The sequence below is a fragment of the Quercus robur genome, chromosome 6 (genome assembly GCF_932294415.1).
Source record: "Quercus robur chromosome 6, dhQueRobu3.1, whole genome shotgun sequence".
NCBI classification, from domain to species: domain Eukaryota; kingdom Viridiplantae; phylum Streptophyta; class Magnoliopsida; order Fagales; family Fagaceae; genus Quercus; species Quercus robur.
Genome location: NC_065539.1, coordinates 43,736,302 through 43,806,408, shown reverse-complemented (window position 1 = coordinate 43,806,408; position 70,107 = coordinate 43,736,302). Strand labels below are relative to the sequence as shown.

The following is a 70,107-nucleotide window of genomic DNA, read 5'->3' as shown; positions in this document are numbered from 1 at the left end:
ATATGAATCAAAAAATTTATATTAATAAATATCTTATATTTATTTGATGGGATATATTGAGTTTTGTAATATTGATACATTTTCATATTTTGGTTTTTCTATTGAATATTGATTTAAAAAAAAAAAAAAAAAAAAAAACTTCTTGTTTTTAAATCTTACAAAAATTGGTTTCTCATTTGTAGGAAGATAAATGCATAAATACAAAGAATTTTTAAATTATATTTCAAATTCCTTTAATTGATTTAATGGTTTTAAGTTGCAAGAAATGTGATTGTAGCTTATTTTAAAAATAGAGATCTTTTCACAATTAGAAATACAGGGGAGGTCAATGTAATTTTAGTAAACATCAATGGCAGATAGTGCAATTTTTTTATTTTTTATTTTTATTTTTGGCATTCATTAACAAATGTCTTAACAAATGTGTTTTGTAATATTTAACATTAAATACACTTGCATATTAAATGTCTTAACACATTATATGTGTGGGGCCCGATAATTTATGGGCCAGGCCCACTTGCTCATGGGGAATCCAAAGGCCCAAGCCGAAGAAGGCTATGGCCCAAGCCCAATAATATAAAACACAAAATGGCCCAGAGATGCAGCCGAGGACAGTTCAGTCCTCGGCAGACCCAAAACCTCCATTAAGAAGAGGGGTAAAAAAGGGATAGAAACAAACTTGAAAGAAAGCCTAAAATATCTCGGGAAAGCTGCCCTTACTACCCCTCCCAGATAAGACTCTGCACCTAACAAAACCGGATTCTTCGGCTTTTTCGACCACCCCCAACGATTCTGGGATTAGACTGACGGGACAAATATCAGTCTTGGAAAGGTTGACCCTACACGTGGACGAAGGACAGCAAACGTAGGCTAGTATGAAAGAAAAGGTAGAGTAATCAGGAAGAGGGGGGGCTGGAAAAAATGGCCAAAAAGGAGAGCCTCCCATCCCACCTCAAGGAGAAATACTCCAGGAATGAAAACACCTTAATGATGCATGCACACCACAAAAAACCCACCGCCGGGTAACCGGGGGAAGACCTTAATGCTCCTCGGATCAAGTCCGAGGAGTCCAATCCTTCAGGCTACGAAGCTGTAGGGCTTGGATGTCCTGGCTGAACCCCCTTTTTTACATGAGTCCCCCTAAAAATCAGGACCGGACCATCGCCCAGTGATCAAAGGCAGGCCTTTTAAGCCAACTCTCTACAAATCATATTGTGAGGGATCTTTTTTGTACGAGCCCAACGTCATTCTTGGGCCGTTAAATAATCGTGTCCCTACAATTGGCGCCGTCTATGGGAAGGCTTGCGCGTTGGCACAGGTGGCGTTTGAGTCAACTCTCTAGCAAGCAGAGATTCGCGGGTTTTTTCCCCGCCTCCGGTGACATGCAGTTGCTGTTCCGACGTAAACTTCGGCAAGGGGCTGACCTGCGAAAAAGCAAATAAGTACAAAAAAGTACACAAAGAAAAAACTCTAAGTTTTGGACAGAACTAAGGCCTTGCATGGTCCTCGGACTCAAGCCTATGGGGAAACCAAGTACAGAGAAAAAACTCTAAGTTTTGGACAGAACCAAGGCCTTGCATAGTCCTCGGACTCAAGCCTATGGGGAAACCAAGTACAGAGAAAAAACTCTAAGTTTTGGACAGAACCAAGGCCTTGTATAGTCCTCGGACTCAAGCCTATGGGGAAACCAAGTACACGAAGAAAAAGCTATAAGTTTTGGACAGAACCAAGGCCTTGCATGGTCCTCGGACTCAAGCCTATGGGGAAACCAAGTACACGAAGAAAAAGCTATAAGTTTTGGACAGAACCAAGGCCTTGCATGGTCCTCGGACTCAAGCCTATGGGAAAACCAAGTACAGAGAAAAAACTCTAAGTTTTGGACAGAACCAAGGCCTTGCATGGTCCTCGGACTCAAGCCTATGGGGAAACCAAGTACAGAGAAAAAACTCTAAGTTTTGGACAGAACCAAGGCCTTGCATGGTCCTCGGATTCAAGCCTATAGGGAAACCAAGTACACGAAGAAAAAACTCTAAGTTTTGGACAGAACCAAGACCTTGCATGGTCCTCGGACTCAAGCCTATGGGGAAACCAAGTACAGAGAAAAAACTCTAAGTTTTGGACAGAACAAAGGCCTTGCATGGTCCTCGGACTCAAGCCTATGGGGAAACCAAGTACAGAGAAAAAACTCTAAGTTTTGGACAGAACCAAGGCCTTTCATGGTCCTCGGACTCAAGCCTATGGGGAAACCAAGTACACGAAGAAAAAACTCTAAGTTTTGGACAGAACCAAGGCCTTGCATGGTCCTCGGACTCAAGCCTATGGGGAAACCAAGTACAAAGAAAAAACTCTAAGTTTTGGACAAAACCAAGGCCTTGCATGGTCCTCGGACTCAAGCCTATGGGGAAACCAAGTACACGAAGAAAAAGCTATAAGTTTTGGACAGAACCAAGGCCTTGCATGGTCCTCAGACTCAAGCCTATGGGGAAACCAAGTACACGAAGAAAAAACTCTAAGTTTTGGACAGAACCAAGGCCTTGCATAGTCCTCGGACTCAAGCCTATGGGGAAACCAAGTACAGAGAAAAAACTCTAAGTTTTGGACAGAACCAAGGCCTTGCATGGTCCTCGGACTCAAGCCTATGGGGAAACCAAGTACACGAAGAAAAAACTCTAAGTTTTGGACAAAACCAAGGCCTTGCATGGTCCTCGGACTCAAGCCTATGGGGAAACCAAGTACAGAGAAAAAACTCTAAGTTTTGGACAGAACCAAGGCCTTGCATGGTCCTCGGACTCAAGCCTATAGGGAAACCAAGTACACGAAGAAAAAGCTATAAGTTTTGGACAGAACCAAGGCCTTGCATGGTCCTCGGACTCAAGCCTATGGGGAAACCAAGTACAGAGAAAAAACTCTAAGTTTTGGACAGAACCAAGGCCTTGCATGGTCCTCGAACTCAAGCCTATGGGGAAACCAAGTACACGAAGAAAAAACTCTAAGTTTTGGACAGAACCAAGGCCTTGCATGGTCCTCGGACTCAAGCCTATGGGGAAACCAAGTACACGAAGAAAAAACTCTAAGTTTTGGACAGAACCAAGGCCTTGCATGGTCCTCGGACTCAAGCCTATGGGGAAACCAAGTACAGAGAAAAAACTCTAAGTTTTGGACAGATGCAAGGCCTTGCATGGTCCTCGGACTCAAGCCTATGGGGAAACCAAGTACATGAAGAAAAAGCTATAAGTTTTGGACAGAACCAAGGCCTTGCATGGTCCTCGGACTCAAGCTTATGGGGAAAGTCCTCGGCTCAAATACTGTAAACGGTTAAGGCCAGTAAGAGTGTAAGAAGATGGCGAAACGTCCCACTGTTCAGTAGCCTAAGGGGGCTGTTCATTTTGCGGGTGATATGTCCTCGGAGGGTTACTTCCTACACCGCATCGAGCACTCAGTTCTTATCTCGGCTAGTTTTGGGGTAAGTATCATTCTTCACAGGTCGGCATTGTTGTGCCAAACAACTATATTAAAGTTATGGTTACACCTATTTCTTAGCAAGTATTTTGGCCCTAATTGTCATTGATTCAAATGCTATATTTTTGTGCCGAACAGCACTTACAATTTCGTAAAAACGCCTTTCCCTTTGATAAGGGGTTAAGGACCCAAGTATTGTACTCTAAGGTCGCCAGTTTTGTGCTCGGCCGATTCAGTAAGCTCATCATAATATCCTTTATGTTCCTGCCTAATGGGAATTTCAGCCCTAAGTATCATTTGTTCGATTCAGTATTATTGAGCAGGATTATTTTTATAAACACAGTGCAAGATCTTTTTATTGACTGGAACCTTAGTCCTAGACGTCGGTCACAGTTTAAAAATAAAAAGAATTTACAAGACTGTATGTCTATGCATTGCGTCATCATTTTGGAAACATAGAGATATAACATGCGAAGTAAAATGATAACAATTTTTATTAATATAAAAATGTATTACAACGTACAAAGAGGGGCTTAAACAAGCCTATACAAAAGGTGAACTGCCGAAACAACGATAACATCAGCAATACAGATAAGTAAACAGTCAGGTGTCTTTTAAACTCGTCTTCAAAGTTTCTCCAATCTTTGCCTCAGTATCGCCCATATTGAGAGAAGAACCTTCTTTAGAAAAAGATGAAGGAGAAGGAAGAAGAAGATGAAGGAGAAGGAAGAAGAGGATGGAGGAGATGAATGAGGAAGATGGAGGAGATGAATGAAAAGAAGGAGGAGAAGAAGAGGGAAGAGATGAAAAGGAAGAAAAATGAGCAAAAGAGGGAGAAGGAAAAGCACCAGGATGGATCTGGTGGTGGAAAGAAGAAGAAAGAGAGGCAAAAGGAGGCGCCAGTGAACGAAGAGAAGAAGAAGCAGGGGCACTTAGTCCCTGCCCCGGTCCTGACTCCTAACACACTGGCGCCATGTTAGATATGCTCATGAGAGAGCGAGTGGTACTGATAATGGGTGTCCTCGACTCAGTCACGCCGAAAGTGAGATGTGACGAGTCCCTGCTTCGGATTTTGGCTAAAAGGAAGGTGAGACAAATCTTGAGTCTCCGCCATCCTTGCCCTGATCGAGCCATTTCGAGCTTTACTAGAACATGGTGTTTTTGGGAGGGGAATGGTTTCTTCATTGCTTATTACTATTGTGAACGTATTACAGGTTAAGGTATAGTCAGAGGGTAAAAGTAAACTCTAGGAGGAATCTAAGGGATTCAGGTATGAGAGAACCAACTCTTGTTTTTTCTCTTTATATAAGGGACGAAGAGGAGGGTACTTAATGTGTTCAGATCCCCAAGGAGATCCGCCAACAAAAATATGCCCGTTCCGCTCCCCCACGCCATCAGTAACCATTAAATGAGGGGTCTCGTGAAAGGAAACTATTAAAGATACGCTCCGGATAACCAAACGGCATGAGCGCATCGTGAACAAATTAAGAGGAACATCTCGTAGGTCGGTACATTTCCTGGGCAGGTGCAGAATCGCCAACGCCGGTCAAAGGCTGAATTAAATGAGCCATAATAAAGGCTCGGTATTACCAAAACCCCCCTCTCCAACCAGGAGGTCGGACAGCAGGGTTTTGAGGGGCTATTGTGGGGCCCGATAATTTATGGGCCAGGCCCACTTGCTCATGGGGAATCCAAAGGCCCAAGCCAAAGAAGGCTATGGCCCAAGCCCAATAATATAAAGCACAAAATGGCCCAGAGATGCAGCCGAGGACAGTTCAGTCCTCGGCAGACCCAAAAGCTCCATTAAGAAGAGGGGTAAAAAAGGGATAGGAACAAACTTGAAAGAAAGCCTAAAATATCTCGGGAAAGTTGCCCTTACTACCCCTCCCAGATAAGACTCTGTACCTAACAGAACCGGATTCTTCGGCTTTTTCGACCACCCCCAACGATTCTGGGATTAGACTGACGGGACAAATATCAGTCTTGGAAAGGTTGACCCTACACGTGGACGAAGGACAGCAAACGTAGGCTAGTATAAAAGAAAAGGTAGAGTAATCAGGAAGAGGGGGGGCTGGAAAAAATGGCCAAAAAGGAGAGCCTCCCATCCCACCTCAAGGAGAAATACTCCAGGGATGAAAACACCTTAATGATGCATGCACACCACAAAAAACCTACCGCCGGGTAACTGGGGGAAGACCTTAATGCTCCTCGAATCAAGTCCGAGGAGTCCAATCCTTCAGGCTACGAAGCTGTAGGGCTTGGATGTCCTGGCTGAACCCCCTTTTTTACATGAGTCCCCCTAAAAATCAGGATCGGACCATCGCCCAGTGATCAAAGGCAGGCCTTTTAAGCCCACTCTCTACAAATCATATTGTGAGGGATCTTTTTTGTACGAGCCCAACGTCATTCTTGGGCCGTTAAATAATCATGTCCCTACAATATGTATTTCTAAATTAAATTTTCAATATTCATATACTAATTTTATTGCCGTATATCAATCAAAAAAAATTATTGCAATAAATATACTTGTTTAATATTTGCACTAAATAATTTGTCTTACATTAATAAATACGGCAAGTTAAATTGTCGTTATTTATATATTTTTTTTGATAACTAAATTTTCCTATTTTAGTTATTAAATATCTGTCATGAAACTTGTTTGTCTTATAAAAAATAAATAAATAAATAAATAAATAAATATATATATATATATATATATGTGTGTGTACCTAAAAATAAATAAATCTTTTTTTTTATGTCTTAGGTTTACAGATAATAAATCTATAAGCCTAAGACAAATTGTTGTGGGACTTCTTTGACAAATTGATCGACATATAACTTTTATTTATTTATTGTTTTTACCTATTGTTTATTTAGTATTTACAAAAGGTTACTTATAACTTTATAATTTATAAGTATTGATGAGCACATCGTCCTTACATAAACACAAACACAATACTTTTACTAAAAAAACACACCCATACTCCCTACATCATAATCTAACTTAGTCATTGGAGAGTCCTTGACAAACATCACTCTGATGTTATCATCAAAGTAGTTTATCCTATTCTATGGGTTGTGTTTAGTCTTCCAATTCATTTGGATGAAGGATTTAATTGACGATCTTTGGCATCATTAAGTATGATATACCACATAAAAAATAAGGTTTTAAAAACTGTTTATAAAAAAAATATATTAAATTAAAAGAAAAAATTGATAAACAGAAATCTTCGGACCACCAAATCATATATAATTACTTACAAGTGTGTTAGATTGAGTGAAAGCGTGTGCGTGAGAGTATAAAAGAAGTTTGAGAGGAAATAGAAGATGGGCTGATAATTGATACTTGATATTTTCTCATTGGGTAAAGTGGGAAAGTGAAAAAAAAAAAAAAAAAAAGATGAAGAGAGAGATGACATTCTGTATGAACCCCTCATTTTTAATTGAGGAAGTTTAGAGACACAAATATTGTTTAAAAAAAAAAAAAAAAACTTTCACACTCGACTGATGTGTCAAATTATTAGTGGTAGGTAAAAAAAAGTAATATTAGAGGTGAGTCTAGATAATAAGTTAAGAATCAATAAAAGTTTGCTAACTTAATTATTTTTCAAAAAAAATTTGTGTTTGTAACATTGCTCTTCTTAATCTTTCATGTGAATTTTTTTTATTATATAAGTGATTTCTCAATCTTATTATTTAATATATTAAAGATAATTCAATTCAAGAATATAATAAAAAATTAATACAAGATATTTTGTTTTCTCAAGACTTTTTTATAGCTCGTACAAAGGTTTATAACAAAAAATATTTATCTTTTTTTTCATCAACCCCTTTACATTTTTCATTCCTTTTACATTTGTATCATCTTTACCAAACAGAATTGCATCTGGTCAAACAGGTTTTATAAGGGGCTAGAGAGTCCATGAAAGCATGCAACTATTAGCTTTATGTACGCTATCTCTTAAAATCCCGATTAAGTGTTACATAATGACGGATTAATGCCAACTTGCAGTCCCATTGACAACTTTGGTGGATGGCTGAGGAGACTGGAGAGTTGCAAATCAATTTAAAAAGATAAATGGAATGTATATAATTGAGAAAAAAAAGCAATTGTAACTCATTTTAAATAGATCATGATTTTTAATTCATACTGTCATTTGATTGAAAGGGTTTTCCGATTAGATATCATCATGTGAGAGAACAGAGAAGTTCAAAAAGAAATTTCATACCGATTGAAAGTACATTAGGTTGGATTTTATTTGAAATCTTCTCTCTTTTATAGGCAGCCTTATTTACTCATATGGTGCATTTTTATTAACATTTTTCATTTACTAAGTGTCGGGATGTTTTTGCGACAAGGGCCAAAAATGTGAAAACGGCCCGAATATCCCCTTGGGTTCTTTAGAAGTATTTATTTGTGGAGAATCAAGCCCAAAATTCACAATGTATAAAAAACAAAGGCTAATGGTGTTTTGACAAAAGAGAATCAAAATGCTAATAATAAAAGTGCAGAAAAAACATAAAAACATAACAGGTCTGAAACTTCGACCTACAATCACCGAGAAGAGGAAATTGAGAGAGGTTGTGAGGAAGAGAAGAAAGGTTTCCTTGTATCCATATTTTCACCCCTAAGGTTCAAAATTGTGAGAATGTTTCCTTGCTCAGTGGGTTTTGGCTCTAATGTTTCGGCTCTATGGGGAAAACATGGTTCAACAGGTCTAAAACTTTGACCCACAGTCACCGAGAAGAGGAAATTGAGAGAGGTTGTGAGGAAGAGAGGGAAGGTTCACCCTATACCCATATTTCTATCCCTAAGATTCAAAGTTGTGAAAATGTTGACTGGCTGAATGAGTTTTTACTCTGAAGTTTCAAATATGTGGGTAGAATGTCCCCCCTCCCTTGTGGGCTAGTGATGAATATTTATATCAAGCTCTAGGGGATGCTTGTGACCAGGTTTTTAGTTGGGAGGAAGGGCTTGGACCTTTCAAATGCTATTTCTATGACTTGGTGTATTATGTTTTATGCTTAGGGAAAGATTTGGTTGCTTTTTACATGATTTTGGAAACAAAGTTGTTTCCTCTTCATGGCTACTGTTTCTGGTCTTTGCAGGCCTTGGAAAATTACATTTGGGTGGCTGAGTGGGCTAGGTTGTTTAGCCTTTTTCTTAGAGTTAACTGTGTTTTGGTGTGGAAAATGGAGCTAGACTGAAAATTAGGGACACAGTCACCCAGAGCATGAAATTTCTTTTAAGGTGGAAATTTTGGGTACAAGACCTCCTCTATGAGCCTGAGGTGCTACCAGTATCCCTTGCCCACTTAGTAGCACGCTTGGTCTAGGCTCATGCAAAAGGTTCGAAAGAAACCGACCCATACCCTTCAAACCACACTTCCTCAATTTCTCTAATAAGTCGCATGGGCTTGAGCCATGCTTAAAAGAATGAAATAAAATATAATACACGAATTGAGCCCACAAAGAAGTCGGGCTTAGTTGAATTAAGCTTGTATAAAAGTGTCGCGAAAATGGATATCAACACTAAGTTATTTGTTAATGTACCGTTTTTTAAAACCTTACCTCTTTTTAGGTAAAACTTACTTTATCCATTTTCAGCAAAAAAAAAAAATCTAAACGCATGGCGGCACACCTCATTCCATATTTCTTTTCCCAACAAAAAGAAGAATTTTTTACTTCAACTGTATTCGAGTACCCTTATCACCATTGAGTAAGCTTAATAAGATGTAAGGAGGTTCTAGTGTTGGAGATAATAAAGGGGTGATGATTCATGTTGGCAAAAATATTATGGATACAGCAGTGCCTGAACAATAATTTTTGAAACTTTTTTTAGGAACCAATCAAACTTCCATTAAAGATGATCATTGCTACATTGAAATGCTAATTGTAATCAACATTTGATAGATACTTTTAGCATACCATAGAGTCAATTTAAAATTGGTCCAAGGGAAAGGGGAAAAAAAATCCTCCTTTTATTTGTGTCATCCTTTGTTTAAGAATGAGAACCTCATCTTCTTTCCTACATTTTGTGGAGACAGAATGAGAATACAGAAAAAAAGGCTCCTACAACTGAGAGAACAAGGATCAGAATAATCAAGATGAACACCAAACGTGAAGCCGGAGTTTTTAGACTATCGCGCTTAAATTCTTGCCACCATACACGCAGACCGGCTCTTCTGTAATCTTTCACTTGTTCCGAAAGCCCACTGTAATAGAAGTCCTGCACTATCTCATCACCACAGAGTTTCCTTAATAGTTCAGGAACCTCTTTCTCCTGGTTCTTATCACGGATGAGAATTTCCTGTCTGCCTAGTAACTTCACATCTTTCTCAGATCTGACAAGGCTGCTCATTAGAAAAGCATAGGATGCAATGTGCTGCACGCCATCACAGTAACGCTGCTCAAGTGCAATGAGGTTGCAAAAAAGTGTTTCTGTACGTTTATGAAATGTTAGAGGTGGGATTTCAAGGACTCCATTAACAAACTTCATGTCTAATAAGCTTTTGGTAGCAGCCTTCTTGAACCTAATTCCTGCTTGTTGGAGATGTGTTGCACAGTTTAAGCCATGGTTTGTTCCATTTTTTGATGGTACTCTTGTGTATGTTGGGAGGAAACAGTGGAAGATAAAGTCAAGTAAGTGATTCCCTTCTTGGTCAATCTTCTCCCACAGAGCTTTTTGATCTCCTGGTATCATTGATTTGAAGAAACGAAAGGCAAGCTCATGGAGGCACAGACTACATTGTGTAGGAATTGGTACAATTTGAAACAACCTTTGGAGAATGAAATAGGGAATCTGGTTTCCTATTAACATCATGTCACCCCTCAAGTCAAAGAACATCCCAGGTGTGCTAAATATAGGATCACTCCGACGTCTTAGACTCTTGAAGGCATACTTAAAGAATAACTCTATGATGAAACAGCCATCAATTAACATAATTTCAATAAATTCATTACTTGTGAAACTAATCTCTTCTGAATAACATCTTCTTGCTCTGTGCTCCAACTTTCTAAGTGCTTTCACACATCCATCCAAGCTTGCCTCAAGGTTTGGTTTTCGATTGAGGAGTGCATGCACATAGCGCCACTTATTGTCTTCCATGACTTTTAGAGCGTCAGTCCCATGATGGAAAGGGCCAATGGAAACTTTACCAGGGATATATGCGTTGTCATTTCCCTTATGAAATTCACTGGAGACCCTGAAGATGCAAGCCGAAGTAGATTTTGTTTCCATCTGTTTTTTAATAGGAGACACAAGAGAATCCTCTTGGATTATAATAGGAGGCACAAGAGAATCCTCTTGGATTTCAACAGAAACATGGTCTCTGGATTGTGAAATTTCCATCTTTTATTGGAGAGAAGTCTCAAAGGCGCTCAATTGGATCACACAAAAACGAAGTCAAAATAACCTGCAATTGCATCTTTCTAATAAGGTCATTATAATACTGAACTGTGTCTTGTGTTTTATTCAAATTACCAGTATACCTCTGAACAGATGACTAATTTTATAATTTTTATTGTAACAATTTCATCACTTTTGATTCAGACCTACCAAAGATACTAAAACGGGAAACTTGATAACAAATAAAGGTTTTGACAAAAGTTGTTATACTTGATAAAGTTATGTGACTAGTTCATACTCAATATCCTTTATATTTTTCCTTCTTATTAAAAAAGGAGCATTGGAGTATACAAAATTATTTTCATTACAAGTTTTGGGAAGGAAAAAAAGGGGATGAAATCATGAAATGACATCTGATCTTATATATAAAAAGAAAATCTATGGGAAAAATATTTTCACAACAACTTTGTTTTGAGTTGTGGTGGGTTTGGGTGTAACCTTTTTTTATTTTGACTTATGGTGAGCTGACACTTCAGCTTGTTGTGAATTTTTTTTTTTTTTTTTTTTGGAGATTTTCTTGTGGCAGTAGAAGAACTCGTATATATAGAGAACTAAGCTGTTTTGGCCATATTAATTCTTGTGTATGTGACTAATCAAAATCTAAATGAGGGACTGCAAGCAAAACATAACCATTACCATCCTGGGCCCTGGCTCCTGCAGAACTGAGTTCATGTGATTTGAGTACCAATAAACTACTATGATACTCATGGCATAGAATTCATATTCCTTGGGTTAAATATTGTAGCTGATGTTCATCGAGAAACATCCTCATTCATGACTAACACATCAAAACACTATTTAAGTAAAATATTAAAGAAATGGGATTTAGAGCCACCATACCTTTGTTGGAGGCTTTGATGTTCCAAAGAATCACTGAAAGAGATATTAGCCTTCCTGATTGGTGTTGATAAGTCAATACCAATGATTTGCATCCATCCGCACTAATGTCACAACATATTTATTGGCCACTTCGGGCTATTGGGAACTCAAGAATCAATATATCTTCAGAAAACTTGGCACTTAATAAAACAACCTGAGAATTGATGGGAATCAAAGGTGACTTGCAGAGTTTGGTAAGAGAAACCTATAAACAATACAATGAATAGAAAGCAGGGAAAATGAGTTTTGCATTGCAAAGAAAAGCCTAGACTCCACCATCTGAATAGAATTTTGAAACACCGACAGAAAGCATAGCTTTGCACAAAGTAAAGCTAAAATTGATTACTTAAAAGTTAATTCAAGTATTAAATATAGTAAAAAACTAAAACTGACTGTAATTGAAATATGGATCAAGAAAGTGACTCTGATGTCTGCTTCTTTTAGCTTTACACAAGGTTACAATTTGATCAAGCCTCAGCGACCCTTGTGGAGACAATGTGTATCATGAATGTGGTTAATGTACCAAAATTTGCTTGAACTTGCAGGTGAAGTCAAGATCTATATATGGCTTTGCTCAGAAACATATCAAGGTGTAGCTATTAGATGCAACTTTCAACACACTGATCATCACGCTACAACTACAAGGCAGTCCAATATTCTTAGAGCTGAAACCAATAAAGTGAATTAGAATAACTTACACATACTCGGCTGACTTGACTGCCTCATCTTCGGTAACATGTTGGGCTTACAACAGTCATAGAATCAGTAATTTGAACTACACAACTAAGGCAACATTTTAATGTAAGATTTAAAATAACCACAACTGCTCAACACGCATTCACATGAACTTCTGGGGCTTACATCTCCAATTCAAGTTGGTAATTCTCTGTTTTTTTTTTAAATTATTTTGCCCAATTTTGTTTTAGACATCAGGTTTATCAGGTTGCTATTCAAGGGAGAAAGTGAAGTATTGTATCCAAAGACTGCGATTTCAACGACAACAATCCTTCTGATATGAAGTTGGTGTTTATTTGATTCTCTTAGAGCATTAGCATTGGTGGTGCCAAAAATTTAGTAATTTGGCATCACAAAAAGTGAAACTTTGGTGGTGTTTATTTGATTCTCTCTTACTCTCTTTATTTTACTTTTCCATTCTTATACAAGATAAAATTCTCCCTCTCAGTACCTTTTGGGATTATATCTGTATTTTGTGGTTAGAACTTAAAAAGACGTAAAACTTTCTGTGTTTAATCCAGGGGCGGCCCAACATAATTTGGGGCCTAAGGCGAAAAATTTATGCGAGACATTTAATATGTAAATATTAATTAAACAAAATTATTTAATACTAATCAAATTAAGGTTAATTTAATACATTAAATACATAAATAATACCAACTAAACTAATGTTAATTTCATATAGAGAATTGAATATCATAGTTGAATTATAAATATTAATAAAAATGAATAAAAATATATTGCGATTGAAAAAGATACTTTATTTTGGATATAAGACGATGCATAGTTAAATAAAGTTGTAATCTAATTTTTAATTTTATATTTTGATTTTAAGAGAGAGAGAGAGATAGATATTATTTGGTGTATGGTTTTGTAGGATATTAGTTTACAAAAATCAAAGTCTCAAACTATTAGGGGAGATTAATCTATAATTGATGATTAAACACATTTGCAACATCTTTTTGAAATATTTTAGGGTTTTAATTGAGTTAAGGTTCTATTGGTCTTTTACTTTGAGAGTCTTAATAGAAATGAAAAAGAAAAATGCGCTAATTAAAAGCACTATAAAATGTCCAAAATATAATGTGATATTGTCTCTCATTGATGAACTTCATTAATTTAACTAATGAGTGTTTATATCACGTTTTTTGTGATTAATAACATGGCAATTTGTAAGCCAATAGTAAAATTTGTACATCACTAATAAATAAAAAATGTACAACCTTTAGAAAATATATATAATTTTATAAAAATTTGAGCCTTTAACTAGGAAAAGTGGGGCATTTTTTCCCAAGAAAAATTTTGTTTTTTAGTGGAGCCTTAGGCCTAGGCCTTGAGCCGGCCCTGGTTTAATCATTGCTTTTGTTCCTTGATGGCGTTATAGAAAGGTAGGAAAAATTGACTAAACATTAATGAAAAAAACCTAACTTCAGTTGCTCTTGCCTCCTATTGGTCCTTTAGGGCATTACATTTTCACTTGATTTTTGTAGTAAACTCCGAGTATTCGAAAGATAAGGAGATTAGCTCAATTTTTTTACATTTATTTTTTTCAATGTGCATTATGGCAAGATATTGGTAATATCATTCCAAAATTGATATTTACAGTTAACAAAATTAACTTACTTGGATTATTGGTTCTAATTGATGCTTAAGTCCGCTACATTAGTTGGTGTTGGTCACATTTCAGGTGAAATGCGTGATGGGTTTTCATTTTACATCATTCTTGTGAACAAATTTGTGTGAAATTCATTTTGTACCAACTGTGGGTTAGTTTTGTCTTCCCATTATTCTGTTTTAAGTCTTGGGTAATTACACGCTATCAACCTGACCTAAACTCTTGTTTACATTTATCATTTTGAACTTTTAGAATACACGATTACCACCCTAAATTATAACTTGTGTTTCACTTTACACTATACAATCAATTGAGCTATTAACTTGGACAGAAAAGCATGTCGCCTATGCATACGTGAAAAGACCGAATGAACTGAAATAGACCTAAGTGGACTGAATTAGAATGCAATGGATCGAATTGGACTGCAATGAACCAAATGGGCTAAAATAGACCAAAATGGATCAAAATAGACCGAAATAGACCGAATAGGACTGAATGTATTAAAGGGGATCAAAATGGACCTAATGGACTGAAGTGAACTTTTAGAATGCACGATTACTACCCTAAACTATAACATGTGTTTCACTTTGCACTCTACCATTTATTGGGCTATTAACTTGAACAAAAAAAAAATGTCACGTGCGATTTATGTGACCATTGCATACATGGAACAACATGAAAAGATCGAAAGGACTAAAATAGATCGAAGTGGACGGAAATAGACTACAATGGACCAAATAGACCGCAATTGACCGAAGTAGACTGAAATGGACCTAATGGACCAAAATAGACCACAATTAACTGAAGTGGACTGAAATGGATCCAATGGATCAAAATGGACCGTACTGGACTAAAATGGATTGAAGTGTATCGCAATGGACTGAAATGGATTGTAATACTACAATAATATGGCTCAACAAGAATGTAGTAACAATAAATGCAATAAATCTTTAGTTTCTTATTTATACTCCTATCAATGAGTATGTCAAACAATTAATTTTCAAGTGTTTATTCATCAAAAAACGTCTATTTACCAATGGTACCATTTTTGATGCCAAACAAAAATCTGGTTCTTATGCATGGAAGAGTATCTTGAGGGCAAGAAAGGTGATTGTAATGGGGGCAAAATAGAGGGTGGGGGATGGACAATCAATAAAGGTTTTTGAAGATAAATGGCTACCAGGTCTTTCAGGTGGAAAAGTAGCTTTTGTCTAGTCGGGTTTGGATGGAAATCTGAAAGTGGCTGCATTGATGTCATGGATAAGGCTTACTGGAATGAGCAGCTGGTTGATTCTTTATTCCTCCCTCATGAAGCTCAACAAATAAAGGCAATTCCCTTGTGTTTGGTGCCTCAATCTGATTATCTCTATTGGAGTGCAGAAAAGAATGGAATTTATTTTGTGAAGTCGGGTTATAAGTTGCTTTGTGAAGAGGAAAGAAGGGAAGATGCTTCGATTTCAAGCAGAGAAGGAATGGTTGAGCCTAGCAAGATACTTCATTTTTTGTGTAGGGCTTGTGCAGATTGTTTACCTACTAAGGTAAATCTCATGAAAAGAAGAATCGTGGATGATTCTCATTGAGCGCTATGTGGAAGGCTGCTTGAAGATACAAAGCATGCATTGTGGAGTTGTGAGGCTGTGAGGAGGGTCTAATGCGTGGACTTCAGTTGGGTGACCGAAGGCATGATAGCTTATGGGTCCTTCCTTGATCTTGTGGAGCTGTGTTTGACAAAACCAGGTGCAGGTGAATTGTTTGGGATCACTGCTTGGCTCATTTGGACTCACCAAAACAAAGTCAGGTTGAGGGAAAAGACTATGCCATTGAGTAGTATTGGAGAAGCTGCAAAAAAATTTCTGCAGCAAGTGAAGGATGTTCGTGAGGTCCGTGAGGTTTGAAGTGTGGTAAAACAGCCATTTAGGTGTAAGTGGTTCCCTCCGGCAATAACGGAGTTCAAAGCTAACTTTGATGGAGCATGGTTTAATGAAAGCGAGGAAGCAGGGATTGGAGTGGTTGTGAGGGACTCCTCGAGTCAAGTGCTTGCTGCACTAGCTGGGGAAAAAAAAAAAAAAAAAAGGCTCATTCTGTGGACTGTTTAGAGATGATGGCAGCGAGAAGAGCGGCGATTTTTGCACAAGAGATTGGTTTACAAAAAGTCACTTCGAGGGTGATTCAGAAACTATCATAAAGGCTCTTAAAATAGGGGATATGTCATCTTTATCTTTTGGTCATTTAGTTAGAGACACTTTAACTATTGCTAATTCTTTCTTGGATTTTCCTTTCTCTTATATTGTAAGGCAAGACAATCTTATGACACATGCTTTAGTCTAGATAGCTTGTTTATCTTTTCTTTTATCAGTCTAGATGGAGGATGCTCCGTCTGATATTGACTCTTTTATTTCTGCAGATTACCCAAGTTCTTAATAAAGTTTCTTTGTAGACGTGGTCCTTATTCTCCAAAAAAAAAACAAAAAACAAAAACAAAAACAAAAACGTCTATTTACCAAATAGATATTCACAGACTTATCAGAGAACATATCTTTATTTGTCACTCTTCTTATTAAATAAATTACAACAAATTTAAATAAGTACTAATTAAATAATTAAAGAAAAAAAAAAAAAGAAGAAGGTATCCATCCCTCCCTCGTGCCCTTTCGCCTCTTAGATGGATGGGGTATAATATTGGGCCTTGGGCCTCTAAAGATATTGGGTCGGCCCTGTTTAAATCCCCCAGAAAAATTGTAATCAAAAGAGGAAACCCAAAAAAAAGCATAGACGACGCATTTAATTTAAAGAAGTAAAGTAAAGCAAAGCGAGCTTTAAAAATATCAAAGATTCGATTCTCAAAAAAAAAAAAAAAAAAAAAAAAAAGATCAAAGATTCCGTTGCATTTTGCTTCTTTTATTTTTTTTCTTTATTCATTTTGGCTTGTAATACGCACACGCAGAGAGATACAGAGAGAGAGAGAAAGAGAAAGTAGTATCTGTATCTTGTTGGTTAAAAAAAAGAAAAAAATGGCGTTTTTGTGGCCTTTGATTGTTCTGGCATTCGCATACGCCATTTGTAGATTCCTTTTCATGCTCATTCCTCCCAATGTTCCTTCCATCGACGTTGACGCCTCTGACGGTCTCTCTCTCTCTCTCTCACTGTGCATTTATTTTATTTTATTTTTGTAAACATAACCTGGTGAAAATTTTGGTGTGATTTTGAAAATTGCAGTGTTGGACGATGGGAATCAGGCTCAGGAGAACAGCTTCATATATGTGAGTTTTTTTTTTTTTTTTTTGGTAATTTGGTTAATTTTGATCAGTTTTGTGATTTATTTGAGTTTTTCTTTTTGTACTTCTTAGATTTGTGTGTGTGTGTGTGTGTGTGTGTAAATTTGTCTTGTATTTGAATTGATAATGATATATCTGTTCGATTTTACTGTCATATCGGTCTCTCACTTTCTGATTAGTTTCAAGTTGAGATCACAAATACGACAATGCGCATAAATTATTTTTGAAATATTAATCTGATCTGTGGTAAGATTTATGTGCAATTTTTGTTTCAAAAGGCAAAGATTGTAGAATGAAAGTACTAATTTCAGATTTGAAGTAGTTTATATTGTTGATGTGAAATTGGATAATGATGTGCAAATTTTTTTTACTTTAGTGTTAGTCCATTGTTTAAATGGAAATTTCGAAGTAGTTTATACTGCTTGTAAGAGTTAAAATCGATGTGCAATTTTTGTTTCGAAAAGCAAAAAAATGGTAGAATAAAGTACGAATTCACTGTAATGTACTTCTGTAACGGGAACGAGTTTGCAAATATGTACTCAAAATATTGATGTAAAATTTGGACAACAACGCATGAATTGTTTTACTGTAGTGGTGGTCCATTGTTTAAAATGAAAATTTTAAAGTAGTTTATATTGCTATGTTAGAGCTCAAATTAATGTGCAATTTTTGCTTTGTAAAGCAAAGATTGTAGAATGTAAGTACTAATTTTTTGGAATGTACATTTCTGATATTCAAGAGAGGAAATAAGCTTGCAGGAGAGTACTTGAACTGTTGCTTACCTTTTGTTGGTGATTCGGTTGCAGATTCCTCCAAGGGGAAGGACACAGCAGGCGGATAGGAAAGTTCAGTGTTACGAGCCCGCGACGATGAAATACTTGGGGTATTACCCGGCATTGACACCTGTAGAGGTTAGTGATGTTATGATTGTTGGGAATGTGATTTGTTGGGCCTAGGTAGCTTTATGCTTGTTTACTCTGCCTTTGTACACACACTTCGGAAAGTGGTAGTATAGGAAATATCAAGAGAAAAAGACAGGGACTATGGATCAAATTTAGAGAAGAGTGAGAGAGGAGGGAGATGGTGAGAATCTTTCTCCTTTTCCCCCTACTTTTAAGATCAACGGTTTATTTGAAGAAGTGTAATGAATAATGATTGGCTATCCTCTCAAAATTTATTATCGTTATATCTACGTGTTTGAGAGCATATGTTTGTGGTGTTTTTATAATTAATTTTGCAAGTTAGGGAGTCAATTTTTTTTTTCTAATGTATGTACCTGTGGACGCAATTAACTTTCAACCATTAGTGAGCTAACTAGTTGTGAACTATTATTTTATGGATGCTTATAGCTGTTTTGATGAAAGTGCCATTTACCTGTAGTTTTTTATAGCATTTTGTAGAGATAAATGTGATGTCTATCTGTCCAACAATGTATTTGTCATTATATACACATCCGTCATTTTGTACATACATAAATATGAATGTATTTGTGTTTGGATGATCAAGTTATCGATATTCCCTTGTGTACGTATGCATAATTATTATTTTAAAGTGCCAGTTCCTTGAAGTTGTTAATACCCATTATGTCTATCTTTCCATTCATCCATAGTATATATCCTTAAATAGATAAACAAATTTACATACATACTATTCTGTATGTGTGTTTCACAACTACCAGTTTCTTTCCTAGTGAAAAATACATTTATTGAAGGAAGGTGACTATCGATTAAAACAACTGCCTGAATTAACATGCTCAGGTTAAGGAGCGTGTGGCTCAAGCAAGGAAGGCACAGAAAATCTGGGCAAAGAGCAGCTTCAAGCAAAGGCGCCAGTTTTTGCGAATACTTCTGAACTACATAGTTAAGCACCAACAGCTTATTTGCGAGTAAGGACTCTATTCCTTCATGGAGTAGGAGGATCACTTTGACTATTGTTGTATCGTATTGGATAATGATTGGCATCCCTAACTCATTTGTCATTTTGATTAGGACATCTTCACGTGATACTGGAAAGACAATGGTAGATGCCTCTTTAGGAGAAATAATGACAACATGTGAGAAGATTACTTGGCTTCTTTCGGAGGGTGAGCGGTGGCTAAAGCCTGAATACCGGTATCTCTTTCCATCTTTTAATTAATATTTTAATTTATGTGATCTTAAAGACACAACTGGAATTCTGAGTACATCTTGTTATAGCCTAAAGTGTAGGTTCTTTGATTTATCTGAGTCTTAGGACTCTCACCATAAATCTGCCTGTTCAAATATTCTTTCTTTGACAGTGTATGACGTCACAGTTATTCATGATGCACCTTTTACTACTGCAATTTTACCATTTTATACTCTTAAAATTTTGAATATCTTTCAAGTAAGCTGCAAGCTATCTGGATTCACTTTCTTAATTGTTGTATGTAATATATATATTCTTTAATTATATAAATTCATCACTGTACTTGTAGATCTTCTGGAAGATCAATGTTTTACAAGAAATCCAAAGTGGAATTTCACCCCCTTGGTGTTATTGGTGCCATTGTTTCGTGGAACTATCCTTTTCATAATATTTTTAATCCAATGCTAGCAGCAGTATTTTCAGGAAACAGCATTGTGATTAAGGTATCTAATGTTCAACTACTTACGTGTCTTTTCTGTCACTTGGATGCATTTTACTTTTACAAAACAACACCACTTCACCAGTTTCTGTACCTATTACTATCTGTTGCATTTAAGTTCAAGCATCTCTAACGTCCTATTTCCATGCTATTTATTGTTATATTACCTGTGCAATGCTCTTATGATATTATGGGGTACAGGGTACTAGATATATTTTGTGGCAAACAAACTTAAAAATTGAGGAGGTTACTTCAAACATAGCATCTCTCTTTTGGATGACGTGTTTTTACTAAAGTTTAATTTTCAATCACAGAAAATCATATGATTGTAATTATAGGTCTCAGAACATGCAAGTTGGTCTGGATGTTTCTATTTTCAAATTATTCAATCAGCCCTTGCTGCAGTTGGAGCTCCTGAAAATCTGGTTGAAGTTATAACAGGGTATGCATCTTTTGCTCTCTTTACGATCTTTTATTATTTTTTAATTATCATTAATCAGACTTACTCACCAGGTTTGCTGAAACGGGAGAAGCATTGGTGTCTTCTGTTGACAAAATGATTTTTGTTGGATCACCCGGTGTGGGTAAGATGGTATGATATCTTTTTGGACAGTTGTGTGGACTTGGTTTTGATTTCCAATTTCTAAAGAGGATTGTCACTTTATTTCATTTGCAATAACTCTTGATGTCTTAAGTATGTATAGATGTTCTTCAAAACAAATACCAATTAGTATTGGTTATATTTTGTTGTTACCATTAAAAAAAGGAAAAAAAAATAGATGGCATTAATTTATATTCAGTGATTTCATACTTCATTTTCTCAACCTGAAGAAGATGTTAAATTTTTCTGGAGGTAGTCCTCTTACCAACAAGAGTTGTCTCATATTTAGATGACTTTCTAGAGATGAACTTAAATTTCTTCCACACTTTTGTAAGTTCTTCCTTTCTTTCTAGGATAGTATAATCTTGGAAAGAAAGCATACCTGTGTTCTTGTTTCTGTCAATATAATAAAGAAGTCACTACACTCAATTTATTTGTTGAATTGCTTATAGGTTGGCATGGTGGTTGTTTCTGCAGATTATGAGAAATGCTTCTGAGACACTTACACCAGTTACGCTTGAGCTTGGTGGAAAAGATGCATTTATCGTGTGTGAAGATGTAGATGTGGATCGGGTATGATTCCTCCTTACATTTGATATCTAGCAGGCTTGGACATTCTTGTTGACTCTCCAGTCTCCAATTGGTGTATTATAATATTTTTAAATAGGAATTGACTTAGAGAGGGAGATAGAGAGAGCTGGACTTTAATTTACACTTGTTCTGACATGAGATGATTAATTCAATAAAGGTTGCACGTATTGCTGTGAGGGCTGCTCTCCAATCAAGTGGACAAAACTGCGCTGGGGCTGAGAGATTTTATGTACACAGGGATATTTATTCTTCATTTGTCAGTAAAGTGGCCAAAATTGTAAAATCCGTTTCAGCTGTAAGTATATTCCTTCTTACACATTATATATGTAAAATGATTCTTTTGGTTGTCTGGCAATTGTGTTGTTGTAATGTAATGTGTTGACTTTGGATTTTAATTAGTTACTAGTTGCATGCACTTAATGGTCATTTGATTGCTATTCAGCACTCGAAAGAATTGTCTGACAGCCTTACTGTAATTTAAAAGTACAATTACTGAGATATCTATATTTGGACCCTTGTACATGTCATGAATCCTTTTCTTTGTCTGCTTCTGTTGTTTCCTATGCAAGTCCGCATGAGGTCTTGGATATGAAATCCATGGATTTTACACACTAGTGAAATCTGCATCAAATTGCATATTGGCATTATGAAATTGTTTGACCAGTCAATGGACAGACTGTGCATTAAATGGCCAGTCACTGGTTTTAAAATTTATTTGGCTTAATGAAGCATTGTTGGGATGAAATCCATTATTTATTGCTCAAACTCTAGCATTGTTAAACTGGAATAGCCAGCTGTTTACAGCCTTACTGAGGCATTGAGGTAAATCGTTGAAATTGCAGGGCCTGCAATCTTTTTGTTAACTTACCTCTGTTGTGAAATGCTACTTTTCCTAGTATGTTTCTTGGGTACATGATTATGCTCTATGATAATAAAGAATGTTAAGCATATTCACATTATTATTTGATGATTTCTGCAGGGCCCACCCCTTGCTGGAAAGTATGATATGGGAGCCATATGTTTACAAGAGCACTCTGAAAAGCTTGAGACCCTTGTAAATGATGCCTTAGACAAAGGAGCAAAAATTGTTGTCCGTGGAAGTTTCGGCAATATAAGTGAAGGTGCAGTGGATCAGTTTTTCCCCCCCACCGTGATTGAAAATGTGGACCACACAATGAAGTTGATGCAAGAGGAGGTAGCAAACTCATTATGTTCTGTTATGGTCTCTTTAGCTCATTGCATTTAAAATGTGCATTGTGTCATGGATGTTGAGTATCCCTTTTAAAATAATCATTAAATGGGGCAGTGAGCTATAGCTCATTTGGCAGTTCCTTCTCCCATAATAATGGGATGGATGGTAAGGTCATGAGTTCAAAACCCATTGAGTGCGTTTGTAACTTACTAATTTAAAAAATAAATAAATAAATAAAAATCATGAAATAAGGGTTTAAATTAATGTACTTTCTATGATGATGGTTTTATTCTCTACATTGGTGCCATTACCAAGGTTGCATTTGTGCTTTTCGTATATGGTTGGGAAAACAATGTAAAATTTATTACAAATGTATGTAAAGTATGCTTTATATTCTATTAGTTACTTGAACAGCAGCTTGCTACTGTTATGTAGGCATTTGGACCAATCTTGCCAATAATGAAATTTAGCACAGATGAAGAGGCCGTGAGGCTTGCAAATGACTCAAGATATGGGCTTGGCTGTGCTGTTTTTTCTGGCAGTCAACGCCGTGCCAAAAAGATAGCTTCACAGATACACTGTGGAGTTGTTGCTATTAATGATTTCGCATCAAATTACTTGTGTCAGGTAAATATTATTTCAGTGCTAGATGTTTGATATTGTATTCTGAGTTGATTAAATTTGAGTTGACTACAGTTTGTTTCCTGGTTAAGAGAATAGATCAAAAACTTATCTATCTTCAAATTTAAAGGTGCGACTGAGTAGATTGTTTACTTCAATGATCAAAACTTATGTACATAACATTGGTTTTAAAGGGTCTGTTATTATCAAGAAGGAAGCTTATAGGAACATAAAAAGAATCTTGTTTCCATATAAAATAATTAACTATACCACTTGAATTGTATATATGATATGAGCATCCTTCATTAGAGGATTGTTTTTACATATATTTATTTAATTTTTTTTGAGAATCCATTAGGGCCAGAACTAAACGTTGATTTTAATGATGTAATTGTTTTAATTGGGAAGAGTTGGTCATCCCTAATCCTACCCTTTTAAAACTTTTTTGTTTCGAATTTTGTCACCTTTCCCTATGTCAAACCATCTAAGGATTAAACTGAGTCAACCTTAGTTATTATTTTGGCCTGACTCAGCCTTGAGTTATGGTAGTTCATACTGAACAGAATATGCCTTGTTTATTTTTCCAGTCCCTGCCATTTGGAGGTGTAAAAGACAGCGGATTTGGACGATTTGCTGGTGTTGAAGGATTAAGAGCGTGCTGTCTTGTAAAATCAGTTGTTGAGGATAGATGGTGGCCTTTCATTAAAACGAAGATACCTAAGCCTATCCAGGTCATCTTTGAAAACTTTGATAATGACCTCTTTCTCTCCTCCCCTCCCCTCCCCCACCCCCCCCCCCCCCCCCCCCCCCCCCCCCACACAACACACACTCACACATGAATATATAGTATAGCAAAGGAAAAACACTGACTATTTTCTCTCTGCCAACCATAGTATCCTGTTGCAGAGAATAGTTTCGAGTTTCAGGAGTCACTCGTGGAATTGTTCTATGGCCTGGACATTTGGGACCGTTTGCGAGCACTGGTCAATGTTATAAAGTTCTTTACTGAGCAACACTCTCCTGCTATGGGTAAGAAAAATGACTGAGCATGTTGTGTGAGTACTGGAAACACTTTCATGGGTTAACTGAGTTATGACCTAGGATGTTTGGAATTTTGACTTCCCATTGCTGTCTATCGCTGTTAATTTTGGGTGTAATCTTAATTAACCTTTTTATGCCTTTCTTTCATAATTTGTGTGAGACATTTCCCTATTAAATGCTGCAGTACGTTCTTAAGCTGCTGATACTGTGGTTAAATCCTTGAAGGAAAGTAGAGAAAGAAAGGCGGTTATAAGTTTGGAATGAAACAACCCTGCCCATCTGTTAATCTGTTTGCATGCTCTGACATTGCAAGGTGTAAAGACTGCTAATCAGAAAAGATTAAGGCTTTTTTACCACATTAAATTTCAATTTTGTAAATTAACCTGTTGTTTGAGGCATCTTTAGATGTTCCTTCCCCCTTCCCCCAAATAAAATGGCTAGTTAGTGTAATAACTTTTGGAAGTTGAGTCTGGACGTGATAATCAATTTTACTTTGACAAGTAATTATTAGTATTCTAGAAGCAATGTTCTCTCTTCTCAGGTAATAAAAAATTCCACTAATTAAATTTTTGATGCCCCATTAACGTGAGTCTCGCACATTGTTCCAAGAGTATGAAATAATTTTTCCCTTGTTGAGAGACTTTCTTGTGGCATGCATGATTTAGTAATTATTCAAAATTTTTTGTTAAAAGAGTCTTTTAGCTCAATTGTAAAGGGTTCAAAGTTTCAAATCTCTTACGGTAATTATCGAATTATCAAAATTAAATAAAATTACTGTCAAAATGGCCGATTTGATACTAGGCAAAAAAAGCCTAGGATAGTTAAGACGATGTACACAAAAAATAAATAAATAAATAAATAAAGCCACAATATATAATGATGTCCGATTTTTTTTTTTTTTTTTTTTTTTTTTTTTTTTTTTATATTGAAACTGGGATATAAAATAGCATCATGCACCGCATTTTTCGATGGAAATTGGTACTAGCTTTTTATCAAGTAAAATTGACTTCCATTATCTACTTCACTTCCCGAATAGAATACTCAACTATGGATTTAGGTTTTAGGCCTACGAGTATTTAAGGTTTCAAATTAAGTTTGCATAATTATTAACCTTGTTACATATCTTGCTACAAATTTACGTTGCATCCCAACTTGACACTTAAACGAGGCCATCGTCTAACTTTATCACCGTCGTGCTGAATGGAATTCCTGTTACACCTTTTTTTCAAGTGAAGGTGATTAGTCAAAAACAACAAAAATTTCGCATACATAACATTATTCAAACTTCAATGCACGAGTTATCTCCCATGACACATCATCATTTTCTTGGATAAGACCACCACTGACTCCATAACCCTGCTTCTTGCAATTAACTAATGCAACCATAAACCTCTCATTCTCTAGTGAAGAAGGATACATCACCTGTTCTTCCTGTTAAAAGAGCCATATTTAAAATTTTAAAATAAATAAATAAATAAAGGCAGTTTCTTTTCTAGAAAATCAATTTCTTAAGATTAGAAAAAATTTCATCCAGCTTAAGAGGGTTCCTCATGATCAGACCATGGCAAGGCTACAATATTTAAGCTTTGTATTTCACATCCATATTAAATATTAACAGTAGATACTTATGCTAATGCAAAATAAATTGAAGAGTCTATTCATACTTGGAATACCATAATCTAATAGAGACATAATTATTTATGAAGGTGAAGTTCTTTCAAAGAAATTATATATAGAACTCCAAATAGTCTCTTTCCTAACCAAAAAAATTTCAGACATATCTGTCTCTCCCTGTCAGCATGACTCAAATCAACAAATTGGAATCTGCTACAAGAATCCGAAATTGACTTTGCTCCTTGTTTGTTGTGAATCAGTTATGAAACATAAATGCTTTTTAATACCCTCCTCTTAGATAATGTATGTCTTCGGAAAACTTAAGAAGTAAAAAAAGCAAAAAGAAAATGTACATGATTTTATTTTTACTGCTTGTCAACGTTGATTTATCAAGTTTTAATTATTACATTCTTTTGGAAACAACTTGTCACTCTTAGTTACCAATTTGAGTTATTAAGGGTCATGATTTCAGTTATTACCTCAGGTAGTTCATAGAATTCGTCAGGTGATATTTGCAGCAACTCTGCAGCTGTTTGACCAGTACACCATGCAAAAACTTTCGCACTCTCATCTGCAAGTGTGATTTTCAGGTGGAAAGTGCGCGTAACTTCAGCATCACAATTGTAATGACAGAAGCTGCATACCATAACCCCACTTGGTGTCTTGTTAACAAAATGACCGCAGAGAGCATGTGAATATTTCGTATTAACATGACAATTTGCAACTTGATCAAGCCAAACTCGACATATCTGTTCACATGTTTGGAACGAAATAAACAAAAAAATTAGTTGATAAAAGATCATGTTTTGAGGATAAATGCTTGACAATGAAACTATATACAGTAATGAAGATGTACACAATGCTATACACCTATAAATGAAAGAGCCAAATCAAAATCATTGTTTTAATAATAAGTAACAAAAAGGAGAGTGTAGTGGGAAGATTGAGTGCTTCTGTGGCATAAACCTACACTAGTTTAACAAATTATTTTCTACTGTGTGTGGGCGAGTGATGTAGCTTTAGTAAGGATCCATAAACAATGGGCTCAAAAGCCAAAACTGCGTAGATGATCTGCATTTTCATCAAGGTTGGCTCAAATCCAGAAGCATTGGCTCAAAATAGAAGGCCTTAAGGAATTAATAGGAGGGAAACAAAAGAATATATCAAAATTTGAAATTTCGTTATCCAACAATACTTACAGTACATACCACATACATGGATACATACATATACAGACTTCTGAAAGACTTGATCTTCAAATTACTAGAGATTCAATTTGAAGAAACTTAATACTTTAGCCACTTGAACCCACTTTACCCATATGTAATTTGATTTATAAAAACACCACATATATAAACACAACATAAAGTTTGATCTCCACCATTCTTATCCAATTACTGCAGTAATTTCTATACTTTATTTTCAAAATCAAGCATGTAGATGAAACTCTATGCACTTAGGATCACCAACCCCCTAAAAAGACTGATCCACTTCTATTTCTTTAGTAATTTCTAATAGACCTCTAACAGATATCAATCCTTTTTTGCAATCCATTCATCAGATTTTTGCACATACAAGTCACTAATCAGGCTTAGTTTGCAGAGTGCATGTTGGTGGCTGGATGTGTGTTAATAGACTCAGTGAGCTAATATAACTAAAATTTTTAGTACAGGGCACACTCAGGCCTCTATCTCTTCTAAAGTTCTAATTAATATTATGAAGCACAAGGTCACGTCATAACAGCTAACCACTGTTCATGATTGACCAGGAGAGGTGAAAAACATAATATATTAACAGCATAACAATGTCACTGCACACAATACGATAGACATGGAAAGTTTTTTTCTTTAAGGAAACAGTAATGCTTATTAGAACACACAAATACGAAAGTTATATATAGCGTTTTTTAAACAAACTTATAATATGTTAATTCATGAATTACTAGCCAAACCAAAATTCACAAGAAGCCCATACCTGTGTACTGCTAGTCTGGCTGGATAGATCACAAAGGCTTGATAATTTATGAAGACAAGAAGAGTTTAGCAATGCGGGCAAGCAACTGAGATTGAAGAAAGAAGATCCAACATTATTCTCTAACCATAATGCTTCCAGGCTGTCAAGCAAATAAATCAACCACATGATTAGATGCTTTACTGAAACTCGTCAGAAATACAATAAATGTCAAATCAAGCTAGAAAACCACAAGAATCTAGAAAATAACTACATATTGTGTTAACGGTAACTACAAATGATGATTGCCAAGGTTGGGCTCACCAATTTCGCTTCGACATAGAGCATGTCAAACCAGAAATATACACTGTGTGACCAAGGTTTACTCTTCCCAGTGACCTAAGAAAGACACGATTTGAGGGAAATAAACAATTGGAACATGTAAGATTTACAATCTAGGAAGAAATTGGATGTATGATGGTTTTACGAAATAGGATTACCAAGATTTTGCAAAATGTAGCTTTGCCCATATTACTCCAGTGGTATCTTCAATTCTAAGCGAGAAAATAGCTTCTTCAGCATGTTTTTCATTAATAATATCTGTAACAACACCATATAGGCTGATTCCAGTCATCTTGTCACGAAGGTCTATAACAAACGACTGCAAAACTTTACACAGGTATTAAATGTTAATTATAAATTACAGAAAGATGGAAAGGAAAATACTAGCAGTCTAGCACAAGATTCAACCTTAAACTATACCACCAAGACGAAAGATAAAGGTAGCCGATTTAATGTACACTTATATGATTGCTTAGAAAATAGATACAACTAGGATAAGATTCAGATGATTGCATAAGGGGCTTCCTTTTTATTTATCCCAATAGAATGCAACTGTGATGAACCTAAGATGCTCCATTACTTAGATTGGCATGCTAAAGGCTTGCTGGAAAATAAGAAATGCAAGTAAATTCAAACAGATATTGACAATTATGAAGTCTACAGAAGAAGGAATGTGAAGACATTGAGCAGCCAGAAACATCTACACTATATATAATAATGAAAGCATTGCATTTAATTGTGAAGCTCCTGTTCCACCACCTCATCATCCTCTTCTTCTTCTATCAATTTTTGTTTCATTTTTTAACCAATATTAAATATAAAGAATGATTTAAAATATTAACTTTACAAATCCAATCATTTACCTTTAGAAACTATTTGGTTACTAACTCTGTAAATCCAACCATAAGCAACTTTAGCAATCCATTCATTTAATTTTACATAACTATTCCCCTTCCTTTATTTTTACTCTTCTTCTCCCCATTATTTCTTATCTAATTATTACCCTTCCTCCAACTCTTCCTCTACCTTTTTGGGTTTGTAGAGTAAGACTGGACAATTGTAGAAGAGCTAGAGCATAAGTCAATGTCCCAGTTCCATTTAAAGTTTAAAAATGCAACCATATTAAAGTTTTTGAAGATAAATAAGAGAAAACAGATGCACATTTAAAAAGCATCTAACAGAGTAAGTTAGAAGAGTAATGGAAGGTGAACTCACTCGAAAAGGATAATCCCTGAAGTCAATGGAACCCAGTGAATCACATGGCAAGGAAACTTGAGAAACTTTAGGTTCCTGACTAGAATCTAATGTATTCAGCAGCCGAGGACCTTGGTTCCGATTTTGTGTCAATGCTACACACACCTGAGTAACATGAAAATTAACTGAATATTCTAAATAATAACATCTTGTCACATTATTGTCGATGACTTACTTGTTCCTCATGCTGAATGAAAGGCACCAAATATAATTGTGTTGCACTGCCGTATTCAAGGCAAAACTCATCACTTGTTTCAATGGAACTCTCTATGGAACTTGCAATATATGGTCTATCCAATGCAAGCATGCTTCCAACACTGAAAAAAAAAATTCGGTTATGAACATACTTTGGGAAAGGGCAATACCAACAAAATCCTGTGCAAGAGCTAACCTGCAAAGATTAGCAAGAATAACCTGCTCACCCCAGAGTAGAAAATTTAACTTGACACCATCGCTATCAACAAGAGTAATTTGTTTCCCCTGTAAGGCACTTAACCTTCCCTGAATTTCCAGTGACCCAATAGATTCAATCCTACAGATGAAAAAACCAAAGAAAGTAAGCAATTTCTAAACAGATAACTTACCTCCATTATCAGAGAAGGATGTAAACGCACAAAAGCATGATATAGACTTATCCTTGGTTTTGAACTTTTTCAATCATTGCAAAAGAAGACCCACTAAGAAGAAAAAAAAAATGCATGGAACAATTATATCTTACCTAGCATACAATGAAAAGGAAACCCCCTTGTTGACTGCATCAAGAGAAATGGAAGAGAAAGAATCTGAACAAAACTGAGCTCCTAGCAGCATTGCATCATCATCTTCCTCCTATATTAAAGATAATGAAAATGTAACAACCAGAAAGATCCCTGGACCATTTTCTAATTTTCCTTATATGAAACAAAGGCCAAAAGCTAGTACTTGTCTTCGCAAGCTGGGCCTCCTTCAAAATTTTTGGACGTACTTTAATTTAGGAAAATTCGATGGAGCCAAAAGAGGAAATGATGGGTGAAAGGAATTTGAAAGCAACCTCATCTAACAATATCACCAGATATTCTGTTGGCAAAAGTCGAGGACAACCAGATCCTTCAGTGGCAGTCCGAAGATAGCATCCTGTGAGGAAAATCTCCCTTCCTTTCTTCAGAATCCCATTCTGAGGATCCACCAAATCATAGTATCTGCTACAGGAAAAAAAATCATGCTTTTAGTTGCATGGGAGCTTTTAATATTAACGACATAAATGGATGCAAACAAACATAAATGAAAGCGAAAGCAATGTAACAGTTGATAGTGCTAGAGAAAACTAGATCCATACATTTCATGACCTGCATAATAATGGTGAGAAATATGTTTCATCCAATTCATGAATATGTTACAAATGCATGAAAAGGCTCTAAACACAAACAAACAAAAAAAAAAACCTAATTTTAGAAGAGGCCAATCAGCACTTCCTCACTTCCTTAAGTGCTGATCAGCACTCCCTTGCTTAATTGATCTGACACTCGGGTGGCAGCTTCCTCACTTCCATGCACATGATTCAACCTTGAGGGGGTAGCTTGGAGCTCAGTTGGACAAAATTTCAAGGGTTGCACAAGATTGGGATATTTAGTTACTAGATAGATAAACTAGAGTTAGTTAGGGTTCAAGTACATTAATCACGTGTTAATTCTTGTAAACACATGCTGAATTAGTAAGAGCAGATGGAGAATGAGAGCCAATAATATTGAGCCATATAGGCCAATTAGATTAGTTCTACTCTGTTATATAAATAAGGGCTTGTAACTCCCATTTCTCTCATTGAATAAGGTACACTCTTTTGTGTTCTTAGACTTGAGAATAATCTTGCTTGGAGGTAGTCTCTGTTTGGGAGAGAAACACCTTGGAGAGACTCCAATTGAGTAGTTAATATAACATATGCACTTAACCCAAAAAGGCCTAAGCCCGATTGGTATTAGCTCAACTATGCTATATTAACCACTCACTCTTCTCATTAGTATCCAATGTGGAACTTCACTACTTAACCAATCACACTATTCACATGTGAATATTCCAACAAGCTCCCTAGAAGAAGTCTTAATTGGAGAAGGTGACTCTCTTGAAGAAGGCACAACCTTTTCCATCACTCAAATCATTCATGCATTGAATCCATTAAATCCATCATCCATCAATCTCACACTTCCAATTCCAAAACTGTAATTGCATTTCCTTCCACTCTAGTGCAGTTTCCTTCAAGAACCATCACCAAACACTTCATCCACCCCCTGCCCAAAGCCATACCCAAATTCCCCTAGTCTTAAACATCTGAACGTAGCACTCAAACCATCATGTACTCACATCCATACTTCCACATTCACCCATACCCAAACCAAGGTCCAAGAAACCCTAAGTTCTCAACTTTCCTATTCAAGATTCTACTTGAATTTCCATACCAATCCACAATGGTACAATTGTGTTCTTATCAGAATATTCCATGAGTACTACCCCCAACTAATTTCAGCTATAACTCATCAACTTTAAACTTCCATCACTAGAAGACTTCTCCCCTAGTCAATGCAAAATATAGTCTGGATTATCCCAGCAATAAATCCGAAATTCTTAGATTGAACCCAAGAGAAGATTCATTTGTTTTCCTATTAGAGAAAGAAGTGGAACATGGGTCCGTTTGGTTGGAGTGGAAAAGTGAGAAGATATAAAATGGTGGGAGGATAGAAAAGATTTTATTTTCTCTCCTATTTTTTTGGTTGAGAATGGAAAAGTGGAAGGATGGAAAAAATGAGTTTGAATACATTTACTCATATACCCTTATTAAAGAATGATGCTCAATTTAAATAAAAAAAAAAAAAGTGACAAATAACCACAAAAAAAGAGCAATCACCCAAATTTATTATAAAAATAAAAATCATGTCCCAAAAAAAAAAAAAAATCACGTCTAGTTAAAAAAAAAAAAACAAGTATCATGCCCAGACCCTAGAAAATCAAAAGAAAGAAAAAAGGGCAATGTACTGCCCAGAAGAGGAAAAAAAAAAAAAAAAGGCAACTTGAAGAAGCCCATGTGCACATGCATATGGGCATTTTTGTCAATCAAGAAAAAATTCATCCCTACTCAGTTTTCTCTCTATTTTGGGGAGAGAACTTTTTAATAGGCCCAGAGAGAAAACACCTGAACCCCACCATTTATTTTCCTTCCTCCCCACCCAACGAAACACACTTCAAAAAAGTTTTCTTTCCTATTTTCTCTCTAAAGTTTTTCATCTACCCCATTTCATCTCCAAACAAAGACAACCATAATGATGAAAGTCTTTGAGCCATCATAAAGTACTTGTATCTTGTTAAAAATGTTGACCTAACCTTTCACGAGAAAAGTTCCCTTCCAAATCTAACCAATTATGACTGGGAAATGCTTGATCAGTCCAAATGGGGAATTTGTAATATTTTTACACTGTGACTCCCTTCTTTTCCCTCCTTATCATTGCACCAAACAACTCATACAGGGTGAATCTGGTGCATCTAGAGACTACCTAACATCAACTCCCCACTTAAAGGCTTGACATGCCAACGATTCAGCTGCATTACCACCAAATCCATGTGGAATCAGTAAGAAGAGAAAACCCAAATGAAAACAAATAGAAGAACATTGTTAGAGCAAAAGCTATCAACTGTGTGACCCAAAGTTCAGAGAGGACAGCAGAGTAAAGACAATCTCTGAACAACAGGAACTCAAAGTACTCCCATTACTACATTTCTGATAGAAAAGCAAATGGCTGAGAGATCACACATCATCTTTTATTAGCAACAAAATAAGTGCATGAATAAAGGTAGATGCAATGCAATTCAGTAGTTTTACCTTCGGTGGAGATAAAGATCAATGGTATTGGAGCTCCAAAAATCCCCCAAAGTAAGCATGTAGATATTTGTACCTGAAATAAATCATACAACAACAAAAACAATAGCTAATTAGGAAAAAAAAAATCAGAAATCAAGTTGCATGACAACATTCCCAAGAAGAATAATTGATTAGCTGCTTTAGGGAAAAGAAAAAAGACAATAATATACAATCATATAAACTTCTAAATATAAAGTACCTGGGAGAGAGAAGGCATCGACGATCACAACTTCCAATACACCACCTAAGGATAGAAAATTTCTCTCATATATAGAGTCAATTGTAACGGTGTTTGGAAGCTTTGTTCTCCTATGTTTCTTTTTCAATTGATTTATACATTCCGGCCTTTTCCTCGGAGCCCTGGCCCTGTGTTGCTCATTCCATGCCTTCAAAAAGACAAAAGCTAAAAAATAAAATAAATAAAAATAAAAACACCAAAAATGGCGTTGGACATTTTTACAGTGAAGACCTAGATGTATAAATTGTTACATAATTCAAAATCAATTATAATTTCTTATTTAGTAAAATGAGATTTTAAATGACAGTTTCTTTTCCTGCATTTTCTTAGCAACCAAACGGAGGATAAAATTAATTAATATTTCAACTTAGGAGGTACCTACAAAGATCAAAGTGAATATTATTTTATTCAATGGAAATAGCTCCATTTTCCATCTAAAGCTGTATCACGTCGTTTAAAATCAATTAAAACTATTAATTTACTGAAATGAGATCTTAAAACTTAAATGAAAGTTTCTTTTCCTAATTTTTCTTAGCAACCAAACGGAGCGCATAAAAAATAAATTAAAACTAGTAACACTTTTTTGTTTAGTGTGAGCTTGGCTCAGTTCGTTTTTTAGGTTAATTTTGCTAGGTACAGGCACAGCACAATCAAAATGAACACACCAAAAGTACAAACACACTCGTAGTGAAATGAGATCTTAAATGACAGTTTATTTTCCCGCACATTTTCTTAGCAACCAAACGGAGCGCAAAAAGAAAACTAACCTGAGAGAGATCAGAGAGTAGAATCGCGGTGGTGACGCCACTGGAATAGGCAACGCAAGTCTTGAGGATCCGAGACGCGATCCAGCTCCAACCAGGCCCTGAGGTCTCGGATCCGTTTCCATTCGGATCTCGATCTCGATCTTCTTCTTCGGATTCAAGCGAGAGCACAGACCTCGCGTAATCGACGAACGCAAGGAAACGATCTTCCTCTTCTTGTGGTTGATCTAATTCCATACCTGAGGCTGAGCCATTCATTTTCTCTCTCTTTCGTATTCAAAAACCCTAGCAGACTCGGTGTATTTCGTATTAGAAGCGGGTTTTTGTATTTATAATGGGGAGGGAAATATACAAATTTGAGGTTTTGGCGCGCTTTTTAAATAGGGAATCTCTGTTGTATTATATCTAGAGATTCTAGACCTTGGTTTTGTTTCTTCAACTATCCTCTCAAAGACTCAAAACCCAAATCAAAATCCAAGTTGGGCCAAGGTTTCTTTTTTTTCTTTTTTTTCTTTTAAATCCAACTTATAAAAATTGATATTTTAATGAAATATATTATAAAATAAATAATCAAATGTGAAGTGTTTTGAAAATGAATATGTAAAATAAGAAAAAGTAGATTATTATGCTAAAATAAATAGGAATTTTTGCACAAACTAATGCTTAATTATGTCAAATTTCATAATTTCATCCTTCAACTCACGTAATTGATTGTATCAATTCCATTCCTTCTAACTTTCAAATTTTAATTGATTTCATCTTTTAACTTTTAAAATCAAGTCAATTCTACTAATTTGATCCAATAAATTTGTCACAGATTAAATTTTATTTGTGTCAATTCATCCTTTAAGTTTCAAATCAAAGGTCCTTGTACCAATTTCATATCTCAACTTTTAAAATAAAGTCAATTTCGTCCATAACTTTCAAAAATTAAAACAATTCTATCTTTAGAAATTGTCATGATTAAGGATAAAATTAACTTGATTTAAAAGTATAATAATGAAATTGGAACAAAACTAATTCTATTAAATGTATGGGAACTTTTTTTTTTTTTTTTGAGAAACTAAATGTACGGAAACTTGATTTTAGAATTTGCATAATGAAATTGGAACAAATTTAATACATGGACGAAATAAAAACTTAATACTAATGGGAACTTGATTCATGCTCTTGATTTTCATAATAAGTACTGATAATAAATCAACATAGTGGCTGAAATTATGGCCTCTTCTCGATGGCCTTTTAATAACTAGTGGTAAATCTTTCTCTTTTTTTTGAGGGGGAACTAGTTGTAAATCTGGTAATTAAGAATTTAGAAGTTGAGTTGATTGTAAAAAAATTGTGGTCAGCATAATTAGAATTGCCAATTCGACTAACAATTTGATGAGTAATATGGTTTGTGATTGACTGTGTGTGTTGTTTTAGTCTAAAAATAGAATGCGGTTTCATGGCACTTAAATGACATAAACGACATACAATTTTCTACTGTTTCAAACACATTAAAAGGCAAAGAATTTTCTACCAAGCATATGAAATTTAACCAAATACTATTACTTCACGAACTCCTATCAACCTTTATGTTACATATACCCCAATAAAAAAAATTGCCGCTGCTTCCAAAGAGAGAAAAAAACAATACTCAATGCACAAAAAAAGCATAAAGAACCTAGCAGCATGGGGATTATGAAAAAATTGAATGAAAAATTATGCAAAATAGCAAACTTTGTGACAAATATCAGCAAGCAAATTAGTCAAGAGAGAACCACGCCATTTAGAAGTACTTAACATTAGATCGACTTAGCACTCAAATTTCACGTTTCAGAGCAACATTGATGATTCCTACAGAAGATTTAGGCCGGTAGTGTTCATCAGTATCCACCTCTTCAATTTCCTGAATGACACATTGCAGCACAGAAGTCCAAAATTTATAAATATATTAAAAAAAAAAAAAAAAAAAGGTTCAAGTCCAGGCAATCAGACATCAGCTTAGTCATGAACCACAAATATGGTTACCTGCACCACATCTTCTCCCTTGATGACCCGTCCAAACACTGTAAGTTTATCGTTCATATCTGGTATTGGTGCAGTTGTAATGAAAAGATCAAATCCTTTGCTATCTAGCCTAATTTTTGAAGTTCCCAGCATAAATGCCTCATGTTTTGGACTGTGTGCAAAAAAAGTAAGAATCACATTTTTAGTAAAAGAAAGACCAGTTACCACCAGTATTAGACAAGATTGAAAGAGAACCTTGTGCCGAGTTGAAGATGGAGCTTTGCATGTGATATCAACTCTTCAGCAGCCCCAAGCCCCTGGTATTCGCCTCCTTGAATCACATAGTTTTTTATCACATGATTAAAAGGCATCCCTTTGAAGTACCCTTTTTGGCTGCAAAATCAGTTAGGTGTTCAAGAATAAAGTTAAAGATAACAGATATTATAAGATGAACTGCAATCAAAGAGGGTCATTTGTCCTGTAAATGCAAACGCAAAGACAATATCATGCAACTCTCAAGCAATATTATTTTATCAACGCATAAATAACACCTAGAGGAATGACAATGAGAGATAAATGAAAATCAATCAGAAAAAGAGAAAACAGCTAAATAAGTAATTCATAACTCATAAAACTAATTCTTCCTAGAATGATCAAGGCAATGAAGAACTGGTGCAGATTTAGCCCCCACCACCACCCCAACCAAAATAAAATCACCCAACACACCTGCCCCTTCTCATTCTATGGGGTTAAAAAAAAAAAAAAAAAAAAAAAAAATGAGGGATGAGATCTATTCAACTAAAATATAGGAATTTACGATTGTCAATCATTAATTAGAGCATTCAAAAGAGGTCGGGTCTTGGGGCTTGATGCGATGGCAAGTGCCTTCCACCAAAAGCAACAGGTCCCAGTTCGAGTTTGGGAATAGGCCCTCCGAAAAAATATTAGGGGTAAGGCTACCTACCAACCACTTCTCCCAACCCTAGTGAAAGTGAGAGTTTTGTGCATTGGGTACATCCTTGTTAATTAGAGCATTCAATCACACAAGGATCTTAACAAAGCTTTCATCTTCCTTTTGGAAATTTTAGATCTTTTAAATCTCATACTGTAATTACTTAGAAGTGGTTCAATCCACATATTGTTTATTTGAACTATCTCCCCCTTTGAATTAAATTATTTTTCCTTAATAAAAAAATCATATATTAGAGTTTTCTTTCAAATAGATTTCTTTTTTGGTACCCAGAAAAAAAATAATAATAAAAAAGTATTCAACCATGTGTTATGTGGAAGCACAATCACTAAGACACTAACCCATTTTCTCTATTCTTGCTAATTAACACTATTAGCTTCATCAACCACCAATCATCAGCATCAAATGATGCAGCAGGCAGAATATAGAAAATCAATGCTCACCATAAGTCAAGGAATCTGTCAACAATCTCAGGGGAGCTTTCCTTGTAAAGTTCTATCGTAATATAACCTTTTGATGTATTCAAAATCTACACAAAAAGAAAAAAGCAGCTTAAAATAAGATTAAGAACTAACAATCAGCATGTGTGACATAACTTATTACCAGACAAAATAATTAAAAGAAGAAGAAGAAGAGAAATGGAGTAAATTATTCTAAGATTACTTATTGAAAATCATTCATTACTAACTTTCTGCATCACCAAAGCCAACATTACAAATAAGAACTAAGCATGCAAAAAGCAATCATCAAACCCTTGCTTAAATTCACTGCTAGAACTGTTCCTTATCAAAGATAAACATCTAAAAGATTCATTTCTTATTATATCAGGTGGCTTATTTGCTTTGTGTTTATAAAAGGAAAAGATAAATTCCATCATACACAATGTACAATTCTCACCTCACTCACTCTTTTTTTTTTTTAATTCAATAGTTACAATAGGGGGAGGGGCAATTTGAACCCTGAATGTCTCCATTAGAAACACCAAGAGGTGCCAACCAATTGAGCTACAAGGCTCTTGGCACCTCACTCATTCTAGTCATTACAATTGAATAATCAAAACCATTTCTTTAACTGAACTGCCACTAGGCTTACAGCCAACTTACATCAACTAACATTCCCCCTCCCCCTTAAAGGAGTGCATCCAACCCACCAACCCAACGAAACCAACCCAGCCTAATGCCTCGAGTTAGTTTTTATGAGTTGGTGAGTTGGGTTGCAAACGAGTTTGCGATTCCAAAAGAGTTTCATGAGGTGGAATACAAGGTTTATCCATTTTCAATGCTCCCAAAGACGATTCCTCAAGTGTTATGTGCTAGAGTTTTTATCCTTCAAAGCTTTAAAACTCAAGATCAAGTTTTCTCCAACAAGGGGAGTATAATGCAGGAGCAAAACCAAATTTATTTGAGAATTTATATTTTCATATTTTGTATTTATCTCATAGGAAGTTGGATAATTGTAGACTTTTATTCAGATAGGGATTAGATTTGAGATTAGATAGGGATTAGTATTCGAGTTCAGTTCAGATTGTTTTCATTAGTTGTTATCTTTTATCTTTATTTCTTGAAGCTCTAGATGTATATAAGAGTGTGGTTTATTTGTATTTTCGAAAATAGACGATTGATTAATTGATGATATTCAGATTGGAGATATTCCAATAGTTGGGTGCTGATTCCTGACACCTTAAGTGTTGATGCCTAAGTTTTTCTTTGTGCTAATTCCAAGCGACTCAAGTGCTGATTCTTAAGTTTATCTTTACTTTTCTTGTCACTTTTATTTTGTCCTGCATCAAATAGTTTATTTTAAAAATTAATTAAATTTTAATGAAGTCAATTTTTTTTACAAGGCATGAAACATGCAAGCACAACCCATCGACCTAACCAAACCCATGTGGGTTTGGTTGAGTTGGTTTTTAAGCATGTAATGGGTTTTTCAACCCAACAAGGTCGGATTAGGTTGGAAAAAGAAAAACCCTCCAATCAAAGCCATGCACCCCACCCCCCTTTTCTTTTGGTAGATAATAACACAATACTTGAAATCTATCAATGGTGACAAGCACATTCACAAAAGACTATTAAACATGGAAGTAGGTTATAATGGTTATTGCAACTAATGTACCAAGCAACTTACAGCATAACCAGGAAGATCATACTTCTTCAAATCTACAAACGTGCGAACGTCAGTGCCCTAGACCACAGAAATTAATAAGTTAGCAACTTATCCATTTACTAAGAACCGAAAGAGAGGAATTCCTGACTTTCACATGATAGAAGAGAGAGAGAGTGACCATGTTTCCATTTCTAATAAATACCTCAAAAGTTGACTTCCCATCCTCTGTTTGGTCCATTGACCTACACCGAATTAGCACCAACTCTTCAAATGATAGAATAAGTCATTGGCATAATTGAAAGACACAGACAAATCCATATGAAACTAGAGATGACATATCATCAAAAAACCAAATGTATAAATAACCAAGGAAGAAAGACAAACCTCTTATACCAGTGCCGATAAGTTGCCATTATGGACAATACAATCAAGGCAACAACTAAGTTGCATAATACTATTGTGCTGGCACCGATACGAGTAGGCCCCTTCTTCTTTTTGCTTTGGAGTAGCAGAGCCTGAGGTTTTATCCTAGCCATTAGGTGTGACTTCAACTATAGTTTTTGCAGACACTCTTTTCAAAAACAACTGCCTGCAAATTATGAAATCATGCTCAACACTCATGCCAAGCATATTTATCAAGATAAAAATAAGCACTAAAACTTAATTTAGATCAAAAAAAAAAAAAAAACCCACCTGGATTTCACTGATTATAAAGATTCAATTATTGCATAGCCTTGTTTCATCACCTGAACAGGCAAAGAGGTTAACAGCTGAAAAAGGATACCAAAAAAGAAATGAGTTATAGGATGACAGAAAAAATGAATAGCACATCGAGAATTCTATAATCTTTACATAAATACTTCAAATTTGGACCTTCAAAAGTTTAGTTCAATGTTAAGTGAAACTTAAAAACCAAACGTGAACTTTAAGTACCATATTTTCTAAAAAATTATATACAGCAACAACAGAAAATTAGTCCCAAAACTATAGGGTTCGCTATGATCCTTGATAGACTAAAACCTTGAAATCTATCCAAAAAAAAAAAAAAAACAAAGAAAACTTCATGATTCATTTTAAAATAAAGATTTTCACAAGTTCCATCAGCAAGTTTTCATAATTAAATTTTAGTACTTTCTTGAGTGGGTACTTAATATAAATCCAATTGAATTAGGCAGCAAAAATTCAAAGGCATAATTTTCTACAATTTCACATGGTTCCCTACGCAAAGTGCACCAAGCAATAATTATAGAAAGAAAAATAAGCGAATCTAATACAAACCCATTTCACTAAAATCGAATACAAACCAACCCATCAAATTCAGGCTTCTAAAAAACCAAAAAAAAAAAAAAAAAGGTTAATTCATAGAAAACTCCATGGATCTGTGACCAATTCAAACACAAGAAAGTATGTACCTTAAATCTTTTCTTTGACTCAATCGGCGAAGATAATAATAGGAGTAATAATGTTTCTATGTTGGGAAGGAATATAAAACTCAAACAACTGTCGGAATAAGATCAGGTACTGATCTTTGAACTTTCTCGTTTGGCAGTTTGGTACTTCGTGGACTCGTCGTTTCAAAAGAGTAGGTCCCACATAAGACTTTTTTGGCGTATGGACGGTTGTGATCTTGTCTGAGATTAGAATCGTACGATGGGGAGTGTTCAAAAACAAAAAGGTAATGTTTTAAAACTGTATAGTGTATGCATACCCGCTTTGTTGATGGTCGACTTTATAACTCAACCTTCCGTCTCAATAAAAGCATTAGTAACGCTACCCCCATTTTTATACAATATTTATTTATTAGGTCAATACTTTCGAGTTTCTCCAAAAAAAAAAAAAGGTCAATACTTTCGACTTTACAACTTATTCAATCGTAGCAACAAAACATCTTGCGTTACATTTTTTATTTTTTTATTTTCTTTTTTTTAAGAATCCAGACCGATTGACCAAGTTTTATTCTAAAGAGATGCTACGTCTACAACATTTTTACAACAAATCACATGTGGTTAGTTGTTATTAGGTTCAAATTTGAAACTAACACTAAGATTACTTTTTTGCCCCAACAATAACAACCAATAACAACCAGCCACTTAGAATTTGTTGAAAAATGTTGTAGACATATCATTTCTCTTTATTCCATAAAAAAAAAAAAAAAAATTACACACAATCACGTGATACAAGAGGAGCTATATCATCAGGGATGAATTTAATCCAAACCTGAAGCTCGTTGCCAGACTTAGCACGTCTAGCCAGAAAATGGACAATTAAGTTGCCTAAACACTTAACATGAGTGAACCTACAAAAACGAAATTATGCAGCTAAAGACAAAGCATCGTTGAGCACATGCCCATACTCTGGGTGACTTCCATCTTTAATCAAAAGAGCTTTCATAATTACTTCAGCATCACCCTCCACTATAGACTCGAAAATGCTTAACTCTTTAGCAAAGATTTGAGATTAGCATCTTAAAACATTATTTTATCTATTTTAACACTTCATTTTATAATACACCCAACATCAAAAGTTTTTTTTTTTTTTTTTTTAGCCACTTCATTAAAATATTATTTATTTATTGATTGTCCAAATAATTCTCATTGTATAGACAATGATGATGGACGACCATAAGCACCATAAAACGAGCATTTAATGCAAAGCCATTACAAACGAATAAAAATGAAAGACATGACCGTTGGGAGGAGCCTTCATGATACCTCATTAAATCACTAGAAAAACGTCACAAGAAGGCATTCAAGCCACCATTGAATGCTGCCAATGGCTAGGAGGGTAAAACCCTATATAAACTACACCAAGTTTCAAGCAAAGGAACACACATACTCAGATACCTAAAAACCTGCATACTATCATTATTTTGCTCATTCTATCCCATCACCATCTGACTTTATCATCGAAGGTTCGGTGGCCAACACCACACCGATGACCAATCGAGCAAAGTCTCATCTCTGATCTTGTGCAGGATTCCTGACATACCAACAACGCATTCCGTCTAGATGAACATAGTAGCTGATGATTTTGGCATCATAATTTATCATTTTTAATTCTTTTTTATTCTCTACACCCACTTAATGTCACCACCCAAGCCACCACACAACTAACGGCCTTAACCCACCGACACAACTAACCTCAACCCATAGCACAACCCATGGCACAACCATTGCTTTCTCCCTCTCATCCTCTCTCAGCCTCAACCCACGGCACACCAACCACCTAACCCACCATTGTTACCCAATAACCCAGCAAGACCCATCAAGCAACAACACCAAGACCCATTGAGCAACACCACCCGCTACCATCATGCATGTGTTTTTAGGATTCAGCTCAAGTGGCCACCACATGTGATGCTCCTTCCCTTCTTCTTCCATTCTCCAGATCAATTTCTAGACCCAAAACCCACCCCAGCCACAAAAATAACTACCACCCCAGCGGCCCAACCTCTCTGATCTCAACCCTAGCCAAGAACGTTGACCACACCAACTCAATGATGCCGACTACTAACTCAGAAAGGGAAAAGACTAGTGCACTATAACAAAAGTGGACTATGGTGACAAAATCTAGTGAGGAAAAAAAATTTGTCTCTAAATGACTACATTTAGTGAGGAAAAGAAGACTTCGTCACCAAATATTATAAAAATTTAAAATTGTGACGAAATCAATATTTCGTCTCTAAAGATGTTCAAATTGGTGACAAAATATATTTTTTGTCACTAAAGGTGATGAAAAAAAAAGTCACTAGGCCTAGGGGTGTCTACGGTGATGAAATATTTCGTCTCAAAAGTTTAGATCTAGGGTGACGAAATATTTGCGTCACTAAAGACTTACTAAAGGTGACGAAAGTATAAATCCATCAACCAACATTAAAATTTAAGTGTTTGTGGTGACGAAATAATTTTTCATTACACAAATACTAGCGCCATGCCAAAATTTAGGCACATATTGATTTTTTTTAGTACCCGCATTTTTTTATTTATTTATGTAAAAGAACCAAACCTAGCACTTTCTTAGTCTCACACCTCTTCAACATCCATTCTCACGCCCTCCAGCCTCCCACATACGGTAAGCTCTCTCTGTCTCTCATTGTAGGAATTAAAGCTCTCTCTCTCTCTCTCTCTCTCTCTCTCTCTCTCTCTCTCTCTCTCATTTACTGATTTGGTGATTTAGGTTTGGGTATTCACTACAACAAAATGTAACTATAGTGACAAACATTTTTGCGTCACAAAAAAGTACCATATAGTGACAAAATTTATATTTCGTCGCTATTTATAACAAAAATTAGTAACATTTAGCGACGAAACTTAGATTTCGTCGCTATAGGTTGTGATGAATTAAGGGCGCCAAACAAAAGTGTATGCGTGAAACCAAATTGATCTACAGCAACAAATTTGTTCGACGCTAAAAGTTTAAGTTTTTGCAACAAACACTTTCGTCACTAAAGGTGGTGTTGGTCATGCTATTAGTGACGAAACTTGTTTCGTCGCTAAATGTGACAATTAGCGACGAAAATAAGTTGTTGCTGAAAGGAAAACTTTGGGCATTAGTTTTATTATTTGTGATGAATCCGAGTTCGTCGCTAAAGACATACAACAGTGACGAAATCCAAGTCGTCACTAAAGAGTATGTATATATATATCACACTTTCAGCTCTCTTTTTTCACTTCACACTTTCAGCTATTTTTTTTTTTTTTTTTTTTTCACTTCATAGTCGATTCTCTCTCATTCAATCTCTCCCTCACAGCACAACCTGCCGACACCAATGTTGACGTAGACCTAGCCCCTCGCCGGTGACGCTGACCTAACCCCCTATCACCGCCGCCAACCAACCCGCCGCTGCCTTATTATCTCCTTCACCCTCCCTCTCTCCTTTCTTTCCCTCCCCCTTTTCCTCCACTACCTCCCCTCTTCCTTCCCTTTGTCTCGCTCCTTCCCTTATCATCTCCTTCCCTTATCATCTCCTTCCACTGATTTCAGCATTGTAAGTTTTTTTTTTTTTTTTTTGGTAATATTTGGTTTGTATTTGATTAAATAATATGGGTTTTGAGTTTTTTTCTTGTAAGTGTGAGTATGAGTTAATGGGTTTTGTGTTAGTTAATTGTAATGGATTTTTGTGTTAGTTACTTGTAATTGGTTTTTGTGTGATTTTAGAGTGCTGAATTAATGGGCTGTGTTAGTTACTTGTAATGAATTTTTGTGTTAGTTACTTGTAATTGGTTTTTGTGTGATTTTAGAGTGCATCTGTTAAATTTTGTAAATTTAAGTTCTCTATTGTTTGTTTTGTCGGGTTTGGATGATGATAAAGAGTGGGTTTCTCTTGGGGATTCTTTGATTCTAACTGTTCTTGGCAGATATATTTTTGTTTGTTTTTGTTTTGTGGTAGTGAAGCTTTTGAGCATTATAATTTTAAGCTTTTGGGTGTGTGCAATTTTATTTTCTCTTGGGATTCTTTGATTTTAACAGTTCTTGGTCATATATATTTTTGTTTGTTTGTTTTTTTTTTTTTTTTTTTTTTTTTTGTGAAGCTACTGACTTGTTATCTATTTGTTGAAAAAGGGGTGTGTATTTTTTTTTTTTTTGAGATGTTGAGCATTATGCTATAATAGCTAGTAAGTGTATATATTGATAAACTCTTTATAAATTAGACTTTTCTTTTACAGGTTAAATTTTTTTATTTGTAATAATTTTGGATATTTTCTTAAAGGTGTACGCTTGGCTTGAGCATAGTAAGTAAAATTTGTTTAAATACTTAGAAAACTCTATACTTGTGATGTTGATGATTGGTTTTGTGGTGGATTGTTGTATTGGAGCAAGCGGGTGGCTTGTATGGTGTTATAAGGTGGTTTAAATTTATATTGGGAGTGTCTTATTTTTTGGAATTGTGAATGAATATTATTGATTTATATGTGATGGATACTATGTAATTGTTTTTGATATTTGTAAGCATTATATTTCGTGATGTTGATTATTGTTTTTGTGGTGGGTTATTGTGTTAGAGCAAGCGGGTGACTTGCATGGAGTTATAAGGTGGTTTAAATTTATATTGGGAGTTTTTTTTTTTTTTTTTTTTTTTTTTTTGAATTGTGAATGAATATTGTTGATTTATTTGTGATGGATACTATTTAATTGTTTTTAAAAATGAATATTGTTGATTTATTTGTGATGGATACTATTTAATTGTTTTTAATACTTGTAAGCATTATATATTGTGATGTTGATTATTGTTTTTGTGGTGGGTTGTTGTATTGGAGCAAGCAAATGCCTTCCATGGAGTTATAAGGTGGTTTAAATTCATATTATTGGGAGGGTTTTTATAGCTTTTTTTGTAATGTGAATTTTATAATGCTTTTTTTTTAATAGAAGTGTTCACTGCTCATAAATATAATCTCCATTTCATTCACACAAAATTATTATAAGGATTATCTCAAAAACATAATTATAAGAATGAATTTCTTTTAAGTGATCCCAAGGTATTTTGATTAAGAGACTTAAACTAACCTTATTGATCATGAGTCTTGAAAACATGTCACCAACCCTTTGGAGTTTTTCATAATGCTAAATTGACTTTATATAGAAGTTTTAGAAAAAGAGTATGACTCATGACAATTTGCATCTTTTATTTTATTTTACTTTTTTCTAATATGCTATATGATACATTGTACCTTGCCTATTGTTAGGTTTAAAGAGTGAATCTTTCAACTTTTTCAGGTAAAAAACAAACATATATGTCTTAAGAATTAAGGAATTGGTATTGTCCATACATCACATCTTTTAAGTTCAAGCTAAGAATTCTAAATAGTGTGCATTAGGTAGGTGTAGTGGACACACCATTTGTGTAATAATGCCAAAACTTCTATAAATAAATAAATATATATATATATATATATATATAATCAAGAATTTATGATTAATAGATGTAAAGTTATATGATTGAGATGGGTTCAAGTTACACCTGGTGTAACTCTAAAGAATTGTACTTTTTTTAAATCATTGGATTTAAGTAGATCCAACAGTAAAAAAAGACCCTCATTAATGTTAATATTCTAATTGATCTCATTTATTATCCATTATTTAATACATTCCATACTTGTTTTTAAACCCAAAAAAATTTATACGTTCTCTCTCCAGTGCAAGTCTCTCTCTCTCTCTTTCTCTTTGCACGGCTCTTCCTCTATCTCCTCCAAGCCAAGTCGCTGGCAGCAATACAAAATACAAAGCACAGCCTGCCATAAAATTTTTTTTTTCTACTAAGAACCTTAGCTATTAGTAGCAGTGCAGCCATAATTTTGGTTACAATTACTCATTTGCCTTGTATATTGTTCTATATTTCCCCAAGATTATGAATTTGTGAAAGATAAGTTACTCCTCTTATGGATAGCAGAAGGTTTTTTGGAACGGCATGAACACTATGGTTTGATGGAAGACGCTAGTAAGAGTTTTGATGAATTGAAGTCTTTTTTTCAAGAATCAAGTGGCAATGAGTCAAGTTTCCTAATGCGTATGAATAACTTGGCTGCTCATGTGTCTATGAGGTATTGTTTCAAATTAGAGGATAATCATCCTTCTCATATCCCTTTAAATACTAGGTATTTGTCACTTGTCGGAGGCAAATATGAAAATTCGGTGATATTTGAGGCCATTGATAGAACCAAGTTTTTAAGAACTTTTTTGGCACTTGATCATGAATCACGTCATTTATGTGATACTGAACTGCAGAATTTGTTGTCTAAACTACAATTTTTACGAGTGCTATCTTTATCTCATTACCATATCACTGAGATACCTGATTTAATTGGCAATTTGAAGCCTTTACGGTACATTGATTTCTCTCACACTGCAATTAAGAGATTACCTGAATCAATTTGTGAACTCTACAATTTACAATCATTGATATTGTCGAATTGTCATTCTCTTACTAAATTGCCAGAAAACACATCAAATATTGAGAACTTGTTTTATCTTTAAGTTAGTGGAAGCGGTTTAAGTGAGATGCCAAAAGGAATGCATAAATTAAAGCAAAAGCAAATGAATAATTGTAACCAAAATTATGGCTGCATTGCTACTAATAGCTAAGATTCTTAGTAGAAAAAACTGTAACGACTCAAGGAAAAGCGCTAACCACATCTGCGCTATACCTCAAAAGGACTAGTCACAATTGAGACTTCTTGTAGTTGTTAATAAAGTCCAGTTTAACCCAGTAAATACTCGATGTGGGACTCATCACACACCCACACACATTACACAATCAATCAAATTGGGGCATCACAAAAACAAAATTATGGCAGGCTGTGCTTTTTATTTTGTATTGCTGCCAAGGACCTGGCCATAGAGGAGATAGAGGAAGAGTCATGCAAAGAGAGAGAGAGAGAGACTTGCAGTGGAGAGAGAACCGTATAGATATTTTTGGCTTTAAAAACAAGTATGAAATGTATTAAATGAGGGATAATAAATGAGATCAATTAGAATATTAGTATTAATGAGGGTCTTTTTTTGATTGTTGGATCTACTTAAATCCAATGGTTTAAAAAAAGTGTAACTTTTTAGAGTTACACCAGGTATAACTTTAACCTATCTCTATATGATTATAGGAGTAATGTAAAATAGAAGTGTAGTACACCCATATTTAGGTCTTCAAAATCCCATCAAGCCAGTTATCTAAATTTGCAACCTTTATTCAATATAGAGTAATCAATCATTTGATTGGATAGAGACTATACACATTCAAAAGATTAATCAAGTGTTCCAAAAATCTTGAATACTCACAAATAAAGAGTTGATTGATCAAAAGTAAATACTAATTAGGAGTGTTTGATAGAACAAAAAGGCTAAAGCTTGATGATATATTTAATAATTCTAGCTTCATAACCAAGTGTTAACTAAGCCATAATTGGACTATGTTTTTTTATTTATGTATTGTAGAAGAAATTTAATGGTTTTTGGTTGAATGTGATGACAAGGTTAGTGATTGTTATGGTTGCTCTAGGGGAATAGAAAAAGGCTTAGATTTGTGAAAGTCAAAGACCAAAGCTTAGCCAACAAATCAGACTTGTACGCTTAGCTTGATCATAGTAAGTAAGATCTGTTTAAATACCTATAAAACTCTATACTTGTGATGTTTGTGATTGGTTTTGTGGTGGGTTGTTGTGTTGGAGTAAGCGGATGGCTTGCATGGTATTATAAGGTGGTTTAAATTTATATTGAGAGTGTTTTTAATTTCTTGCAAATGTGAATGGACATTGTTGATTAGATGGGATGAATAGTACTTTAATTAATTTCAATACTTGTAAACACTCTATACTTATGATGTTTGTGATTGGTTTTGTGGTGGGTTGTTATGTTGAAGCAAGCAGGTGGCTTGCATAGTATTATAAGGTGGTTTAAATTCATATTGGGAGTGTTTTTAGTTTCTTATAAATGTGAATGGAACTTGTTAATTAGATGTAATGAATATTATTTTATTCGATTTCAATATTTGTAAGCATTGTACTTGTGATGTTTGTGATTGGTTTTGTGGTGGATTGTTGTGCTGAAGCAAGCAGGTGACTTGCATGGTGTTATAAGTTGGTTTAAATTCATATTGAGAGTGTTTTTAATTTCTTACAAATGTGAATGGACCTTGTTGATTAGATGTGATGAATAGTACTTTAATTGATTTCAATACTTGTAAACACTCTATACTTGTGATATTTGTGATTGGTTTTGTGGTGGGTTGTTGTGTTGAAGTAAGCGAGTGGCTTGCATGGTATTATAAGGTGGTTTAAATTCATATTGGAAGTGTTTTTAGTTTTTTTGCAAATGTGAATAGAACTTGTTAATTAGATGTGATGAATATTACTTTATTTGATTTCAATATTTCTAAGCATTGTATTTGTGATGTTTGTAATTGGTTTTGTGGTGGGTTGTTGTGTTGGAGTAAGCTGATGACTTACATAGTGTTATAAGGTGGTTTAAATTCATATTGAGAGTGTTTTTTATTTCTTGTAAATGTGAATGGACCTTATTGATTAGATGTGATGAATAATACTTTAATTGATTTCAATACTTGTAAACACTCTATACTTGTGTGTTTATGATTGGTTTTATGGTGGGTTATTATGTTGGAGCAAGCAGGTGACTTGCATGGTGTTATAAGGTGGTTTAAATTCATATTGGGAGTGTTTGAGTGTGCAATGTATATTTATTTAAATATTAATATAGACTTGTGAATTCATGAATGGGATAAAACTTTATTTAAGTAGCTTAAAAACTTAGATGTTAGAATACATTATGCATGAAAATTCACCTTGTAATTGTAGTCAAACATGGGTAAAGTTGGATGATAATGGGTAAGACACTTGATGGCAAATTAAGTCATCCATATATTAAAGGGGTCAATGCATTTATTAATTTTGTAAGAGCGGTTGTGGACTTGAGTGATAATATTATGTGCCCATGTATTCACTGTGTGAATTGCTATCGACAATTTCTTTATACTGTGCGTATTCATTTGCTTCATTAAGGGATTATGCAATCCTACATTAATTGGTATAATCATGGAGAACCCCGTGTATTAAACGAGAACATTCATGATAATGAAATGTCAGATGATGATCATATAGATGGTATCGATGTTTTGGTAGGTGATCGAATTAGAGGAGAACCAAGAAATGTAACTGAAGATGAGGAAGTGCGTAATTTTGAGAAACTTGAGGAAGATGCAAAACGTGAGTTGTATCCGGGTTGCACAAATTATAGTATCTTGAAATTTGTTATTGAAATGTTGAATGTAAAGATAATGACTTACTTGAGTAATAAGAGACTTGATATGATGTTAGAATTGCTGACAAAGATTTTACCGAAAGGTAACTTGGTTCCAAATAAGATATTACGTAACTTGGGCATGTCATACGATCATATAGATGCATGTAAAAATAATTGTGCACTATTTTGGAAGGAAAATGAAAACATTGATAAATGTCCGGTGTGTGAGGTGCCTAGGTACAAGAATACACGTGCCCAAGGTAAGAAGATTTCTTATAAGGTATTGCATTACTTCCCATTGACACCGAGACTGAGGAGATTGTACATGCCAGGCCAAAGAGCTAAGGACATGAGATGGTATATAGATAAACGTGTGAATGATAGGATAATAAGGCATCTGGCTGATAGCGAGGAGTGGAAGGAGTTTGATTTGCAACATCCTCATTTTGCCCTTAAACCTCGCAATGTAAGGTTGGGGTTGGCTACAAATGGCTTTAACCCTTTTGGGAATATGAACAACAACTATAGTATGTGGCCTATCATACTTATCTCTTATAACCTACTACCTTGGTTGATTCTGAAGGAGTCATATTTTATGTTGTCCTTTCTTATTTCTGATCCCCATCAACCAAGAAATGAAATTGATATTTACTTGAAACTACTGGTTGACGAGTTGAAGGAGTTGTGGGAAGAAGGTGTAGAAACTTATGATGCTTATAGTAAAGAACATTTTTAAATGTGTGCAACTTTGTTATGGACAATACATGATTAGCTTGGATTTGGTAACGTGTCTGGGTGGAGGACAAAGGGTTATCATTCTTGTTACACTTGCAACGATGAACCATATTCAGAAGTTTTGGAAAGTAAAATTGGATTCATTAACCATTAAGCTTATTTGTCTATGAAATATCGTTAGAGACATAGTCAGTTGCATAATGGTTTATCAAAGAAACATAAGAGATCTTTAGAGTTACCAATGAGAAAGATACAGGAGTAGCTAGATAGAATACCAAATATAATTTTAGGAAAGCATCCAAGTAACAAGAAGAGACAACTTATTGGGAAGTCAAATTGGTTAAAGCTAAGTATTTTGTACAAGCTAAGTATTTTGTACAAGCTTCCATACTGGAAAAATAAGAAGCTTAAGCACAACATTAATGCCATATATATGGAGAAGAATATTTATTCATGATCTAATAAATATCTTGAATGCTTTTTATTAGGAAAAAAAAAAAAAAACTCTGAAAATATGAACAAAACTTCAGGCAAACATAGATGCGGGGCAAAGGCACTTACTGTTAGGGTTGATGAGAAGGTGCGTGTTTTTTCATTTTCTTAAACCTTAGTAAATTACATGTTGTGATTAATTAATTATATCTATTTAATACTCGAATGTTAATTAATTAGACAAATAATAACGGCGGTCAAGTTCCAGAATTGGCAAAAATCTTCAAAGATGTTCATTTCAATCCAAAGACAAATATGTGGATATACCATGAAGATGAAGCAACATATGTATATGTATCATTCCATCCCTCTCTTTCAAATGATAGTAAACTATTCTCAAAGTGCAAGAGGATCATTGTCAAGATCCTAATGCAATTCCCCTTACACAAGAGGAGATCTCAAACTTGGTTTTTAAGAATAAGTTCAGTATTGTAAAAGGACTTGACATGAGACCTTCCTCTTCTCTAGTAACGACCGCCTCATCTAGTTCCTCGATGGAACATATCCATTGTCTAGAAAGTGAGATAATTGAGCTCAAAGAGGTAAGAGCTAGGGACCAAGAGGAGCGAGCTAGGGACCAAGAGGTGCGAGCTAAGCAAGAAGAGGTCCAAAAGAATATTCTTAACTTTTTAAGGAGTAAGGATTATGATAACGCTCTTACCTATAGGGGTGATTTATTTTCAAGTTAAAACACTTATTGGTTAGTATTTTATTTTAGTAATTGACCCGCATTACATGGTGGGACTACTTTTTTTTATGCATTATTTGAAACCAATTGTATTATATTACACTTGAAAATCTATATTTGCTTTCTACAACTTATACATTAGGAGTTGTGATTTTAATTCATTAGTGTGCCTACTCTTAATGCATTGTTAGAAATGTTTTTATAACATAGTTAATGTTTTTACTTTACGATTTTAACTGTTTTTATATTTGTGCAGATTTCTTATTGGTGGCTTTTAGGGGATTTACTTTTAGCATTACTTGAAGACATATGAGGACATCTTCTGTTGGTTCTAATTATATTATGCTACACTTTTTGTATCGTTATAAAACATCTTGAGTTATTGTATGTGTTGCAAATAATTATTATATGGAAGGAATTTGAATTGGATACTTGTTTTATTTGTTACTTGTGGAATGTATGGATCATTTTTTTATAAATGTGTTGTTGAAATAAATGTGTTATTCAAATGTGAGGTTTTAATAATGTAATGATAGGTTACAGGTTAATATCAAAGCCATGAAAAATTAAAAAACAGGAAATAAGTTTTAGCGATGAATTTTTCCATCATAAATATAGCAACAAAAAATTGTTTTAGTAATGACATATTTTGTTGCTAAATGTAGTAGAATTTTGTAAGAATTGGTTTTAGTGACAAAAATTTTCGTCACTATATATGCCTGGATTTTCTTAAAAATAGTTTTAGTGATGAACTTTTTCGTCACTATATGTACCCAAAAATAATTTTAGTGACGAACAATTTTGTCACTAAATATGATTTAATAAACTAAAGTGCTTTTGGCAACGAAATATTTTCGTCGCTAAATAGTGTTTTTAGCGAGGAAAACATTTAGCGACGAAATGTCTTCGTCACTAAATGTTTAGGTTTGATGGTGGGATTTTAGTTTTGATAATATGGGCTCCATGTGTTTGCATCTAAGAGCGTGGTGTGATTTTGATTGGTCATACAATAATCAAAAAGTTCTTAGAGTCAATCAACAAATATGAAAATTAAACTAAAAATTATTTGGCAAATCAGCTTGCTATTTGACCATTATAAAGAGATATTACCCAATTGTCTACTGTCAATCTATCATTTATGAGATCTTCCAACATATTTGGAGTACTATATATCTAACATTACTTCTTGTACTTAATTAACTATGTATCTAACATTGGAAAGTAAGTTATTCAGACACAGAAAAATGGAGGTTGTATTCTTGAAGTGGCAAAAATCTATCACGATGCCCACTTCAATTCAAAGACAAATTAGTGGGTAGATCCTGATTGCCAAGGAATATATGTACGTACATCACTACATGCCAATTATATTTGTCAAATAGGTCTTATGTATTACCATTGTGATTGATAGTTTCTATTCTTTGAAATGATAGGAAGAGATGTTGCAAGTACAGGATGAGCATTGTAGCACGCATAATTTAGAGCCTTTGACCGAAGAGGAGATATCTATAATGGTTCTTAAGCCAATATCTGGCTATGTGAAGGGACTCAACATGAGGCCTTCCTCCTCACTTAGGATTACTGTTTCATCTTCTTCCTCAACTCAATATATCCAACAACTCGAGGACAAGATAGATGAGCTTAAGGATGCAAACATAAGGCAGGAGGAGAACATAGCTAGTATCATATAGTTTTGAGAAGCAAGGGTTTCATTGACACTTTTGGGGCTGGAGGGAGTTCATCTACTATCTAAAAGACATCTTGATTAGTGATTGATATCATCCACTTTTAGAATTGGAAAATAGTTTCTTAAGTTGGTTATTTGTGCTTAATTAGTGCTTGATATTACCATAGTAATATCTTATTAGGAAATCCAATCTGTAGGGTCACATGAATATGAAAATTTACTTTGCTTTGGTTATAAGAAGTGTGGATCACTTTTGAAAATTTGTAAAAATATGCTAAACCATTTTGATAAGTTTTATTGATCTTTCACAATCTATAATTACTGATTTGGTCCAACATGAGTTCTTGTAGGGCGAATAGTTGGTACAAAGGTGATGCAGGTACAGAGACATGAGTAGAATGTAAGTTTCATCTTTGTTTTTTATGCTACAATTTTCTCAAACAGATTAGCATGATAGTGTTGGAGTATAAATATTTCCTAGACATTTATCTTTTGGATGACTTTAGTACATCAAATTTTTGGAGCATGATTGAAATCTTTTAAGGTATCAATGTGGTAGTTAAGCCAATTCAAAACTTGGGTATATTTAACATATTGGGTCCATTTGTTTTTATAAGCAGTGGATATAGATCTTACAACGTAGCTTTTGATGAGAAACTTGTTGGTCCAATATAACATGTACAAACTTAGGCACACCAATAGGACTCACGGTTAGAGAACTAGGTGTAAGTGTGCATTACACAATATTTGAAAATATATCTTGCTTTATAAGTTGTTGTGACTTATATGCAAGGGTGTTATTACTTTTAACGTATTGCTAGAAATGTATCTTATATTATTAATATAATTAATGTTTGTGCCTGACGGTATTGATGTATTTTCTTTATATTTGTGTAGATATAAGATTTGTGGTAATAATACATTTTTTTTTGTGGCCCTACTTGAACCCATTTTTGTTTTTGTAACATTTGGGAGACATATCTCATTTATATATATTGTTGTGATTATTTTGTAAACAACTTACTTTAATGGGTTTAATAGTATAATACTTTTTTATTTACTTTTTAGATTGTATGGATGAGTTGTTTCTGAATGCGGTTGGAAAAGATTGTATGAATGAGTTCTTTATGAATGTGATTGGAAATAAATAGGTTAATGTGTAATGTAATGGCAATTTAATGGAAAGAACAGGTTAATGTAATTGGTGGCAAAATGGTTTGTCACTAACATGTTGAACTCTGAGTATACATAGAAATTGGTGACGAAATAATTTGTCACCAAATCCATTAAAGTTGGAAAATTAAAAATACAAAAATACAATTAGTGACAAAATATTTTGTCATAGAATATGGTGAAATAAAAAGAATTAAAAATTAAAAATAATTTGTGACGAATTTATTTCGTCTCTAAACATAATGTTTGGTGAGGAAAAAATTTCATCACCTATAATTTTTTTATTAAAAAATTAAAACAATTTAGTGACGAAAATTTTCGTCACCACAACTTTCTATGACTGAGATTATGCGATAAACTATGTTTTGTCACTACATTTCATAGGTGACGAAATAAGGGTATTTAGTGATGAGAAGTGGTCATCACCATAGGTCTTGTTTGTTGTAGTAGTGAAAAAGAAAAAAAAAAAAAAGAGGGAGAAGGAAGAAAGTTGAGACTGGATAGAGAGAAAAAATGAGAGGGAAAGAGAGAAATTATATTTTATTAAGAAAGTGAGAGAAACCTCATAAATTTTTATTTTTTTATTTTAGTTTGTTGCTATAGTGAGCTGCTATAGATGGCAGCTCACTATAGCTTGGTGTAAAAAATTATAGCATTTGACTTCTTTGATGTAGTGTATTTTTTATTTTTTATTTTTTTGTGTGTTGATTGTTATTAATAGCATTTTAGCATTCTTGATGTGAATGCTCTTTGTGGTTATCATATGCTAACTAAAAGTAGTACATGTAAGTTAACAAATAACAAAGGGTCTTTTCCTCACAAAATAAATAAATAAATAATAATAACAATGAGTCCTGTTAATGGGTGCCCTTAGGGCATTTATTAATGGATAGTTTAAGAAAATTTCAATACCACTTTTATAAAGAATATAAAAAATTTAATTAATACAACTCTCAATTTATAATTGTATATATATATATATATATATATATTTAGAAATAAACTAACTGTTAAACACACACATATATGTATATTCAATATACAATCACTAGCAATATACCACTTTTATAGTGAATATAACCACGATAACAACTAATTGGGATGGGGGGTATTAATACAATTTACATTTGCTAATGATTATATATTGAAATGCAATCTCTTTCTTCATCCTTAGTATACGTTAAAAAAGAATAAAAACTACATACAAAATTAATAGAGTCAGTGTAAATTTACATGGTTACTATAGCAACAATGTATTTTTACACAATTTTACATGATCTGATGTGCGTGAATTTTGGACATAATTGGCTAAAATATGATACTTTTAAAAAAAAAAATTTATATAAGCATTAATGTGAGTACTCTAAGACTTCATAACTTAATTAACCACTCCACTCACACATGAATATTTTAAGACAAAGCAATATATTTCTTAAAAGATTTACAAATTAATAAGAGATATAAAGATAAGAAAATAGACGCGGTGAGACTTATGGAATCACAATCAACAAGAATTTGCAAGTACATTGAGCTTGAAGTATTGAGTGTAACAACTACCAATCCGGCTTAATCAAAGACAAAAACAAGCTTAGGGATAAGGTCGTCCCGGTGGGGGCTCACTCTAATGGTTAACTTAGGTTGCATTTGGCATTGACTTAAAAAGTCAGTTTTTTTACTATTCAGCTTATTTTTGCTACTATTCAGCTTATTTTTGCTACTATTCATGGATCCCATTGCACTTTTTGGTACTATTTATGGGTCTCACTGTACTATTTTTTCTACCTTTTAGCTTTATATACAGTACTTTTGACAAAAAGTTTTCAATTTTAGCTAAATAAGTTGTTCCCAAATAGACTCTTAGAAATGCTTTAATTGAGTCGTGAATCGATTGTCAATCTTCATGGACCATGGATTTTATAATGGGATTTCGCCTTTGCCTTTTCTAGGATTATGACTTAAATTCTGGCTTGTCAATGCTGACACACATGGTTCCTTGGTCGGCTGATGGGATTTCTTTAAGAGATGCACCTCGAACCTTTAAAAACGGATAGGTTTGTGTAGGATCTTAGTGTTTGGCATATTTCGTGCCAAATTTTCATGTATTTTTCTTGTTAGTCTAATGTATACATTTGTGGGTTTCATTGTACTTGGTTAGGAGGTTAAGAGTTGAAGTTAAAGCTGCTACTGTGATAATCTCAGTCAAATATGTCACTTGCAATCTTGCTTGACACTAGCTCCTCTCTTGGTCAAGCGAGATTGCGAACATAAGAAAAATTTGTTACACTCACTCTCGATTGTACCCATTCATTGAGCTCTCTCTTATAACCCTATAATCTCACGAGATTCAACACCAAAAGTTCTCATATTGAAGAGTTAAAGAGCAACCCTTTTCTCTAAAGTAAAAACTCATTTGTTCTCTATACATTTGTAGGGACATTGGGCCCAGGGGTCCATTATCTATTTGTATATTGGGCCTGTGGCCCGAGTCGAGGACTAAAAGTCTTCTGAGGAGGAAAAATCTTTAATAGAAAAGATTGTGTTAGTAAATGAAGAAGTTGGTTTTGGTCATAATGGCCCAGGAGGATTGTCCGAGGATGAATGCCTCCTCGGCTAATAAAGGCCGAGGTCAAGAGGAGTGATCCATTGTTCAGGGGAGCGTTCCAAGAAGTTCGGTCGGCATAGATAGGCACGGTAGAGACATAGGAGAGGGAGAAATCCTAAAATATCTGGGGAGAAAGTTGCTGCCACCGCATTAAATGCATTGCAGCTAACTCTCTAGTCACATTAACGTGGAGGTGATACCTGAATAGTGATTATCAGCCTTACAGCTGCTACGTGAAGACTTTTGGGAGGGGTTGATGGGACAAGTATCAACACCAACCATCAAGCATGCACGTGGAAGTTGGAGATGAGATGGGTAGACAGTATAAAAGAAGGAGGAGGCAATGAGACTAGGGGATCAAAAAATGAAGAAAGAAATACTGTAGCAATCTAGAATTAGACTTATAACCATACTTAAGAGCATTATATAAGAACCAATCTCCTCGAACTTTGCCAAGGACACTTTTTTTTCTTCAAGTCTCAACTTGTATGTTTTCACTCTTTTGTCTCCAGCTTACTTAACTTGTTGTTTGATTAACTAAAACCTAGTTTTCTAACCCATTTTCTATAAATTCATTGTTTTGGGCTTTTTGGGCCTAAGTCCATTCATACATTGGGGTAGGAATTCCAATCTGGTCCTTACAACATTCATCCTATTCAATTTCCAAATCTATTGAGAGGAGATTAAAACCTTATACACATAGAAACTTTGAGTGTTCTTTGTTGCTGTTTGGTGCTAGGAACCATTGGAAAAATCCCAAAATCTTGAAGATCAGCCTTAGAGTGGTCAAAGAAACTTGGTCTTGCGATTGACAGCTCAATTCTTGAAATTGGTGACTAGCAAGGATAAAAGATTGGTGCAATCAGTTGCGAATAGGAATGAGAAGCTCAGATATTTTGTCATTTATATAACTTGGAGGGTTTGTAAGTGAGATGTATTGCAATCATCCTTGTTAGTGAAATTGATTGGTGGCTTAGTGCTATAAGCCCTATAGAGCTTTTTGGCTGATTTTGGGGTTTTCTCTCCATGTGAACACTTTTGATGTTCTCGTATTTGTGTTATTAATTGGGATTTTCTATTTTGATTATTTATCCATGCATGTATAAGTTGGCTAATTACATTAACAATTGGGCTTACTTTTGTATTTAGCTTAAAATTGACATAAGTTGTAACATCAGGGTCTAAATGTGGTATCTCTTAAGGTTAAATCACAATAAATGTGATTGGTGGTAGGTGTGGAGCAATATATGTTAATAGAAGGTCTAATGTGGTAGAGGCTCACACAGACTCTTCTTTTTCATGAACCTGCATTGACTCATTTAGGAGGCGAACCAAAACCTCACTTTGAGGACTTGGGAATGCAAGTTCGCCATTAGTTGAGAAGAGGATGACTATGACCAATTAGTCCATCCTATCTGAAGCTAAAAGCGTTGTTTGATTGACCCTTCCACAAGGCAATGTTGGGGGCGTTTTTTTTTGTCGCCCATATGTTGCTAGGGGAGTCAAGACCGAGACTCGACTTTAGGCTTGGAATATGGCCCAAAGGCTATTGGTGAAGTGTAAATGGCCCATTTTGCTCAAAGTTCGGGTTGCATCCAACAAATATTATAATAAGGCCCCAAAATATCTCTTGAAAAGATAAGCTAACACAAAGAATGGTCTACCACAATAAGTGCTTAAATAATAGTCCAGCGATAAATAAGAAAAACGTCTAGCGGCAGATGTTTGGAAAATCAATAAATGTATTTGCATAGTAAAAATTATGCATTTCTTCCATAGTTGGTTAATATAAAAGTGGGCCCGTTATACAAGTACACGAGAAAAAATGGTTCAGCAGTGAATATGACAGACTTCCAGCGGTAGACGTCTGATGGTTAATAAGTGTGTTTACATGGTAAAAATCATATGTTTTCCTTATTATTATTATTAAGTCAACATAAGTGAAAACTTCTATAGTATCCAAAAAACATTATGGCTTTCATCATAATAACAATAAATAAGGATTAAAGGCTTCATAATCACAAATAAAAGAGGAAAAAATAGGATGAAATGAAGGGAGAGAGAGATTCCAGCTCAGTGCAGCAAATGTTGAACTAAGATTCTTGGGGAATATATATGTGTAGGGCATGAATGGGGTAGTGTAGGCTATTTTAAGTGAGTGGGCATTTAAGCTTGTGGTGGTGTGATGGAGTTAATGCTAAGGCTAAGGCTTTAATGGGTAAAGAGTTGTTTGTGACTGATTAGGAAGCATTTATGAGCCATGAATATGCAGAAAAAGAAAGGGTATGTCTGAAGCTAAGTGAGTGTGGGCTAAGGAGAATGATTTATGAGCTTGGGGAAAGCTAAACCATAAGCAAAGTGACAAGAAAATCAAAAATTTCAAAGGGGTTAGTGTGTGTTTTGTGGGCTAGTGTGCTTACCCTTTTATAGTGGCGTTTAGGGAGGTATTAATTAACAAAAGTCCAAAAATGTAGGATTGATCAGGGGCAGAATAGCAAACTTAATTATCCTAGGATTTGGCCATAAATGGGAGATTTGCTTTTGGGGCTGCTTTGCTTCTTTGGGTAATATGACACATGGTGAGTATTTGGGGTAATCTTGAATTAAATGCTAAGAATTCTGAGATTGTGTTCAGCCAATGGGATTAAGGTAGGTATTAAGGAAGAATCCTAGTGCTGCAACTAAGATTTGGATCCTATGAAGTAGGATTCAACACTCCAGGCCAGGTGTCAAAGTTTAAGTCCACTTTAGAGGGTTCTGCTGGAGATCCCTTTATGCCCTCCAAACCACATGTTCCCAAATTTTCCCCTTTAGGATTCATGGGCTTGGTTCATGAATCAATTACATACATTTTTAGTAATAAAATAAACTATTTAGTTGAGGATTTCATGAGCTTAGAGGTCTTGGTTATGGTTTCCTTGAGTTGTGACCAAAACTTGGAAAGGAAGGGTATTTATTGTCCATTAGCTTTTAGATGTCAACCTCTAGTACTGTTCACGTCAAAGTTGGCAGTGGGATAGGTGGCCAACTCCTAAATTTGGTTTGTGAGCTTAGTTGCTTCTTGAGGTAATCTCCAGCGGAAGGCAGAACTGAATGGAGTTCTTCAGCTGAGTCAGTTTGCACACATGGGCTGTTTTGGCTGAGACTTCATGTTGGGTTTGGCAAGGGCTGAGTACTTTGGTAGGTCTCTGACTTGTTGGCTCTCTCCACTTGGGTCTATCCTTTTGCTTTCTCATTGCGAACCCTACAAAATGGACAAAGCTACCATATATTGCCATGGATTTTTATTCCACATGGGCTTTAGTTGTTAGTAAAAATAAAATGAATCCATGAGCTTTAATAAATATTTATGATAGGTTTTGGGTATTAATTTCCATGGGTTTTAAATAACAACTTGTATAGTTTCTCATAATTTTTGCTATGAATTATTTTTGTAAATGATATTTTCTTTGGGGCTTTTAAATAATGACCTCAAATATTTCTTGAGAATAATATTTACCATGGGTTTTAAATAGAGACAATATCCATGGGTTTCAAATAAAATATGGTAATAACCACTATAGTGGAATAATGTGATATTCTCATGGGTTTTTCTATAGATAATCATAATAAAGTAAATAATTATCATGAGTTTTGGAAATCAATATTAAGAATGTATAAGATAAACAGTGACCATGGGTTCTTATATAAACTAGTCGCAAACCCACACGATGTGTGAGAATATTTTTAATGATCATTTTATGGTTAAAGTAAAAAATTTATAATAATAATTTGTTAAGGATCATTTTGTGAATCGCCAAAAGAAAATTCTTACCAAATAAGTTAATAAATTACCATTACTAAAAAAAATAACCAAAGATATATAACGGTTAACTGATTAAATTATTCAAAAAGGATTTGTCAAGAAATCATTTAAATCAACCATCATATATATGTCAGGCCCTAGAAACTTCATAATTAAATAGTGTAGAGTAAACATGGTTTTACTAAAACAATGAATTTAAATTGGCATAAAAAAATGTAGAAAATGAAAAGAAGACAAATCTTAGTGTAAATTTTTATGCAGTTGAATATTACTCTATACTTGTGGACTCCATGTTATGGTATGTTGATTTGTTCATATATATCTAGATGAGTAAGAATGTAACTATTATTTGCATGATTATTGTGATTTATTGATACTAAGTAATAAAAAAATAATTAAAACCTAAATTCTTTTTCCTAATATAATGGAGTAGAAGAAAATTGATTGTAATTTAAAGTAATTAAAAAAATAGAGAACATACTCATATATTCATATGTTTGTATTACCTAGGCAACAAAGAGTCATCCTTATAGTGTTTGATGACTTCTATATTCGGTGAACTGTTTTAGATAGGAATTTGATTATTATTATTATTATGTGTTATAGTCACAAAATTTTTAAATAGTTTATTTTGTTTAGATAAAGATGTGGATAATGAAAATAAAGATTATTTGTAATATAAGTATATTATTTGCCTTATCTTTTTTTGGTGCGACACACCCAAATGTGAAGTATGCGTTATGCAAATCTTTATTCTTTATTTCAAATTCTGAAATCTAGGTGGTAAAGGGGGAAAAAAAACTAACAATTGCTAGAACATGTTAATGAAGAAGAGGATAATGAATCAAAATTAGAATCAAAATTATTGTTGCCTAATATTCTTTTTACTATATTCATAGCTACAATAAAACCTAGGCCTGTCCACGGGTCGGTCCGGGTCGGGTTTGTGCCCAACCCGGAACCGACCCGACCAGATCGGGTCCTCAAAATTTCAACTCGTCGCCGACCGGAGTGTTGATCGGATCGGGCGGGTCGGAGCTTCCACAGAGTTCGGGCGGATCGGTCGGGGTTATCTGTATGGAAAACGGCGAGAAACCGGCGAAGAAAAGATGAAAAAGGCAGAAATCCGGAGAATTTTTTTTGAAAAACTGTGGAAATCCGGCCAGATCCGGCGATATCTTGACCATTTTCGGCAAGATCTTGGCTAGATCTAACGAAATCTTGCCGGATCTAGCTTAAATCTTCCCAAAAAAATCTAAAAACTCGCCGGATCTACACCTTTTCGCTGGGAAAAATGATGAGTCGGTCGGATCGGTTTTCACGGATTTGAGAAAAAGAGATCCGATCTCCGACCCGTTGATCTCGGATTTTGGAGAACGAAAACCGTCGCCGACCGCCAGAGCAGTCGGTTCGGTCGGCGGCGGGTCGGGTTCGGTCGGCGGCAGCGAGTGGGTCGGTTCTGGCGGATCCTTGGACAGCCCTAATAAAACCAATAAAACACACCTTAGGAATTTTTCATAGCATTGAAAACCCATTTATGAATGAAGTTTACTAACATAATAGTAATCTTCAACATTTGTTCTTCTACATGACCATCTTTATTTATTTATTTATTTTTTTTGAATAATTTTTATAGTCATTTTATCAAACACGTGGAAACATAGAATTGCAAATCTTACGTTTCATTTAGCATCAAAATAGAGAGCAAACCGTTTTGCTTGACAGTAAATCATAGTAAAAGAGACATAAAAATAAAAAATAAAAACACACAATACTCTAATATATAAATCAAACTTGACATACCATATGATTTTAAGGAACAAAGCGATATACCCACTCAAGAATATAGGATTACTACTTTGAAATGAGCTCTTTTTTGGCAAGAGCTAAATTTAAAACCATTCATCTTTTGGTTAAGAGAGATAGAGGGCGTCTAATGGTTTATATATCATCTCTTTGATTTTATCTCTTTGATTTTATAGGGATGGTGGTGGCAATTGAATAGGTATGAACTGGTTGGATTCAATGAGGAGATGAAGAGTCAAGATAGGAGGAGAGGGAGAGTCTAAGGCATTAAAGAGCATGGAAAGTTGAAAGGAATGGAGAGAGAATAGAAAAAAAAAATGGAAATAAAATAATTTAGTTTATTACTAAAAAGAAAGCAATGACATGACCTCTAATGTGGCTCAATGTAAGCATAGCAACAATAAATACTACGCTTTAGCTTTTAGTATGATTATATAAATTCCATAGGTTTGTAATATGGTATAAATAAACAAATGTCATGGATTTAAGATAATCATAACTTTCCATGGGCTTTTATAAGATGATTGCCATGGGTTGAGAATAGAATATTATAGTAATAGGTTTAAAAACTTAAAGCATTGTTCATTATTGGACTTTTAAGTAAAATAATTATGATATAGTATTTTGCCAAGTATTAATAACCTTGAGCTTTTGATAAAATAGTGCCAAGTAAATAGCTTGAGTTTTTAATAGTGCCAACGTAAATTGGGTTTTTGATATTGCCAATGAGAATCGAGCTTGACTTTTTGATGTTGCCAACGAGAACTAGGTTTTTGATGTTGCCAATAAGAATTAGGTTTTTTGATGTTGCCAACGAGAGCTAGGTTTGATATTACCAATAAAAATTGGGTTTTTTGATGTTGCCAGTGAGAATTGGGTTTTTGATAAATAAATTGCCATGGGCTTCATTGATAAAATTGTGTTGCCATGGACTTGAATCATGGGCTTTTCAAATATTGCCAAGTATAAATATTCTTGGGTTTTAAATAAAATAGGATGTGTGTATTGGGCTCATAGGGCCGGTTTTGGGCTTAACTAAATGATAATAATAAAATTTGATAATATGAGTTTTTTGGACTTTTTGTGATAGTTTATATCATGACCCAATTTAGATAATAAGATATGAAAATTTTGTGATTAACATAATAATAGGGCAAAAAATATTTTGTGAAAGCCCAATAACTTCTTAGTGGTGTTTGAAAATAAATAGGTGATACTTAAATAATATTAGGTGTAAAAAAAATGTACCCTAACAGCCGACAACCAAAACCACGGCTCGAGATCCTCGCTTGGCCTAAATCTAAGGTCATTATTTCCCATTCACCTACTATGTTCTGCTTTGATCCCTCCAAATAATAGTTCATAATATTTTGTATTAATCTTTTTAGACCAAAGCTTGTTAGAAGTTTGAACTTGTAGGACAATTTGACTTTACTAATGTTAGAGATATCAAGCCCAAATCGTTAAGGCTCAAACTCAATCCTATTTGGTGTGCAAGTAAAGAATTATACTTATACTACAAGTAGGATTAGGCTTGGTAGGAGATAGGGAGTGAAAGCATAAAGAGGAACACAATAGAGAATAAAGGGATTTGTAGTTCGGCTTAATAGTCTATGTTCATGGAGGGAAATTCCTAAAGGCTACATTTATATTGTATGCTTAAATCATGCATTACAATGAACCCAATATGAGTAATTTATAGGAGGCTAAACTCTCCTTAGACTAATCATATATTAACTATAGTTAATATACTTATAGGGGTCCGGTTAATGTGTGCCCTTAGGGCACACATTAAGTAATCTATTTTTTGAAACATTTTCTCGTAAATTGAAAAAGTTGTCAATACTTTTTCAATTTTCGATAAAATTTTTTTCAAAAAAGAAAATTATTGTGTGTCCTTAGGACATACATTAGCAAAATTCTACTTACAGTACACATATAATTCTTTGCCTGGAAGCCAAGTAAGATTGGGCTGGTCTTGACTATTTTGGGCTTGATATCTAGAGCTACTTACGAGTCAGAAGATAACTTAATCCTACTACGATAGTGTTAGTCTACAGTTACTTTGCCCATAAATATTCTGTATTATACAGCTTTACATACACACCTCAATTCAAATTTGCTTTCTTTTCACATGTTGGCTTTTCGTTTCAAACTCTACAGTGCATTGATAAATTTGGATTTTGGATGTTGGAGAGTAACTACTTGGGATTGCTACAATCAGACGTGGGAACGCATTTGATTCCATATGGTGCGAGGCAGAAAATGTACTGCCATAAAGTCACTGCACTAATCCTTCTTGTATTTTTCCCACCACGCCACCACTCTGAAGTTGACATGACCGGATGACCCCCATTCATTACCATGTTGAAAGTTCATGAAATAATTCTTGTAAAATTCCAGGTTCACAATCCTTTGTAAAAAGTTTTAAAAAGAATCCACAGAAGTTTCTAGTTCTACACTCGTACTTGTACGAGCACCAGCGCATGATGGTGAATGAAATTTCCTCAACTGTCTAACACGGTATCAAGAATAATTAGAAGTAATGATAGGGATACAAAAATGTTATCAAATTTTGTTCACAACTGTAAGATTTTTTATAAGAACAAATTACTACATGTCACCTCAATAATTAAGAAAAAGTATACTAAAATGTTTGAGCTTATATCCTGTTTCATACTAAGTCTTTAGATTTTTAATTTTGTCAATTAAATTCTCAAACTTATGAAATTGTATCAATTTGAAACGCACTTTCATCTTTGTTATTCATTCATGTTATATTCTGAATAATAATGAAGAATAGAAAAACAAAAAATTCTTGATAAATATATGAGTTTCACTTGGTAATCAACATTGATTTCATAGTGATCACATTTTCAGTATAAGCAAAACTTTTGTTCTTTAAGCGGAGCTTCCTCTCTCTAATCTTTCTATTCAATGACTAACAAATTAATTTATAAATAAATCCTAGGTAAAATTTAGGGTTTAATTAATGATATTTACTACCAAGAATAATAAAATAAATAATGGAGATAGATATAGACTTTTTTTGAGAAGAAGATAGACATAGACTTTAAATCAAAATCAATGATTTCATAAATTTAGAAATTTAATTAAAAACTAAAAAATTTAAGACTAATAAAAACTCTATTTTCCTTTTTGTGTAAAATGAGAAATTTTGGATCCTTACAATATTCATTGAATAATTATTTTCGAATTGACATTCGTGTGACCCAGCCACCATGTCCCACCACGAAAACTTTGGTCATAGATTCTAACATGTGGAAAGGTGTTGGACAATGTGGATTGATTGCTGGAGCTATATCGGTTAAAGAACAACACACAATTATAAACTCATAGACTACTTTGGAAGAAAAGCCAAGATGTGACTTGACGAAACTGGCAAATCAACAAAGTTTAACAGAAAGACTATTTCGTTCCTCTAGCCTGCCTTTCCACATGGTCTCTTTAACTCAGATTCACAACTCACAAGCATCAAATTAAGAAGTCGGTGTGGATCAGAGAATATAGCAGCAAAAGCAACAAATTGAATAAAAACACTTTAGCATTCAACAAAAAAGAAAAACACTTGAAGGCAATAGAAACTATGGCACCATACCAACCTCTAGGGATGGAACTAGAATTTCATTTTAGTAAGGACCAAGATAAAATAATAATAATAATAATAATAAAATAAATCACCATTTAAGAATGAGATTTATACAAAGAATCAAGACTAAATTTATGTACTTTCTCAAAAAAAAAAAAAAAAATATATATATATATATATATTTATAAATATAGTGTCTATTCAACGTTAAAAAAAATATAAATAAAATAAAATAAAAGGCAGTAATTATTTCTTAACACATCTCAACTTAATTATCTATAAAAACATAACTCGACATTCTTTTCAATTATAAAATTTATCACTGATTGATTATGTACTAAATTCCCTAGCAATTTTCATTAACTTAAAAGCTAGGTGATACCTAAATCAATATAAACGAAATTCATGTTATTTGAAAGTTTTGTATTTAGAGCTTACTATGAATTGCTATTGATTTTTTAACCAATTTTAAATTAACCAAATGATTAATTAATCAAATTTTAATTTGCACGTATCATGGATAAAAACATCAATAACTAAAACTCAACACACACACACAAAGACAATATGTGTTTACAAAGAGAAATTCGAAAGGGACAAAAACTCTCGAGCTTAGCCTAGTTAATGGAATCCATTATGAAGATAATTGCAATACATAACGACTTACAAAACTTCCACTTACAAAACTTCCAATTATACATTATACATGTACTCGAGCCTCCAGTTCTTACTAGCAACAAACATCACCAATTGTTTCTCTTTACAGACTCCAAACACAACTTGAGATGCGGACTACCAATCCGCTATCTTGGACACTTTGAGGCCATGTGAACATTTGATTGAAGGTCTCTATGGTTTCCAACAACTCACGAACACTCAAGATCGCACAATGTGTTGGGATGATAATCTTAACTCAAAGATATTCAATGGGAAGAGGGTAGGAATTCTCATATCTAGTTTTTCTTTGCTTTGTGGTCGTCTCCCTCTTCTTTTGATTTGGGTTACAAACCATATTTATATATTTGTCGTGTTTTATGGTTAGGTGGCTACAAAGAGCCCATGGAAAGTCCAGGTCGGTGGCTTTCCACAATAGGTTTGCTTGATCAAGATGACTAGTGAGGGATGAACAAGCTGATTTATCTGAAACTCACTCGATTGATTAGAAACTCGCTTAACCGAAAATCTCCAGGATTGCACATTGAATAGAAATTTATGTCATCTCCCAATTATACACCAAACACAATTACAACTGAAATAAATTGAATACAGAGAAATTTTGCAAATACAATTGAAACTTTTGACACGAAATGTGCTAGCACAAAAATGACCCTAACATTATCAATTTCCATCTAGCACTTAATCCAAACACAAAAAGTTATAAAAATAAAATAAGCTTTAAAAAAAATGATGAATTGATAACTATGACGATTCAAGAAAAATATAATTTTGAAAAGGAAAAAAAAAAAGCAAAAGCAGAACAATTTAACATGAAAAAAAATCGAGCTTTCAATTCGACTCTATCATAATACTCAATATTATGTTTATTTTACCAAAACTACAAAGAAAAAAAAAGTTTTTGAGTATAATTTGTTTCTCCTTTAAAAAAAAAAAATTATATCAATATCCAAACGTGTAGATATAGTTAGCCTCAACTTTGTTAATGTTTTTAATTTGATTCTTGTAATTGAAAATACTAATATAACTAGGAAGAAATGAAGAAAAGGAAAAAAAGGATATATTTTATGAACACAAAGTTTAAACATTTTGTAGTAAGAAAATAAAATCTTAATAAGGCTGTTCCAAATTTTTTTTTTCATACTTGATTCCAAAAAGAGATTTTGGACTTTGGAGGGATGGGAGCACCTAAAGATACATGTAACACTTCTTGAGATGGTTGTCATCTTCAATTAAGTATCACGACTTAAGTTTAGGTATTTCTTAACTTAAAAAAAAAAAAGTAATAATGGACAAAGTTTAGCTACAAATTTGTTTGTAATCTAAGGTTACAGTCTTACTCAATAAAATAAATATTACTACATATTTTGAAAATCAAACTGTTGAATTTTATGTTCTTTATCCTCTTAATACATATGTCAAATTTTGCATCAATCAGATATTATTTACTATATGATCTATAAGTTTATATTCTATGTATAATATTAAACTACAAAAACTTGTAATTTAAAATATTTATTGATGATATAGCTATTGATCTTTAATTTTCTAGAAATTTTACAAGTATGAAGAATATAAGAAGAAGATGTCATTCAATAGTGGATTTATCAAAATTACCCTCTAATAAAAAGATATTAAGTAAGGTTGTAACCTAAGGCTAGTTTCAAACAATTTTGTAACTAAATTTTGTCCAAAAATAATTTAGGAGGGGGCCGTAGGTGTGTATTAGTTGGTTGGATTTTGGATCTCTTTGGGCTAAATTAATTCATGAAAGAAAACAATGAATATTTGGAAGTCTAAACTTTTAATTTTAACTATATATATTATTACAATATATATATATATATATCATATCATATACTATATAATAAAAGTTGGGTTTATAAGTCGTGGTTGTGTCAAGTGCCTACTCTCACTAATTAGTAAATTTATTTTACTAAAAAAAAAAAAAACCACATTTTGACTAAGGGATAAGATTTAACAATAATTTATAACAAATTTAAATTATATTCAAACTAAAATCTATTATTAACAATTTCTAAACTTAAATCTCACACAACCCACATTTTTATTTTTATTTTTTTAGTTTTTTTTTTCTTGAAGTATAATAAAATTTGGGTTTAAAAACCGTGATTGAACCAAGTGGCTACTCTCACTAATTAGTAAATTAATTATATATATAAATAAATAAAAAAGCTCACGTTTTGACTAAGAGATAAGATTTAATAATAACTTAAAACAAATTTAAATTCTATTTAAATTAAAAGTCTATTATTAAAATTTTCTAAACTTAAATCCTACACAACCAACATTTTGTTTTTGTTTTTTTTTTCCTTCAAGTATAATAAAAGTTGGGCTTAAAAGCAACTGTAGTTTGTACCAAGTGGCTACTGTTACTAATTAGTAAATTAATTTTATATTATTTGTTAGGATATATTTCCTCAAATTAAGGGTATAGTTTAACAACTATTTAATTTAGGTAAGACATTATGATTTAAATTTCAAAAAAATTAAATTCTATTTAAATTAAATGTCTATTATAAAAAATTATAAACTTAAATCCCAAATAACAACCCACATTTTCTTTCACAAAAAAAAAAAACCCCCCCCTCGTTTTGACTTCTACTCCGACTAAAAGTTTATTATCAATATTTTAAGAACAACTAATTAGTAAATTAATTTTTTATTATTTGTTTTGATATATTTCCTCAAATTAGGGGATAATATTTAACAAATTTTTAATTAATTATCATTTAAACTTCAAAAAATTTAAATTCTATTCAAACTAAAAGTCTATTATAAAAAATTTATAAACTTAAATCCCATACAAAAAACCCACGTTTTCTTTCTTAAAAAAAAAAAAAAAAAAAAACTCACATTTTGACTAAGGGATAAGATTTAACAATAATCACATTTTTGATTTTGTTTTTCCCTCAAGTTGCATGATTTAACAATA

At 34.1% G+C, this 70,107-nt stretch overlaps 4 protein-coding genes across 6 annotated transcripts; 1 reads left to right on the top strand and 3 right to left on the bottom strand.

Annotated features, from left to right (window-relative positions):
* Nucleotides 1-9,377: 9,377 nt before the first annotated feature.
* Nucleotides 9,378-11,940, bottom strand: LOC126688915 (UPF0481 protein At3g47200-like). The gene is made up of 2 exons (XM_050383851.1): nt 11,705-11,940; nt 9,378-10,871 (listed from the first exon to the last, which is right to left on the bottom strand). The coding sequence occupies exon 2, from the start codon at nt 10,805-10,807 to the stop codon at nt 9,485-9,487; it is 1,323 nt and encodes a 440-aa protein (XP_050239808.1). The 5' UTR covers nt 10,808-10,871; nt 11,705-11,940; the 3' UTR covers nt 9,378-9,484.
* A 5,012-nt stretch (nt 11,941-16,952) lies between these two features.
* LOC126688914 (aldehyde dehydrogenase 22A1) lies at nt 16,953-24,523 on the top strand. 2 transcript variants are annotated; one of them, XM_050383850.1, is made up of 15 exons: nt 16,953-17,216; nt 17,310-17,353; nt 18,175-18,279; nt 19,126-19,253; nt 19,357-19,479; nt 19,824-19,977; nt 20,312-20,415; nt 20,487-20,565; nt 21,052-21,147; nt 21,323-21,460; nt 22,145-22,360; nt 22,793-22,984; nt 23,566-23,709; nt 23,872-24,007; nt 24,204-24,523. In XM_050383850.1, the coding sequence occupies exons 1-15, from the start codon at nt 17,105-17,107 to the stop codon at nt 24,212-24,214; spliced, it is 1,782 nt and encodes a 593-aa protein (XP_050239807.1). In that variant the 5' UTR covers nt 16,953-17,104; the 3' UTR covers nt 24,215-24,523. The 2 variants fall into 2 exon arrangements, with proteins under 2 accessions (XP_050239807.1, XP_050239806.1); XM_050383849.1 differs by having other exon boundaries at nt 23,872-24,523.
* A 571-nt stretch (nt 24,524-25,094) lies between these two features.
* On the bottom strand, nt 25,095-34,655 carry LOC126688911 (uncharacterized). Its single transcript, XM_050383846.1, has 13 exons — nt 34,068-34,655; nt 33,262-33,448; nt 33,024-33,096; nt 30,210-30,357; nt 29,898-30,007; nt 29,571-29,711; nt 29,355-29,496; nt 29,141-29,284; nt 28,084-28,244; nt 27,908-27,982; nt 27,608-27,746; nt 26,113-26,382; nt 25,095-25,450 (listed from the first exon to the last, which is right to left on the bottom strand). The coding sequence occupies exons 1-13, from the start codon at nt 34,320-34,322 to the stop codon at nt 25,295-25,297; spliced, it is 2,001 nt and encodes a 666-aa protein (XP_050239803.1). The 5' UTR covers nt 34,323-34,655; the 3' UTR covers nt 25,095-25,294.
* Nucleotides 34,656-35,563: 908 nt separating this feature from the next.
* On the bottom strand, nt 35,564-40,754 carry LOC126688912 (peptidyl-prolyl cis-trans isomerase CYP21-4). Of its 2 annotated transcripts, none has more exons than XM_050383847.1 (9): nt 40,545-40,754; nt 39,826-39,902; nt 39,517-39,721; nt 39,335-39,374; nt 39,154-39,210; nt 37,470-37,555; nt 36,312-36,449; nt 36,078-36,228; nt 35,564-35,955 (listed from the first exon to the last, which is right to left on the bottom strand). In XM_050383847.1, the coding sequence occupies exons 3-9, from the start codon at nt 39,666-39,668 to the stop codon at nt 35,869-35,871; spliced, it is 711 nt and encodes a 236-aa protein (XP_050239804.1). In that variant the 5' UTR covers nt 39,669-39,721; nt 39,826-39,902; nt 40,545-40,754; the 3' UTR covers nt 35,564-35,868. The 2 variants fall into 2 exon arrangements, with proteins under 2 accessions (XP_050239804.1, XP_050239805.1); XM_050383848.1 differs by having other exon boundaries at nt 39,826-39,878.
* Nucleotides 40,755-70,107: the final 29,353 nt, after the last annotated feature.

What these genes read in the sequence shown, in the direction of transcription:
- LOC126688915 (XM_050383851.1), bottom strand. Translation starts at nt 10,807, where the DNA reads ATGGAAATTTCACAATCCAGAGACCATGTTTCTGTTGAAATCCAAGAG.
- LOC126688914 (XM_050383849.1), top strand. Translation starts at nt 17,105, where the DNA reads ATGGCGTTTTTGTGGCCTTTGATTGTTCTGGCATTCGCATACGCCATT. An exon ending in CACCAACAGCTTATTTGCGA is followed by an intron (nt 19,254 to 19,356) that starts GTAAGGACTCTA and finishes CATTTTGATTAG; the next exon opens with GACATCTTCACGTGATACTG. An exon ending in CATCAAATTACTTGTGTCAG is followed by an intron (nt 22,985 to 23,565) that starts GTAAATATTATT and finishes TTATTTTTCCAG; the next exon opens with TCCCTGCCATTTGGAGGTGT.
- LOC126688911 (XM_050383846.1), bottom strand. Translation starts at nt 34,322, where the DNA reads ATGAATGGCTCAGCCTCAGGTATGGAATTAGATCAACCACAAGAAGAG. An exon ending in GATCTTTATCTCCACCGAAG is followed by an intron (nt 30,358 to 33,023) that starts GTAAAACTACTG and finishes TTCCTGTAGCAG; the next exon opens with ATACTATGATTTGGTGGATC. An exon ending in TGGTGATATTGTTAGATGAG is followed by an intron (nt 30,008 to 30,209) that starts GTTGCTTTCAAA and finishes TCTTTAATATAG; the next exon opens with GAGGAAGATGATGATGCAAT.
- LOC126688912 (XM_050383847.1), bottom strand. Translation starts at nt 39,668, where the DNA reads ATGGCTAGGATAAAACCTCAGGCTCTGCTACTCCAAAGCAAAAAGAAG. An exon ending in CATCTTCAACTCGGCACAAG is followed by an intron (nt 36,229 to 36,311) that starts GTTCTCTTTCAA and finishes TTTTGCACACAG; the next exon opens with TCCAAAACATGAGGCATTTA. An exon ending in AGGGAGAAGATGTGGTGCAG is followed by an intron (nt 35,956 to 36,077) that starts GTAACCATATTT and finishes TGTGTCATTCAG; the next exon opens with GAAATTGAAGAGGTGGATAC.